This window comes from Strongylocentrotus purpuratus, unplaced genomic scaffold (assembly GCF_000002235.5).
Source record: "Strongylocentrotus purpuratus isolate Spur 01 unplaced genomic scaffold, Spur_5.0 spur5_scaffold_3, whole genome shotgun sequence".
In the NCBI taxonomy this organism is placed as follows: Eukaryota; Metazoa; Echinodermata; class Echinoidea; order Camarodonta; family Strongylocentrotidae; genus Strongylocentrotus; species Strongylocentrotus purpuratus.
Genome location: NW_022145609.1, coordinates 6,289,950 through 6,362,038, shown reverse-complemented (window position 1 = coordinate 6,362,038; position 72,089 = coordinate 6,289,950). Strand labels below are relative to the sequence as shown.

General features: G+C 38.6%; 5 protein-coding genes and 1 long non-coding RNA gene across 6 annotated transcripts in view; 5 read left to right on the top strand and 1 right to left on the bottom strand.

Moving 5' to 3' along the window:
- Positions 1-1,255, top strand: part of LOC115928594 — a 1,392-nt gene extending 137 nt beyond the window's left edge. Inside the window, exons 2-3 of the long non-coding RNA XR_004066095.1 lie at positions 380-531; positions 943-1,255. This is a non-coding gene — a long non-coding RNA (uncharacterized LOC115928594). The remainder of the gene's footprint in view (positions 1-379; positions 532-942) is intronic.
- Positions 1,256-16,978: 15,723 nt separating this feature from the next.
- On the top strand, positions 16,979-26,383 carry LOC115928774. The gene is made up of 5 exons (XM_030996668.1): positions 16,979-17,045; positions 23,178-23,483; positions 23,787-24,122; positions 25,527-25,629; positions 26,125-26,383. The coding sequence occupies exons 1-5, from the start codon at positions 16,979-16,981 to the stop codon at positions 26,354-26,356; spliced, it is 1,044 nt and encodes a 347-aa protein (XP_030852528.1). The 3' UTR covers positions 26,357-26,383.
- Positions 26,384-39,894: 13,511 nt separating this feature from the next.
- Positions 39,895-40,905, top strand: LOC105444243. Its single transcript, XM_011678220.2, has 2 exons — positions 39,895-40,215; positions 40,572-40,905. The coding sequence occupies exons 1-2, from the start codon at positions 39,895-39,897 to the stop codon at positions 40,842-40,844; spliced, it is 594 nt and encodes a 197-aa protein (XP_011676522.1). The 3' UTR covers positions 40,845-40,905.
- A 1,466-nt stretch (positions 40,906-42,371) lies between these two features.
- LOC115928426 lies at positions 42,372-43,580 on the bottom strand. The gene is made up of 2 exons (XM_030995562.1): positions 43,181-43,580; positions 42,372-42,679 (listed from the first exon to the last, which is right to left on the bottom strand). Exons 1-2 carry the CDS (start codon positions 43,556-43,558, stop codon positions 42,479-42,481), a joined length of 579 nt encoding a protein of 192 aa, XP_030851422.1. The 5' UTR covers positions 43,559-43,580; the 3' UTR covers positions 42,372-42,478.
- A 20,608-nt stretch (positions 43,581-64,188) lies between these two features.
- LOC115928773 lies at positions 64,189-67,075 on the top strand. Its single transcript, XM_030996665.1, has 4 exons — positions 64,189-64,193; positions 64,527-64,684; positions 66,041-66,346; positions 66,867-67,075. The coding sequence occupies exons 1-4, from the start codon at positions 64,189-64,191 to the stop codon at positions 67,073-67,075; spliced, it is 678 nt and encodes a 225-aa protein (XP_030852525.1).
- On the top strand, positions 67,075-70,442 carry LOC115928772. Its single transcript, XM_030996663.1, has 3 exons — positions 67,075-67,201; positions 67,795-67,897; positions 70,078-70,442. Exons 1-3 carry the CDS (start codon positions 67,075-67,077, stop codon positions 70,274-70,276), a joined length of 429 nt encoding a protein of 142 aa, XP_030852523.1. The 3' UTR covers positions 70,277-70,442.
- The last annotated feature ends 1,647 nt before the right edge of the window (positions 70,443-72,089 follow it).

The window sequence follows — 72,089 nt, the reverse complement described above, 5'->3', positions numbered from 1 at the left end:
AATAAGTGCATTTCTTTGATTAATCTAATAGGACTAAACTCATGCCGTTTGACAGTTAGTTGTCATTGGACGTTAGATCTTCATGTGTAGCGAGGAAGTTTGTCAGAATTTATGAGGAATGCACGTTTCTAGATTTATCTTAATTAAAATACCATGCAAACATAAAACGTTCTTAAGACGTTCACAAAACTTTCCAATGTCGTTAAAACGGTTATGATTTTAATGTTATTTATGTCCTATGAATGATTAGTTAACCGGCATTACTTGTAGGAGTGAATAGTCTGCAGTCCGAATAATAGTATTTGCTCACCTTCAAGCCCGGGTGTTTCATTGTTATTGCAATTGTCCTGCATTTCATTTTTGTTTTGTTTTTAATTAGATATGATGGTTGGGGACAAGGTGAACCAAACAATAATGGTGGAGTTCAAAATTGTGCTTGCATCAGGTCGGTCAGAGAGTTTAGAAAGCATGGAAAATGGGACGATGACCTCTGTACAGCGGACAGAAACTTGATTTGCCAGAAAGGAATTTGTGAGTCAAATCACATTTATCAATACTAGACTTAAATATGTGTCTTGAGATGTCACTCTTGTCTTATATCCATTGCACACAAGGTTTATTACTTTTGCCTGATGCAACAGTGAGGTGCGGTTTTTGATGCGCAGTGTGAAAAAGGCGTCGTGCAGAGAATGGCTGCGAAATTAACAATGCAGTATCACATGGCGCATGGGCTAACTACTTAATTCACTGACTTGTTTAGCGCAGGTAATTGACGCAATCAAAATTAAGTTTTGTGTACAGCGGGCTTTACATTTGAAATAATTTCAACATCTAATTTATTTAGTAATAAAAATTTTGTCATTTACTGTCATATATATTGCTAGATTTGGTATTTTATTGCCTTTCTACCACTCCCATTCTTTCTTGTATCTCATCCTACAGATAATTTCCGACTCGACACGATCCCTCGAACTATTCCCGGTTTCGCCCCGCGTTTTGCTCATGTCTACTGCGCCGTCGATGTCGAAATCGAAGGAGAAACACTGTCTCCAGATGACGTCAAGCTATCCATTGGTCAAACTCTATCGTCATCGAGACCGATCTCTTACTTTTTGACGAGCCTTGATGGTGAATTCCGTAATAATAGTTTCCTCCTTTACAACGTGACCGAAGGTGACCAAATCTTCTGCTACGCTGGTGAACTGCCTGACCGAAATAGATTCTTTTCACTGGCTACTATTTCTGCGGTATTTGATTTTTACGGTAATTACCATATTTAAACTGATTAGGTGATTTTGTATATCAAATGTAAGTAGTGAATAACAACATACACACTGTATATGCATGAACATTATCGGAGATACCTATTTAAGAATGCAACGTTTTTGGAGACTTAATAAGGCAATTCAAAATAGGCCCTAAGATTGGGATTTCAGATTGAGTTTTATTTTTACTTGTTTTATTTGTTGGTTTCTTTGGTGGTGTGTTTTTTCTCATTAAGTACTCTATACATAAAATCAGCGTTTAACTTGATAGCTATATAATTTTCAGCTTTACTAGAGCTGTCATCCGGCCCAACAGTCGGAGAGATCAGCTCGTCATCAGTCACTGTCTTCTGGAGCTCTTGGATACCCTTTCTGGACTCCGGCGACGGACCAGTTGTTGGTTACCTTATCTATCAGCAAACGATGGAAGAGAAATGGCAAGAGGTTGGTAGAATCGACTCAGGTATGGGAGAGGGCGATCTTCAACGAATAATGCAGTTTGTATTGACTGAATTGGAACCAGGAACAGAATACAATATCAGTGTGTCTGCCGTCAGACAAGGTCCAGGCGGAGAAGGACCAAGAAGTCCACTTGTGACTGTTACGACTCCTACCCTCGGTGAGTGGTGATTGGACTAATATTAACGAAGATTTTGTATGCGAATGTAAACAGAAACATCCAACCATCAGCTAAAACGCATTAGTCTTAGCCTCAATAGTCCTATATGGTGTATTTGGCAGTCGGTCATGCTTCCAATTGACATAAGCCATTAATCTTATCCCGACTCTTACCCTTACACTACTGCCCATTCACCCCCCCCCCCCCCCTCCGCTGAGCGAGGAGCCGGACTTGGGAGGAGAGCTGGCTGGACTTTTTTAATAATTCTGTCGAGTAAAAGTGCCAGTCCTTCACTGATTATTGACTACGATGTCGCAATGATCCTACAGTTACCCTCGCCATTAAGACAATCATGGATTTGTCCTTGATCATTGCACAGAACTTCTTAATCTGGTCCACGTTCTATCCTACATACCAATTATTATGCGCAGCCTAGGATCTATGACCAAGGGGGGGGGGGGGACATAGGGCCAGTTTTATTAAAATAGCAAACGTCTCTATTTTACAGTTATTGACTGGCAGGGGGTGTAATATAAAATTATTTGGACCGCTGAAGGGAGTTTTATTTCCTAAGTGGTTATATTTTCCCGAGGGAAAATCTCCCTTCAGGTCCAAAGAGTGTTATATACCCCCTTCCAGTCAATAGCTGTTATATTAGATAGCATTGCTTTTATTTATTTATTAGGTGGTCTGTCGTTTTCGACAGATCACCTATTGTTTTCGTCAGAATTTTCTTTCTTTATTTATTTATTTATTTATTTATTTATTTTTATTTATTTCCTACACTTTTTTGTGCCTAGGATAACTCAAGTTCGGTTTCGTCAATTTCATTTAATATTGGCACAGTCATAGGTCATTGTCATGAGACGTGACAGGAACATTTTCAAGGTCATCAGGTTATCGTGACGTCATCCAGGCGCCATTTTGTGAAATCACGTTATAAATCATATCTCCATGATGCATAATGAAAGGTCATTTATATTCATATCACATATACTTCAGGTCAAGGGTCAACAGGTCATGTCATCAAAGGTCACATAAAGGTCATGACGCGCGCGTACGCGTGCGTCAAAATTTAAAAATGCTCAAAATCACTTATTTATTAAACGAGAGTACTAATCAGGTCATTTTAAGCATTTCAAAATTTTCCGTCCGTACGTGTCCCCGCGCGCGTTAAAGATCAAATTCAAAATTTTTACATGATTTAGATTCCTCTTACCGTAAATGACAATTTGCATTAATTTCAGTCACTCTTGACCTTTCATAAGGCCGTGAGCGCGCGTCAAACTTCAAAATCCGCGCGTGCTGCTATGGGAAATATAATCATATGGCTCCGTTTAGTCTCATTTCACAACGCCCCCTATCGTCAGAGCATGGTCAGATTCAGCAGCCTAACATGTTAGCCTATGTACGTTTTTTTTTTTAAAAATCGTTAAAAATTCATTTTTTGTTTAAACGAAAAGCACATCCACCCCGACGTACGTTATCCCTAGCTCTTTCATTGGAGTCCTCATGTCTCATTGACTTTTAAAAGTTCACCCACCGTAATTTTTCAAAATAGGTTGCAAGCTCGTCATTGCCTATAATACACATGTGAAACAAGTCTAACTTTGGACTCAGTTTACCAAGCGATTTGAAGATTATAGGTCGAGCACACGAAACATAAAAAGCATGAATTATCATAGATCACTTCTGCCTATTTCGTTTTGTCCATTTCATCCAACCCCCCACCGTAAATTTAGTAAAAGCAAACATTTTGCCGAGTTTAGCAAAAACATGAATATTCATGAACGGTCAGACAATACAGTCTTTTAGTACGTAACGTATAATAAATGGGAATGTGCGATGATCCGTGTAGGAGGAAGAGGTCAGTGGTTTGTGCTGGCAATGTTCACGCGAGCGAAAATGAGACAATCGGAGCAATATGGCAAATTTGATCAAAAACATGCCATTTTAAAAATCGAAATAGCTCTTCAGATAGTCGATCGACCCCCAACTTTTATATCATGATTGGAAAAAACATGAGTTGGAGATATGATTTCATGTCTCATTTGACCCTCAATTAACTCATGACGTCATCATAATGGCCTCCGAACTCAAAATTTCAATTTGCATATTATGACGTCAGCAGATTTTTGCAAAATTGATTGTATCTCTGTAAATATTGATCAATTTTCTTTCAAATTTTGATATGTTCTACCTGAGATTATTCTCTACAAATATAGTTACCACGATAATTCATTTTGACAAAGGCATCATGGCATATTTTTGCAATTAATGGAGGCATGTCAATTTTTCACATTTTGCGTGCATTCTCTATGGGACATGACTTTTTCTCAAAACTGGATCTACATTCTCGTCTTTCGCGAGCAATATCTCCGTCGTTTTATCTTTGTTTACCCTGAGCTTTGAGTATGTTGTAGCTGAGACAATAAGCTATCACTAGTGTGCCATTTATTTCTCGATCAGATGCCGGGATCATGCTCATATTTCACTTACAAAGTGGGATTTGAGAATTCAATTTTCAGTTTACGTGTAATCTCTATTGGAAATGTTTTGGTATATCGGTAACGCACTTGACTTCCGACCTCGAGGTCCCTGGTTCGAGTCCGGGCGTTTCTAACAATTTTTTTCTTCACTTTTTTTTCTTTTTGACCTTTCAATGTACCATCTCCTTTGAATATTAAAACACGTACAATCGCAAATAATGTAATAAACAACCATATTTACTTTAATATTACCCTATTATCACTTGATCCATTACTTTTGGCGTGTAATCCTTATGGGAGATGACTTTTTCTCAAATCTGGATTCTACATTCTTGTCTTTTGCGAGCAATATCGCCGTTATTTCGGCTTGATTTTTGTTGATTTTTGAGTATGTTGTAGCTGAGACTATATAATATCTAAATGTTCTCTCATTTTTTTCAGTCTGATGTCATCGTGGTCTGTTGATGATAATCATCAACATCATCATGATCATCATCATCATCATCATCATCGTCATCCCCATTACTATCAAGATCATCATCATGATGATCATCATTGTTTACATGTCTATATAACTTCTCCCTTTCTCAATATAGTAAATATTATAATCTATCATAAGACTTGAAGACAGACCACCTAATTCGTCCCCATGACGAATTAATTTTTTTTTTTTTTTTTTTTTTTTTTTTTTGGGGGGGGGGGGGGGGGTCCATATTTTGTTTTGCCCGATATATTATTTTTTCGGGGACAATCAACATTTTAGAAAAAGAATTGCAAACAAAAAAATTGGGGAAAATAACATTTCGAGATCTTTCAAGAAAAAAAAAACCTTTAAAAAGAAATTCTTGTAAAAAAAAAATTGGGGGAAAATAAATAATTTGAATTTCAAGGAAGAAAAAAAAAATCTTACCCCAAAATGCATTTTGGGGAAGAAAAAACGACCCTCGGTAATTGTGTAAGGTGTGTAATAGACCATTTTCGTAATGTAACCAAATGTAATACACAAGTCTTTATGAAGTGCTTCAATACAAATTGTTTCATTCACCTGATAAGAATAATAGTAATTCAATAGTCAGAATGCAAGCTGCATTATATCAAGTGTTGCTAGGTAGTTCAAGCCATAATGTTTGTCCAACCTGGCAACAACTAATGTATGCAGTATACTATTATTCTTACCAGGTGAATAAAATAATTTGTATTGAGGCACTTCACAAAGACTTATGCATTACATTTGGTTACATTACGAAAATGGCCTATTGGTGACATACAGTCATTGATTAAAAATATATTTATTTCACCAGCTGGTTAATACAACACCGAAAAGTGACCGGCCAGGAAAATATAACAATTTGGATCCTCACAATTGATATCACGTGTCGAGCTCTGCACCAATCACATCTCGATACCTGTCTAAGCTATCTAATATTAATATTTATAGCATTCTTTGTTGAAGCAATAGGTTTATTCTGCAACTAGCAATGAACTGATAAATGTTGGTGATTTACGCTTATTTATTCAATGTTGCAGAGTGTCAGCACCTGACGAATTCTAATGCTCGTTCAGTGGTTTTAATCGTGACATTATTCTTGGGGAACATCATACTTGCTATTGCCATGGTGATTGTATGGTAAGAAAACAAAACATTTTAATTTCTCGCACAAGAGTAATGCCCTTTTCGAAAAACGTTTGAAATGCAGGACGTGGTTTTGCAATATTGACATTGTTTTTAAATGTTCTAATTCCTAATTTTAACTAGTTCATACAACATAGCTACCTGCAATCTAATCCTCTTGTACAGTCTGCATTGCAAAAAGGCATTTCTAGGTTAATTGAGTTACAAAAATCATGTTAATCTCATCATGTTTATTTTAAACCTGAATATCTACATATATAATTATGAAGTAATATACCCTACTGGTATTCCCTCAAAGACCTTGAAAGACAAATGTTCTTATACATGTATCTTTTAATAGTATTTGATGATTTGCCGACTATAATGATAATGATGATGATGATGATGATGGGGAAGATGGAGATGATGGTGATGGGGAAGATGGAGATGATGATGGTGATAATGACGATTGTGATTATCCACTATTTCTGTCTGTCTTTTCTAAATCGACCACCAGCAAGCGAAAGCAAAAGAAGGAAGACCTGCCTCATTTACGTGCTGCCCCATTAGCAGGCGATCCACAGAGCCCTCATTACGATCTGCCTCAACCGAGTGGAGTCAGGCAACGTGCCTACCAGGGATTCAATGGATCGGCAATATCCAAGAAGGTGTTTACGCTGACATCGATGATCCAGAGTGAGTGGAATACGTCAATATTCCATGTGGAGTTCAAAAGTAATGACTATTAGGACTGCGTCGACGACAAGCGTGATATTTGACGCGCAATGAAGTGACATCGTACAAGAAGTACATGTAAAGTTGGTAACTCACTGTCTCGCGACTTGTTGGAGACACACAATATCGAAGAAAAAAAACTTATCGAATAAACGACAATTTTCACTTGGAATCACACTGAATTAGTACTTACGACACATCTGCGTATGTCGCACGAACTCCCGGCAACATTTGGGTCAAAAATTCTCCTGGAGTTCGCATACAATCATGTCTTGAATTTTTTTGTTTTAAACACAATTTAGTCGCGCTCAGAGGGGTTGACGCCTCTCTCGATCTTGAATTTGTCAGATTCTCATTTTCGAGAACGGTTCCAGACGGCTTCGAGACTCCTGTGACAACCCTGTGGCTACTTTGAGAGAAAATTTGTCGCACGATTTTATTTTTAAAGCCCCTGTAAAGTGTTGGAAGCCCCGAATTCGCCAAATATTTAATGGCAAAATCTCACTTAAATTGTATCATGATGTGAAAGAGGATGTCATTTAAAACACAATTCTTCAAAGATCCTCCCCCCCCCCCCATCCAAAAAAAAAGGAAAAATGTTTTCCCCAACAAATATTGATGAATAAAAACATATTTTGAGTTTTCTGTTGTACGCAGAAAACCTAAATTTTGTATTCCTTCATCAATATTCGACTTCAAACACATTTGTTTTGAAAATCCTCTTTCACATTGTGATTCAATTTAAGTAAAATTTTGCCATCAAATTGTTGGGAGTCCCAACACTTTAGAGGGGCTGTAACTTTTTAATGATAGTGTTTAAAAAGAAGTTAAATAAACTAGCTTGGTAAATAATTTTGTTGCTTTTTCCTTGAAAAGAGGCCGTTTTTCAGCCTGTTCTGTTAGTTAAACATTATAACACTAAATCAATGAATACAAAAGTAAATTGTGTACATTGCCATCATCATCATCATCGTCGTCGTCGTCGTCACCACCATCATCACAACCATCTTATATATATTTATACCATCATTGCTAAGTTAAAAAAATTGTATAAAAAACAAAAACCACCGATACCGGGAGATTTAACTCCTCTGATAACAAATCTGAGGAAAGCAGATTGTAGGTAAGCGTGCAGAAATGAGATAAACATTTTACTTAGTAGTGGGCCTTATAATATGTTGACATCTACATTGTATTCGCAAGGGCGTCGATCGACCATTTGAAAAAGTATACAGATTTGTGACCGAAATTTCAAGGCAAACAAAAATCCACAATCTAATTATTCTGATTCATTCGCAGGCTTAGGTTAAGAAACTTATTCCGCCGATATTTATTTTGAATTTTAGTTGTCAACACAAATTTTAATGTGAAATCTACGCGTAGCCCTCCTTCAAAATTGCATTTATTCTATGGTTAAATAATATCAGCTCTGATTTTGGTACCAACACATTAAAATTCGAATCCCTTTCGCAGCACTGATATATGTTGGCGAGACATTAGTCTACATATGCCACACTCCACCCGGGTGAGGTAAAACGGTATACCTAGCATGAATTAATTCCTTATTAAAATGAAATGGCAAAGAATGGGAATGTTCCAGACATGAGTGCTATACAAGACTCCAATGTTATTACTTTTATCATTATCAATATTGTTATTATTATTATCATTTATATTATCATTATTATTGTTATTATTATTTTCATCATCATTATTATTAATTTTAGTACCATTATTAAGCTGTTGTATCACATACGTATTACCTCAGCCCTTTCCCTTTCACAGAAAAATATTTCATTTGATGCTCAAAATAAATTGGTCGTCTTGTCATATCTTTTATTTTCTTAAATTAGCAAGCACATGTAAACCAACTTGATCGTTTAATCAGATTTGCCTAAAGTAATTTCATGACCTTTATTGAAGAATTTTGTTTACTCTACGTTGGTTTTGACGGCTTAGCCTCCTTTGGATCTCACTTCGAACGACATTTAGATATATATTTTTTGTATGAGAAATTCGTAACGGCAAAGTTCTGCGAACATTTTGTGTCAAGAATCTGAGACATAATTTAGCTGGACTGTATGTGAAATGGAAAATAAGGTACATCTTTCAGAATAATCTGTGGTCTTTTACTTTTAAAAGTATGGTAAACATGTTTGCGATATTTGTAGACACCCCTAAAAGAGGGGAAGTGCTACAGATATGTGGAATTTTTTCTTCACCTTTTTAATGGTCATTATGGTTTTCATGTTGCCAATTCGTCTTTTCTGGTCATAATCTGAAAATTGTATTTGCAATTGCAAATTACAGTTTACCGAAATGTGTCAAATAAAATGTACAATCACATATTTTCGATTTGTATGTATATTCATTCATGCACAGTGTGTTATATGTTGACGTATAAAAAAGATGTATCATGGTTTAAATTTACGTGCGTATATGTTTGTGTGAGGATGAGGGTGTGTAGTCTGCAGGCACAGACCCTAATTTGACACTTTATCAACAAATCATTGTGCCTTGAGAGAAGTCTAGCCCAGCTACCTACTGGTTGTGTCAGGAGCAGCTACACTACATGGCCTATGGTAGTCTTATAATGCAGACTCTCTTTTACGACTGACCAGGGTTTGTGCTTGCAGACTAGAGGGTGTGGGTGACATGTGGGTGCATATCTTTATGTGATGATAAAGAACCTACAATAAATTGTACATTGTTTCAATGAGTACGATAAAATCACACGATGAAAAAAGAGAACACCTTTATTGAAATTTTGTGTACATGTAATTTCATATTTATGGGTTTGTTTTTAAATCGCGTAGGTGGGGCCCGGTCTTTGTTATAATCATGAAGTGAAGGCATGTACGTAAGAATTTCCTAGGTATAATTTATTCGGATAATTCGGGAAAATCCTTCATTCCAACGACATTAGGCTGTTTTCGCAACCGGCCTTGTACAACGCTAATCTTAGCGAGGGGGGGGGGGGGGGGGGGGGGGGGGGGGGGTCGCACTCAGAGCGAAAATTTCCGCTTAGCGTCCAAACCTCCGATTGGTATTCAGCCGAATTAGCGTCGGGAGTCGAGCTAGTACGGGGTGGCGTGATCAGCCAATCAGAGCGCTTGTTAACTGTGACGGCGAGGCTCGCATGCAGATGCGACTTTTCTTTAATTTCACTCAAATTTGACATAACTATGTCTTTTTTGTATAAAATATCTTGTTTTTGTTGGTCACCCCTCCCCACCTTTAAAGACGCCCTGCTGCCCCTGACTGAAAAGACGGAAGTTCAGGAATCCTCTCCTTCCGACTGTTATTGAGATTACCAACTGACAGTACTAATATGAAAATGAAAGGGATATATTTTACCTCAACTAAATACAATGGTGTTAGAGCCTACAACTAAACAGCTTTGATTTTACTTTATAGGCTCTCTCACATCCTCAATTCAATTTCAACGTAGTATTGACTTTACAATTTCTACAAAAATACCAATTTATTTAATACATGTACATTCTATGTATTCCTTTTTGTTCAAAAGATCTCTGCGTTATTTTTATTTCTAACATTATATTTTGAGTACATATAACTGATATGTAAGATGATTTTTTTTTTTTTTTTTAAATCTTTGAAAAAAAAAAATCAAAACCGAACTTTTTCAGCAGGTCTTTTGTAAGCATACCCATTCCTTTTGTCGAATAAGCCATAGACCTTACATAAACAAACAAAGCACCATCAAAACCATTCTAAAAGAAACTCAGTAATAAACAGAAAAGAATTACATCAGCTTTGAGAGTTTGTACCATGGTAACTGTTTGTCAGGATGCACTATTTTACATTCCGCGTAATACAATATGAATATGATAATCAAAGGTATCTAAAGTAACTGTTAACATGAGCGTTAGTAGTAGACAACAATTTTATGATATCTTACTTCTAGGATGATGTTTATATCGTATCCATTTTTTAAATATTTATTTATTCATTATCTGTCTGTTTATCAGTGTCTTTTTGTTATCATTGTGTTTGTTTTTATCATTTTTATTATTATTATTATTATGAATATTGCTATCATTAATATTATTATTATCATTATCATTATTATTATTATTATTATTATTATTATTGTTGTTATTATAACAACTACTACTAATATTATTATAATAATTATTCCTATTATCATCATCATTATAATTATTATTATTTTCTTTTGGATATTATGATGATCGTTTATCAACATCGTCGTCATCACTATGATTATTTACCTCCACAGTGCATTCAGTAAAACACACAGAAAACAAAGAAATAAATAAATAATAACGTGTAATTAGTTGAGTCTCCATAGACTGAGAAGTTATTCTTTCGCTTACAAATAGGCTTTCCGTCTTTGGAAGGGATTTTTATTTATTTATTTATTTATTATTTATTCGGCAATTCACAAAAAATATAACAATGTAAATATAAGTACCGGTAAACAAAAATTAAGAGAATGTCAATTATAAATGCATAATCTCCTCTGAGTGCATCAGTTGGCTGCCGGGGAAGAGGAAAGCAAACTAAATCACTGTAACCGTAATGGTACCTCTTCCCGACCAACTGGTGCACCCAGAAGACCTGCAAAATATAACATGGAGGTAATTAAAATGTATAACATTTCATAAATAAACCAGGTGACAAAAACAAAGCACAAGGAGGAAATCATATTAATATGTATGATGACACTAGGTCATGAGACGATCAATCAAATTATTTCATTGCCAAATATGGAAGCATGAATATGGACGGAAACGGTTACTTCTATTCTAAAATAAGACAGGGTGATATAGCAAATTTGTTATTTGAAACCGAAAGTAGAAGATTCATGTCAACAATCCCAGGGAACACAACTTGAGATTCCAAGCTTGTTTAAGGTCATTTCAGCGCGTGACACCTCCTCAACGTTCATTTTACATCCAGTCTATGTTCTTTTTGAAATACAATGATAACTATGCATGATTATTTATTCCACTTTCTCTTTCTTTTTCTTTCTTTTTTCTTTTTCTTATTTTTAGCCGCCCACAGTGCATTTAGGAAAATACACAGAAAAATAATTAAACCAAAAACTTGTTCTTTCGCTTACAAAGAGGCTTTCCGTCTTTCATTGCAGATTATGGAAGCATGAACATGGACGGAAACGTTGAATTTTATTTTAAAAATAAGACAGGGTGATATAGCAATTTTTTATTTGAAACTGAAAGAGGAAAGTTATTGTTAACAAGCCCAGAAAATGAAACAGAAGGTTCCAAGTTTGATTGAGGTCATTTCAGCGCGAGACACGGCAACGATCATTTCTCTTTCAGTCTATGTACATGTACATACATTTTGAAATACAATCATAAACGAATAGCATCTGTTACTGACATCAACTCCCATCAATTTGTTAACTTAACATGAAGTTCGCCTCCGAGGAGACAGTGTTCGTTACTATCGCCATTGCAGCCATCGTGTCTTTACAAGGGGGTAAGTATACTTAGACATATATTCATGGTCGTCATAAAAACTCATCGCATTTTATTTCTGTTTTAATTTGTTTTGTGTACTTTGCTTATTACTTGTGAAATGTTATTCAAGAACGATTGGATAGTTTCAGGGTACTTTTAAAGGTACTATGTCCCATTTGCAGGCCAAAAAATGAAAAATTTAAATTCCAACGGCATTTGAAAGATAATACTAATTTAGAACTTCCCTAAAAAAAGTGGGGCTTGAAAATGTCTTCAAGTGGGAAAATAACGACTATTAGTTGTCAAATCGACTTTAGGGCTATAGAGCCCAAAAGTAATAGTCTTGATTTTCAGACAATTGTACCGAATGGTCATACGTTTTATGCTGCGCAAAGATTCAATCAGTTTAATCTTGGCCATCACAAGAAGTGGGTTATTGATGTAGACAAATGCTCATGTACCCTTTACAACTCTTTTCATGTATGTTATTACCAAAGAAGAAAAAAGCCAGTCAGTCACTCAATAGAGTCTGACAGTGAAGTCTAGCAAGTAAACGGGTTTCCTTGCATAATTTGAATATGAGGACACTGCTAACGTTTAAATTTCACAGATAGGACATACATGACATATTCATAATTCCTGCAAAGTTCTACAGCATTTGAGGTTGGCTGCAAAAGGGACATAGTACCTTTAAAAGACAGCCCGAATACCATGTTACAAACCTTAATGTATCCACTGTTACGTGCATTTGTTCTCTTAATTCTCAGTTTAATTATCTTTATTCATCTTGGGAAACGGGGGTGCTGGGGACGCTGCAGCACCCTCCCTCATTTTTTTTGTTTTTCGGGGGGGGGGGGGTGCACTACATCCCCTGTATTGGATGGTGCTGGGGTGCTACTGCACCTGCACTTGCACCGTGAGCTTTCTACTAAGTGTGGAGTGAAAGGGCACCCAGAATGTAAAGACCTTATTTTCGTGAAAAGCCACCCTTCAGCGCCCTGTTAAAAAAAGGGGGGAAATCAGTTACAATTTGACCTACCGTGGGGTGCTGTTAACTATATCTGCTGTTTCAACATTCCGCTGCTCGGAGGAATAAGCCGCCTTATAATTTCGAAACTGTCACTTTCATATCTTTATTCAGTAACAAGTCAGCCAGAATGGCACCGACTGGATGACGCAGTCTATCTAGTGGATAACATCTCCCTAAGAGGCTACGATCAGGCGCAGGCTCTCTGCCAAGGTTATGGAGCGAATCTAGCAAGGATTGACTCAGACGAGATCCAGGTACAAAAACGATTCAAATAATGGTCAGCTAATAATCACAATAATTTGTTTCGCTTGTTGCGCGATAGATATACAGTTTTAACTTGGTCTAGGTTGTGTTCATGTTTTTTCATTTAACATCTGCTTCCAGAGCAACAGTGTTGCTCTGGAAGCGTCACTTGCTGACGTAGAAATAGAGTGTCGGCGACTTACACTGTGACACAGTCTTTGACGCAACATGACAGGGTGAGAATTATAGTAAAAAATAAATGCAAAATGAACGGTGCCCTGTTAATAATTGCCTTGTTACTGGGGCTTGCGGTAATATAGTATTAATGACTGCTTTGAGAGAAATAGTTGTTTTTATACGCTCAAGGGAAGGTTACAATTGTGCTATTGCCCGAGGCGTGCCGAGGGCAATAGCCCAATTGTAACCTTCCCGAGAGCGTATAAAAACAACTATTTCTCGAATATTAAAGCAGTCATCAATACTTTTATATGCCGAAAAAAAAGTCAACTTATGACACCACCTTGGCCTTTCTCTAGTTTATCTGCACGGTTGTTTTTTATGAGTGTATCTTTGAGAGTAGGTCTATAGATAGGGTGTCTTGACGATTTTTCAATCTTCAATTTGGTATCATTTTTCACCATTTTTTTAAAATATGTGAATAAACAGTGTAATAATTATAATATATTTCAAATTTCAAGACTCACCGATGTTTCTATCAAAAGATACAGCCCTTTCAAAACTCTGCAATATTCATATCATTTTGATCGGACTCGACGAAAAAGACGTAAACGCATAGTGATGTTGTTTTGCTGAATTTAGCCAAACAGCTCGCGCAATATGCATGCGTATGCATCGCGTACGCATGTTGCTAGCTGAATGCGCAAAACCTGACCACGTTGTTTCCGCGATATCGCCATTGACTTAGAACGTGTACTCACTTTTGCCGGGATTTTAGAACTATTTTTTAGAACTATTACATGGGTTTGGAATTTTACCGGGAATTTTACAGGAATAGTTAAAGTTTATGAATGCAATTTCGACCGATCAGATGGCTGGATTTCTTAAGTGAGGTATATAATGTCTATTACATACGAGGATTGCGCAATATGAATTGCGTCATTACCTACGCTGAAAGAGCCTATGAAGGCAGATAGTGTATGGGCGAGTAATATAATGTCATCTTTGCACGATTTTACTCCTTGAACGTCACTCTCACAGGCAGTGGCGTAGACAGGTTCGTACACCTGGGGGGGATGACTCAGGGGCGGATCTAGCTTTTTGCTAAGGGGGGGGGGTTGACCAAAATAATGACGATGCGGAGCGTCGTCCACGAGCCGCGAAGCGGCGATCCTTTTTTTTTGGGGGGTGTTTATTTGAACCCCGTAAGTGATGTTTTCCTGGCATCTATTAACACAATGGAGACCAAAAAAAGCAGTGCATGATAACGTCTTTTTAAATCAAGTAACAGTTAAATACACAGTTATATCCAGAGTTATCATGTGTTTGGTTAAGTTACCAGATGAGTTGAATATCTTCTCACAATATTTGCACTTGAAAGGGTTTCTCTCCAGCGTGCTTTCTTTTTCTTTCTTTTTTATGTATGGGCGAGTAATATAATGTCATCTTTGCACGATTTTACTCCTTGAACGTCACTCTCACAGGCAGTGGCGTAGACAGGTTCGCACCCCCCCCCCCCCCCGTAGATCCGCGCCTGTTTAATCTTGTGGTTATCTTGTGGTTTCCAAACCACAAGATAACCACAAAATACTTGTAAGATTTTCTTTTTTTTACCGTCTGAATTGGCTTTCACCGTGTGAATGCGGCTAATAACAATAAACACAATTACAATAATGATGAGGATTATTATTATCATCCTCATAAAATATTATTATTATTAATATTATAATTGTTATCATTATTATTATTACTATTATTATCATCATTATGACTTATTAAGTAAGCAAATATCATTCCCCAAAACCTGGGGGGGGGGGGGGGATGATTGTACATGCCATCCCCCCCACCTTGTGAGGTGGGGGGGGGGATGCATCCCCCTCACCCCCCCCCCCGTTGTCTACGCCCCTGCTCACAGGAAGTCCAAACACTGTGCCAATCGATTACGCAATCTAACGTCAACAAAGACGCATCATGTCCAAGGAGTAATATACATTTAATAGAAAAACTTTTGTTAAATGTTTTCTTATCAATACCATGTTTTCTCAGTCCAATATAACTTTTCTTGGTGAATTTTATTCCAGATAATGTGTCTTAGGAATGGAAATTAAGTCGTATGTTTTTTATATTTTTCAATATCAATGTAGAATTTCTTGACGCCCTTCATCCCTCCGCCCTTGAATACAGGAGATAATTGGTGCTTTTGGATTGGTTGCAATGACAGAGAGGAAGAAAAAAATACAGATGGCTGGATGGCACACTTGTGAAGTAAGCATTATTATCACGATTTCGACAATAAAATAAGTGCATTTCTTTGAATAAATTGGTAGGACTAATTCATGTCGTTTGACAATTATTGGTCATTAGACATTGGATATCTACATGTATGTGTAACAATGAATTTGTCAGAATATGTCAGAATTAATGAGGAATGCACGTTTCTAGATTATTTTTTCTCTTATCCTCAAGTGAGGTTTTTATTTCCATAATAGCAATACATATTTACATTAATAACTCAATGATGGAGTAAAACATAACATAGGCTATCATACGTTTCTAGATTGATCTCAATTAAAATACCATCAAACACAAAACTTTCAAAAATCGTTAAAACGGTTATGATTTTATTGTTATTTATGTCCTATAAACTATTATTTAACCGGCATTATAAGATGGGAAGAAGAATCCTTGCAATCTGATTACAGTAGAGTTATTTTTACTGGATCGGGGATCGATACCACCGATATCCCTTGGTTTTTAATAATTCTTATATTTTTTTTTATTTTGGGGGGATTTTTTTTGTTGTTGAAATAGTTATAATTATTTGTTTTCCTTGTTTTTTGATAAGTTTGATAATTTTTTGATAATTTTTTTTTCTATAATTAAAAAAAACATTTTTGTTTAATATTTTTTTTTTAGAGTTTACAGTTTTATGTGCGACTGACAACTTTTTTTTTTTTTTTTTAATGTCATGACAAGTTGCATGAAATCATGCTTTTCGGTAATTACCGGAAAGCATGGCTATGGCAAAACCATGCGTCCGGTAATTACCGGAAAACATGATTTGCCATGCACCCGGTAAATCTCCAAAATAACGGATTTTTGTATATTTGACGATTTTGGGGGCCCCATTTTATAAAAACAGATGATGCACAGATTTCATTCGTTGGTCGGTGGAATTGTGTGCGCGCGATACCTTTGAATTTGGTCTAAAACCATTCAAAGGTACCTTATGCACAGGGTGAATAGTCTACAAAACCATTAATAGTATTAGCTCAAGCCTGGGTATTTCATTGTTATTGCAATTGTCATGCATTTTTTTCTTTGTTTTATATTAGATACGATGGTTGGGCGCAAGAGGAACCGAACAATGATGCAGATCCTGGAGATGAAAATTGTGCTTGCCTATTGTCGAGCGCAATAAGAAACAGACATGGAAAATGGAACGATTTCAACTGTACAGCTGACGAAAACTTGATTTGCCAGAAAGGAATTTGTGAGTCAAATCACATTTATCAATATTCGATAAACACTGTTTATCGAAAAGCAGAGTTATTTGTATTTGGTCGGGAGTGGATGCTTTTCCAAGTTGCACTCAAAGAGATTCAATCATACATATAGTATGTCCTCCGGAGCAGGACTAGAGGGGCAGCTAAATTGTGACCTTTGACATTCTATAGGTTTGCATGGGATCGGGATGCATTATTTTTTGAACGATTTTGGAGGTCAATGTTTATTCATGAGCAACGCCTAAAGACGCCTAGTACTGTTTGTAGATTCAACAAAATGTTTTACAGTTCTAATAACGATACATTATGGATAATTATAATGATAAAATCTGATGAACAACAATAATAATGGTATAAAGTAATAGTATTAATAACAACAATAATGTCGTTTGAACATATGTGTGGCTTACACCCAGTAAATGAGATCGATTGATCGATCTGTAATTGAAAAACAAGTCAGAAAAAATCTTGGAACCAGCAAATATGTATGTAATATCTTGTAAGCCACAAATATGTTCAAACTATTGAAATTTTATCCCAGGAAGCATTACATTTATAAAAAAAACAATAATGTCATGATAACAAGTACTCGTAAAAACTCAGTAAATACCTGTGCTTTCTAAAGCATGTTGATAATTGAATTAATCATATGGATTTTATTCTAAAATATTCAAATTTCTAAATTTATTAAGAAAAGCAGCATCCCCCCCTCCCCCATTCATGCGTTATTTTCCTTGTCTCGATTTAATATAATGTTATGTTGCATTTAAAAAGGTCATTATAGGAAAAAATTGTTGATAAATGAGTTCATCAATGTTGATAAAAAGGCTTAGTACTGCTGCTTAATTCGTTTCTTTTCATTTTCTTACTTTGTGAAAGATATGTGATGATGGTGGTAATTATGATGGCACTCTGTAATCATAATGATGTATGACTGAGGTGTGATGATGCTGGTGCAGTCTTATGTATGATTGAATAATTGGTGTCCGACCTTGTAATTTTTTTAGATCTGGCAGCAGCGAGATAGATTTGATCATCTTTCCTAATGAGGAAGAAGGAGGAAATATATTAAGAGAATAAGCAGGGCAAAAGTTTATGCAAATATGTTCTACAATAGAGAGGAGATGGGGGAGGCCCATAGGTCGTTTTTAACATGACATTATTGTTGTTAGTAGTAATATTATCATTATTGTTGTTGTTATCAGCTATCATCATTATAATTAACATTATCATTATTGTAAACAAATGCTGCTGATGGCCAATCAACAAAGAGTAATTGGCATATTTTGTAAGTCATTGCTCATGAATAAACATTGACCCTCCAATATTGTTCAAATGGCACAAATAATAGTGCATCCCATGCAAAACCTATGGAATGTCAAAGTTAACAATTCAGTTGCCCCTCTAGTCCTCATTCGGAGGACATACTATGTATGATCAAATCTCTTTGAGTGCAACTTGGAAAAGCGCCTACTCCCGGCGAAATATGTTTATTGATAAAAAGTGTTTATCGGTCGATAAACAATGTTTATAGCCGATAAACAGTGTTTATCGCTCGATAAACAGTGTTTATCGGTGATAAACAATGTTTATCTGAGTTATTGGTCAAACGGCGCGCCATAACCTCTACCACCTGGACGGATCATCGCCCATTCCCGCCCGTGCTAATGCTTGAAGTGGGCTCGCACCACAGAACTAAAATTTTAGAGTTCTGTGGCTCGCACGCGGTAGAGGTCAGTAGAGTCAATATGGACTTTTAGATTTGCGTGGACTGATACTTGTGACGTCCATTCAAGGCAGTGCAGTAAAAGGACGTCGACCGTAGCAATCCACATAGTCTTCGTGCAAATCTAAAAGTCCCTAATGCGTTCATGCGCACGTACGTACGGTGAAATTGGAAGTGCATCGTGCATATCGGAGTGACAACGAGCGGTTTAAACTGAAACTCTTGATCTTGAGTCCTAACAATTTAGTATTTTAAGTGGAAAATCACCCTCAATTTTACCTTTTCTCAGCTGCAGTCTTCAGTTTTCTCCTCTTTTTCTGCATCCCAATCCTTTCTTGGTGGCTTGATAGCAGGCGCGCCGGAAGCAGTTTGGGATTGGGGGGGGGGGGGGGCAAACATTCCAGGGGGCTCATCTTCCAGGGGCATTGACGTAATGAGAAAAAACGTTCGGAAGGGGAGGGGGGAACAGAAGAAAAATCTGCATCACCACCAGTCTTACACGTTACATACAGGTCCCGCGGAGTGTTTTTCAAAGTGGAGTATTAACGATCAGGTAGAGCGTAAATTGGCGTGGGGTCCAGGGCGTGAGCCTCGGCAGGGAGTCAAGGGGCTGAGCCCCTGGAAGCTCTGAGATTTTAGGTATTTAATTACGGTTAGATGAGCACCCAGGGTCCCTCTTTAAGGCCATTGACGTGATCCAGGGGAAGGGGGAGAGCCCCCAGAAGCTATACCGTGACGGTCAGGTGAGCATCCAGGGGCTGCCTTAGAGCCCTTGGTGGGGTCCAGGGGGCAGAGCCCCCGGAATCTCAGGGGTTTTAGGTATTTAATTACGGTCAGATGGGCATCCAGGGGCCGCCTTAGGGCCCTAGGTGGGGTCCAGGGGGCAGAGCCCCCGGAAGCTCAGGGATTTTGGGTATTTTATTACGGTCAGATGAGCATCCAGGGGCCGCCTTAGGGCCCTAGGTGGGGTCCAGGGAGCAGAGCCCCGGAAGCTCAGGGGTTTTGGGTATTTAATTACGGTCAGATGAGCATCCAGGGGCCGCCTTAGGGCCCTAGGTGGGGTCCAGGGGCAGAGCCCCCGGAAGCTCAGGGGTTTTGGGTATTTAATTACGGTCAGATGAGCATCCAGGGGCCCGCCTTAGGGCCCTTGGTAGGGTCCAGGGGGCAGAGCCCCCGGAATCTCAGGGGTTTTAAGTATTTAATTACGGTCAGATGACCATCCAGGGGCCGCCTTAGGGCCCTAGGTGGGGTCCAGGGGGCAGAGCCCCCGGAAGCTCAGGGGTTTTGGGTATTTAATTACGGTCAGATGAGCATCCAGGGGCCCGCCTTAGGGCCCTAGGTGGGGTCCAGGGGGCAGAGCCCCGGAAGCTCAGGGGTTTTGGGTATTTAATTACGGTCAGATGAGCATCCAGGGGCCCGCCTTAGGGCCCTTGGTGGGGTCCAGGGGGCAGAGCCCCCGGAATCTCAGGGGTTTTAGGTATTTAATTACGGTCAGATGAGCATCCAGGGGCCGCCTTAGGGCCCTAGGTGGGGTCCAGGGGCATAGCCCCCGGAAGCTCAGGGGTTTTGGGTATTTAATTACGGTCAGATGAGCATCCAGGGGCCCGCCTTAGGGCCCTTGGTGGGGTCCAGGGGGCAGAGCCCCCGGAATCTCAGGGGTTTTGGGTATTTAATTACGGTCAGATGAGCATCCAGGGGCCCGCCTTAGGGCCCTTGGTGGGGTCCAGGGGGCAGAGCCCCCGGAAGCTCAGCGGTTTTGGGTATTTAATTACGGTCAGTTGAGCATCCAGGGGCCCGCCTTAGGGCCCTTGGTGGGGTTCCAGGGGGCATAACCCCCGGAAGCTCGGGGTTTTTAGGTATTTAATTACGGTCAGATGAGCATCCAGGGGGCAGAGCCCCCGGAAGCTCAGGGGTTTTAGGTATTTAATTACGGTCAGATGAGCATCCAGGGGACCGCCTTAGGGCACTTGGTGGGGTCCAGGGGGCAGAGCCCCCGGAATCTCAGGGGTTTTAAGTATTTAATTACGGTCAGATGACCATCCAGGGGCCGCCTTAGGGCCCTAGGTGGGGTCCAGGGGGCAGAGCCCCCGGAAGCTCAGGGGTTTTGGGTATTTAATTACGGTCAGATGAGCATCCAGGGGCCCGCCTTAGGGCCCTAGGTGGGGTCCAGGGGGCAGAGCCCCCGGAAGCTCAGGGGTTTTGGGTATTTAATTACGGTCAGATGAGCATCCAGGGGCCCGCCTTAGGGCCCTTGGTGGGGTCCAGGGGGCAGAGCCCCCGGAATCTCAGGGGTTTTAGGTATTTAATTACGGTCAGATGAGCATCCAGGGGCCGCCTTAGGGCCCTAGGTGGGGTCCAGGGGGCATAGCCCCCGGAAGCTCAGGGGTTTTGGGTATTTAATTACGGTCAGATGAGCATCCAGGGGCCCGCCTTAGGGCCCTTGGTGGGGTCCAGGGGGCAGAGCCCCCGGAATCTCAGGGGTTTTGGGTATTTAATTACGGTCAGATGAGCATCCAGGGGCCCGCCTTAGGGCCCTTGGTGGGGTCCAGGGGGCAGAGCCCCCGGAAGCTCAGCGGTTTTGGGTATTTAATTACGGTCAGTTGAGCATCCAGGGGCCCGCCTTAGGGCCCTTGGTGGGGTTCCAGGGGGCATAACCCCCGGAAGCTCGGGGTTTTTAGGTATTTAATTACGGTCAGATGAGCATCCAGGGGGCAGAGCCCCCGGAAGCTCAGGGGTTTTAGGTATTTAATTACGGTCAGATGAGCATCCAGGGGACCGCCTTAGGGCACTTGGTGGGGCTCGGGGGCGGAGCCCCCCGTAAGCTCTGGGGTTTGAGGCATTTAATTACGGTCAGATGAGCATTTTTTATACCTTATTTGTGACATTGGCAGGTCACTTATTTTTTCTCTCCGTCTTTCTTTCTTTTTCTCTTTCACATACTTTTTCAAAAAGTGAGGGGGGAGGGGGAGGGGGGGGGGGGGGGGGGGCTCGAGCCCAGCCACTTTGCAGACCATGACATAAAGGCTTCTAAATAAGCGTATTTTTTCGCCCGACTGTAATTTGGGAATTTCTTATTTTCCAACAAACGCATAAAAAGGTATTAATTACAAAACAAATACCGGAAAATCATGTCATAACAGTAACTTTAATTTTGTAAGTCACTGGTATCGAATAAGAAATACACCCCCCCCCCCTCTCAGTACGCCAGCGTTCAGGGGCTCATGTCTTCTCACCCCTATAACAAAAAAACAGACACGTTTTCCCATTCTCGCACAATATGTCCACGATATGCGCGTATCGCTATTATAAAGACCTACATTGATACATACCGTATAGGTGGCATGCGCAATGTTTATGAAATTAAATTCCTGTGAACTTTCCTTTTCTTTGAATGGAATTGTATATGTGTTTTAATTCAGCTTTTTGTTAATCTTATGTTCTTTGGGGTTAAAAATACAAACCATGTTTACTCCTTTACTGCTTTTTTTTTTTTTTTGGAGGGGGGGCGTTTTGGGGTGGCAAAAATGCGTTTTGCCCCCCCTCCCACTTTTTTGTTTGGGGGGGGGGCAATTGCCCCCCCCCCCCCCACTTCCGGCGCCTATGCTTGATAGTATCGGTAGATTCCAGCCATAGCATTGAAAAAACGAAACTAAGCCGCAAGTGTCTAAAAGCACGAATGCCAAAAACATAATAATGATAAAAATAAACACCGTAGACTCTTTGCCCACTCGTTTGATAGTTTGTGCTCTAAAGGAAACTGACGTCAGACTGACAAGAACGTGCACGCAAAACTGTGGTACGAGTCTAAGCAAAAAGCGTCTGCTTGCGACTTCTCGGTAAAAGGGCGAACTATAATATTAATTAAAAAAAGAGACATTTATCCGAAAAACTAATAGGCACTTGATAACCATAGAATGTTTCTGGCCATTTCGTCATGCCTAATTATGAATTACTATGTGATTGTAAGATCCTGAAGACAAATACAAGGACATTCCCGCAGAGACGTCAAATGCATCATCAAGCCACGTGACAGTATTACCTTTTTTGAGGGGCGTAGCCCAGCAAGCGTGAGATCTGTGAAAAATGGATGGTTATTATCATTTGTTCGTCAATATAGATATTTTCAGACAAATCGGAGGCTGGCACATTAATAAATAGAGGTGTATTCATGTTTTGAAAGGCTATGTTAGTTGGGTTAGAGTGGTCCTTATGAAAATGTTGTCATTTACTGTCATATATATGTTGCTAGATTTGGTATTTTATTGCCTTTCTACCACTCCCATTCTTTCTTGTATCTCATCCTACAGATAATTTCCATCTCACGACCCCTCGAACTAATCCCGGTTTCGCTAATGTCTACTGCGCTGTCGACGTCGAAATCGAAGGAGAAACGCTGTCTCCTGATAACGTCACGATATCCATTGGTCAAAATCTCTCCTCGTCGAAACCGATTTCCTTCTCATCAACGAATCTTGACGGTGAATTCCGTAATAATAGTTTCCTTCTTGACAATGTGAACGAAGATGACCGAATCTTCTGCTACGCAGGTGAACTGCCGGACAAAGATGGATCATTTTCACTGGCTACTTTTTCTCCTGTCTTAGATTTTTACGGTAATATTTAGTTCAAACCAATTCTTACCATATTTAAACTGATTTAGTGATTTTGTATATTAAATGTAAATAGTGAATAACAACATACACAATGAATATGCATGAACATTATCCGAAATACCTACTTAAGAATGCAACGTATTTGCAGCTTCAATAAGTCAATTTAGAATAGGCCCTAAGATTTTTTATTACAGATTGAGTATATTTTAACTTGTTTTATTTGTTGGTTTCTTTGCTGGTGTGTTTTTCTCATAACATATAGGTACTTTACACATATTAACTTGATAGCTTTATCATTTCCAGCTTTACCAGAGCTACCATCCGGCCCAACTGTCGGAGAGATCAGCACGTCATCATCAGTCACTGTCTCCTGGAGCTCTTGGATACCTTTTCTGGACTCCGGCGACGGACCAGTTGTTGGTTACCTTATCTATCAGCAAACTAAGGAAGAGGAATGGACAGTGGTTGGTAGCATCGACTCGAGTGCGGGAGAGGGCGATCTTCAACGAATAATGGAATTTGTATTGACTGAGTTGGAACTAGGAACAGAATACAATGTTAGTGTATCTGCCGTCCGAGAAGGTCTCGGCGGAGAAGGACCAAGAAGTCCACTTGTGACTGTTACGACTCCTACCCTCGGTGAGTGGTGATTGGATTAATTGGACCAACAGAAACATCCAACTATCAGCTAAAAATGTAATAGTCTTAGCCTCAATAGTCCTATGTCGGTAAGCGGATATGGCAGTCGGTCGTGCGTCCAATTGACAATAGCCATTAGTCTTATCCCGACTCTTACCCTTACACTATTGCCCCTACAACCAGGCGCGGCTACAACCGCCCCCCCCCCCTCTTGCACTGAGCGAGGAGCCGGAGTAGGGAGGCGGGTAGCCTCTTGTCGATGGCCCTGTTGGAGGCTAGGAGGACCTTTTAACCCTAATAAGGCCGGGGCCATTATGCCCCCCCCCCCTCCACGATTATCCCGATTGCTCGGGAACGCATATGAATGGCGCCCCGCCGCTCGCCGACTTTTTTCTTTCGAGTCTTGCGCATCTTTAAAAAAAAATTGTTGAAATTGGACCTACAGTTACAAGGTCACATGACCTTTTGTCTTTGCATGTCAGCCCTAAAATCGCTCATTTTTGTGATTTGTGTACAAAACATATTGAAATGTCATTTTTCTTAAAAAATTGGTTATTGGGTCTTGTTTAAAGTTTAGGTGGTTGTTTTGGGAGTCAATATAGTTGAATTGTAGTAAGAAATGAAATAAAACAACAAAAACAATAAAATGCATAAATTAAAAAAACAATGAAATACATAAGAAATTATCAAAACAAGAGATAACATAAGGAATAAGCTGGCTCTTCCAAATTTTTTTGTCGTATTTTTATTCCAAATGGTCTAATGAATATATGTAGTGAAAAAAGAATGCTTAAATATGAATAATATATGATTTATGGGTGAAAATGTGATTTCATGACCTTATTTGCATAAATTACCATAAATATGCAAATAAGTAAATTTTTCAAAAAATTGAAATTATCATATTATTTTATACATTTCACTTGACATGCGTGCAAATTTTCGCGGAGATCGGCCGCTTCACGGCCGAGCTATTAAGGGGAGGCTGATAAAAAGTCACAGTTCGTAGGGGAAAACAAATTGCCGTACTAGGACCTCAAATAGCCCGGCCTTTTTAGGGTTAAATAATTTCGTCGAGTAAAAATGTCGGATCCTTTAATAATTATTGACTACGATGACGCAATGCTCCTACAATTACCCTCGCCCTAATGACAATCATGGAATTGTCCTAGATCAACTAACAAAACTTCTTAATCAGGTCCAAGCACTATCCTACATTGCGATTATGCGCAGCCTAGGATCTATGACAAAGGGAACCAAAAGGACTTAGGGCCAGTGATATCAAAATATAAAATGTCTCTATAAACATTTATAGCATTCTTTGTTTTAGCAATAGGTCTATTCTGCAATAGGCAATGAGCTGATGAATCTAGGTGATTAACGCTTATCTGTTCAATGTTGCAGAGAGTCGGCACCTAAAGGAAAATACTGCTGTGTGGATGATGGTTTTATTGGTGATATCATTCTTGGGAAACATCATACTTGCTATTGCCATGGTGATTTTATGGTAAGAATGAAATCCATTTTATTTTCTCGCATAAGAGTAATGCCCTTTTCGAAAATGTTTTAAATGCAGAACGTGGATTTGAAATATTAAAAAAAAATTGAAATCGTTTTAATTCCTACTGTTAACTAGTTTATACAACAGAGTTGTTTCCAATCTAATGCTCTTGTACATGCAGTCTGCATTGCAAAAAGACATTTTTAGGTAAAAGAGTAACAAGTATCATATTATCATAAACCCGAATATCTGCATAATAATTATGAAGTAAAATACCATTCTTGTATTCCTCAAAGACCTTAAAATTACAATTTTCTTAAACCTGTTTTTTTTACACTTATAGCAGGGTATGTAAACACCTCCCTGCTCATAGTATTTGAAAATTCCGAATATGATATTAAAAGTAATAGCACTAATGGTGGTAATTACGAAGATGATGATGATAATGATAATGATGATTAACAACTATTTCTGTCTGTCATTTCTAAATCAACCATGCAGCAAGCGGAAGCAGAAGAAGGAGGACATGACTCGTGTACGTGTTGACCCAGGAGGAGCAGGCGATCCACAGAACCATGATTACGAGCTGCCTCAACCGAGTGCAGTCAGGCAACATGCCTACCAGGGCTTCAGAGGAATGGGGATCAGCAACATCCAAGAAGGGGTTTACTCTGACATCGATGATCCAGAGAAATTGGAATACGTAGATATGTCATCTGGAGTTCGAAAGTAGTTATTCAGTTTGCACGTGAGGCGTCATGTATGACCAGGCGCGTACGCAGGGGGGGGGGGGGGGGGGGGGGGTGGGGGTTAAACCCCCCCTTTGGTATTTTATGTGTGTAAACCCCCCCCCCCCAAAAAAAAAAAAAAAAAAAAAAAAAAATACTCCCATAGTTGACCTAAAAAAGGTGACCTTACCCCCCCCCCCCCCAACGGAGCAAAATGTCAAATTTTCAAATTTCGAGACAAAAAAAAAAGAAAAAAAAGTGTCCTCTTACCCCCCCCCCCCCCCCCCCCCGCTTATTCAGCGGCTGGCTGAGTCGTTGCGAAATTTTCGGCCCGATTTATAAATGTTAAAACCCCCCCCTTGAAAAAATCCTGCGTACGCGACTGTGTATGACCCCGGACTGCGTCAACGACACGCGTGACCTTTGACACGCAATAAGTGACATCGCACAAGGAATGGATGTAGAGCTAGTATCACATTGGGCTGCAACAGCTTGCAACTTGTTTCAGACACAACATTTAGCGAAAATACTAGAAATAGCAACAATTTTCACTTGGAATCGCACTAAATTGGTACGTACGACACATTTGTGCATGTCGCACGAACTCCAGACAACATTTGGGTACAAAATTTGGCTGGAGTTCGCAAACTGTATGCTTTAAATATGGTTTAAAGTACACTGTCGCTCATATAGTTGGAATATTTTTGTTTTACCCCAATTTATGGAATTATTTTAAAAATAATTTAAAAATAATAGATCTAGATGATAGTATACATTCTCAGATTTTATTGAATAATAATTTGAGAATATGTGTTTTGCGTGACTGCTAAAGCATGTGTATGCTACTATGCTTATCAACTAGGGGACCTACGCCCTTAAGTCATAAATGACAGTAATGAAGATTAATGCCCCACAAAAGGGCACTAATATAGCACATCGACACGGTTTTGATCCCGGGGCCTCACAGTTACGAGGCCATTGCTTTGTCACTGAACCATGACTGTACGCATCGGGGGCTAGGGTAGGGGACAGTTTCCATAAATAAAAAAACACAAAGAAAATGCAATACATTTTTAGTTATTTATTACATTTTACCCCAGTTTCCAACATAAACAAATCCTCTGTGTGCCCATGCCTTGAGCCATAATGCATGGCCGTCCAGATGATTTTTTTGTATGTTGGGGACCGGTGAAAAATGCAATAGATTATTGCAAATTTATTGCATTTTCTGTGTTTTTTATATTTATGGAAACTGCCCCCTACCCTAGCCCCGCTGCGTACAGTCAAGGTTCAGTGACAAAACAATGGCCTCATAACTGTGAGGCCCAAGGATCAAAACCGTGTCGATGTGCTATATTAGTGCCCGATCTCATCGGATAACGCCACGAGACACCAAAGAAGGTGATACCTCTCCCAGAGTCATCATAGTAAAGTTTGCAAGATACAACGCCAGGGACCAGGTTTACCGCACTCGAGCGAAGCTTCGCCCTACCAAGATCTATATCCACGAAGACCTAACAGCAAAACGATCTCATCTGTTGTACAAAGCAAGAAAACATGACAACGTACAGAAAACATGGACCTCAGACGGCCGAATCACAGCCCTCACGAAAGATGACCGGAAAGTAACAATTCGTTGTGATAATGATATTGAAACCCTATAAACTTTTCCGCATTTTACAAAACTCAGCAGATCTTTCCAATGGGTAAGAAATATTCTTGTATATCATGTTTGAAATCAGTTTATAATAATCAAAATGCAGTATTATGCCATCTCTGTAAAAAGTGGATCCATCTAAAGTGTTCATCTCTAGATAATAACTTTTTTAAGTCAGATGCTGACTGGATATGCGATATTTGTTTGTTTAAAGAACTGCCGTTTAATTCAGATGATTTTGAAGAGACGTGTAATTTTCAGATTAACGATAACCCAAATAATATTCATTTAGATAAAATTCCAACATCAAGAATATTGGAATTAAATAGAAAAAGTTTCACTGTAGCCCATTTGAATATTCGTAGCATAAGGGGGAAGTTTGACCATGTAAAAGATATGTTGTATAATAACCCCTTTGATATACTTGGTTTATCTGAAACTTGGATAGATGATTCAATCCAAGATTCTGAACTATATATAGGTGGTTCCAATGTAGAAAGGAATGATAGAAATACATCTGGTGGAGGCGTTGCTTGTTATATTAACTCAAATTTGATATATAATCGCAGGAAAGATCTAGAGCAAGAAGATCTTGAGATATTATGGTTCGAAGTGAGATTAAAACACTCACAATTATATCTAATAGCTATAGTTTACAGGCCTCCAAATTCATCTACTGATTTCTTTTCTAAAGCAGAACTTCAGTTGGAGAAAGCTTTACATTCTAATTCGAATATTATTGTTCTTGGAGATTTCAATTGTAATATGCTTACTATTAACCCACTTTCATCCAAATTGAAAAATATGTGCACCTATCTGCAATTAAAGCAAATTATTAGCGAACCAACCAGAATTACAAATACGAGTAGAACATGTATTGATTTGATTTTACTGCCTTTGGAGAAAAACAACTTCAATCACGATGTTGTTTCAATGGGACTTAGTGACCATTCTCTGATCTTCGTTGATGTTAAAACTCAGAAAGTACATACTACCCCAACTATCAAACGGTTTCGTTCATTTCGTAACTTCGACCGGGAAAAGTTTTTGGATGAAGGTGGATTACTGAATTGGAATGATATTTATGATACCACTAATATTGATAGCAAATGGAGTATATTTGTAAATTTGTTTGTGAAACTTTGTGATAAGCATGCACCTATAGTTTCCGTTAGGCAACGACAGAACCCTTCCCCATGGATAACTGATGATTACATTTCTCTCTCAAGAGAACGAGATTATCTTAAAGAGCGATTTGATGGTAAACATGGTAACAAAGATAAAAATGATACGTCCATCTGGAAACGTTTTCAAGTTGCTAGGAATAAATTAAATAATTGGAATAAAAAACTTAAGAAAGACTATTATCTACATCAATTCGATATCAATAAATCTAACTCTAAAAATACTTGGAAAACTTTGAGAGAATTTTCCCCCTCTGTTAATAACAATCGATTAGCAATTCACGATACAGTCACTGATAAAATAGAAACTGAACCGTTTAAAGTTGCTAATTTGTTTAATGAACATTTTACACCTCAAAGTGATGATTCATCCAGTGATACGTCTGAAGAAAGTCACTGCACTTTTGAAACGTTCAAGTTTAAATATGTGACGGAAGATTACGTGTTTAAAGAACTGAATAGTCTAAGTACAAAGAAATCACCGGGCCTTGACTCCTTACACCCATTCCTCTTGAAAGAAGGGGGTGCTTTTATCTGTGAAGTAATCACTCATATCTTTAATACCTCCCTTCGTACAGGTTGTATTCCGAAAGAATGGAAAAAAGCAAGAGTTACCCCTTTATATAAAAACGGGAGTAAACAAGAGATTTTTAACTATAGACCTATATCGGTTCTTCCGCATATAATGAAAATTCTAGAAAAGGCTGTACATTCTCAACTATACAAGTATTTTATTGACAATGAACTATTGAGTTCACTCCAATCTGGCTTTCGCCCACTGCACTCAACAAATAGCGTTTTAATTGATGTAAATGAATACTTGTTACGTAACATAGAAGAAGGCTTGGTGACCGGAGTTGTTTTCATTGATCTGAAAAGTGCATTCGATTCTGTTTCTCATGAACTACTTTTATCTAAATTATCAACGTATGGTGTAAAAGAAACAGAGGCTATTTGGTTTTCTAATTATTTACATGACCGTGAACAATGTGTTAAGGTGAACGATAGTCTTTCCAATTTTAGACCTATATCGAAAGGTGTCCCGCAAGGGAGTATGATATCGCCTCTATTGTTCTCTATATTCATTAATGATGCATGTAATATTAAATTTGGTAATTCTTTTAAACTATGTGTGTACGCTGACGATACCGCTATATTTTGTCGAGGGAAATCATGTTCTCTTGTCCAGAAAGAGTTACAGCTAGCACTGAATAAAATCCTTGCATGGATTGATGATAATCGGTTAACCCTTAATGTAAAGAAAACAAAATGCATGTTAATTGGAACTCAATCTAAAGTGAAAAATAAGAAACTAGAAATGTATGTAAACACCAACAAACTCGAACAGGTTAATGAATTTAAATATCTTGGTTTGATAATTGACTCTTGCTTACGGTGGAACTGCCACATTAATACATTATGTAATAAGTTATCAAGAACTATTGGTTATATCAGACGTATTCAATATCTTTTACCGAAACGTATTTTGTTAATGATTTATAATAGTTTGTTTTTACCGCACATCGATTATTGCAATATTATCTGGGGACAAAGTGCAATGTGTCATATTTCAAGAATTCAAAAACTACAAAACCGTTTTGCAAGACTCATACTTAAAGCTGATTTTTTTACCCCTCACATCACTATGTTGACTGAACTTTCCTGGCAATCAGTACGTCAAAGAATTAATTACCAAATTTGTTTAAATATGTACAAAATTCAAAATAATCTCACGCCTTTATATCTCAAGCCAATAGTTATCCCGAGAAAGATTTCTATTTATACCAGGCATTCTGCACAATCTCCACTCTTCATTAAAACTCCCCGAACAGATTATTTCAAAAGATCCCTTCACTACCAAGGGTCACTCATGTGGAATAACCTCTCTCCTAATGTACGTGTTAGTGTGTCCCTATTGTCCTTTAAGAGGCAATGCAAGCTTCTCAGTATCCAAAACGCCCTCTGACAAACACTTTTTTTTTTCCTTCTTCTTCTTCTTTCATTTGCAATATTTATTCTTAAACTTTTTTTTTTTTTTTTTTTTTTTTTTTTTTAAATATTTCATATATTGTATTCGTATTTCTTGTTGTAATTTTAGTTACTTTGTATATCGGTTTTATTTGTATGTATACCATATTAATGTGCAATGTTTTACATGTTTTTAATTGTATAGACAGGGCCCCTTGGAAGAGCAATACTCGTTATTGAAAGGGCCACCCTGTATAAAGAAGACTTGAATAAATAAAATAAATAAATAAATAAATAAATAATTAATTCTCATTACTGTCATTTATGACTTAAGGGCGTAGGCCCCCTAGTTGATAAGCATAGTAGCATACACATGCTTTAGCAGTCACGCAAAACACACATTGTCAAATTATTATTCAATACAATCTGAGAATGTATACTATTCTCTAGATCTATTATTTTTAAATTATTTTTAAAATAATTCCATAAATTGGGGTAAAACAAAAATATTCCAACTTTATGAGCGACAGTGTACATTGCATTGTGTGTGTGTGAGTAAGTATGGCTGAGTGTGTTTGCAAGATATTTGTAATTTTTTTGTAATAAGTATGAATATACATATATCTCTTTTTTGTTTTGCTTGTCATAGTATGTTTTTATTATATTTGTATATAATTGTATGTTAATGGGCCCCTTTTACAAGCTCTGCTTCTCAGGGGTCCATAGCCTGTCATCATGGTAAAATTGTACAAGTTCCAGTGTCATTGTAAGTTGTTTTTAATGATTGGCTGATTAAATTGAAATTGAAATTAAACTGCATTTCCATAATTTGTATTAAACGAATTTATTTTCACTGGCTGCCTGCCGTAGCAACAAACAACAAACTCCGTTTCGTTGACGATCAGCCATGTATTACGTCTTTCGTCTTCTTTGTTGTTAGGGCAGACAGCCAGTGGAACGGATTCGTTTAATAAATTATGGAAATACAAGCATTACTTTAAACAAACAGAACTTTGTTATTTCCAGCTCATTTTTCCTGATTGAGGTGTCATATAAAAGGGCAGAAGTCTTCGAAATTCAGATACCGTTCGCCAAATGACTTTTTGGTACCCTTTCTTTAAACTGTTTTTAATCAGTCATGCGTGAAATATGCATCATATGAGTTGCATCAAATGAAAGAGGATCTAAGCTTTACAAAATATGTGTCATTTATTAATCATAATTGTGATTAAGTTATGATAGAACATGGATAATTCTCGGTTTCGTTTCTCTGGGACGCACTGTATATTCATTCATGCACATAGTGTTATACGTGGATGTATAAACTAGATGCGTCATGTATCCCCCCCTCCCCCTTTCCCGGCTGCTATCGACTCAAGCATTCATGCTTATGATGGTTGGCCTCTGCATTTATCTTGATTCTTTGACTTTAATACCTCCATACTTTCAAGTTTTCAATTATATGTAATCATTTTTTTTGGGGGGGGGGTATATTTCATTCGTCACTTTTTATGTAATTCAATTATATCACATACTGTTATTGTTACTTGAATATTTTGTATTTGACTTTTCGAATAATGCAGAAACATCTGCAAAAAAAAAGAAGATGTATCATGGTCTAAATTAACGTGTGCGTGTGTGTGTGTGTGTGTGTAAGTGGTGAATGTGATATTTTTTGTTAGGAGTTAGGATGTTAGGTATGTGGTTAGATGTATAGGTGGGTGCTGTTCTGTGAATGGAGTATTTGTACAGTGTTCTATGTGTTGGGTGGATAAGTGTTGTGTTTGGTGTGAATGAGAGTGTCTTTGGTGTGGTCTTTTGAGTGAGGATGATTGGCTGGAGTTCCAGTGTTGTGCGCGTGTGAATCTGTGTATGTTTTGTGAGGTGCGAGTGAATGTGAATGTTTACGAGGGGGGGGGGGGTTAAGTAGTAGAAGGGGAGGAGGGATGTTGTGCTTAGGGTACATTGTATACAAATATGAATAATTTTTAAAATTTCATTTTTCGTGAATAATGGTAATTAAGTTCAATATGTGATTATTAACTATTAGAAAAATTTAGTGATTTCATTCCATTATTCTCCTTCTTTGCTCACTGTTTTGTGAATATTTTTTTTATGTTATGAAAACGAAATGAAGATCTTTATTTGTATGGAATTATTTACATTGATTTGTATGATTTATTTTGAATGAAATCTCTAATTAAAAAAATATTGAAAAAAAAAGTGTGTGTAATTTTTGTACATGTAGAGGATCATGGGGGACCAGTGGTCACCGATTAGGCACTGTTTGTTATATAGAGGGCGCAAGTAGCTACAAGTAGTGCAGTGGGCCTTTAAGTGCCATAACATGGGTCGGTCGGTCGGTCGGTCGGAAATGTTTCTTTTTCTTTTCTTCTTCTGATCTTTTTTTTCTCCCTCTTTAGGCTGATATTTTACAGTTTTGTATTGCATTAAACTGTTTTTCTTCCAAAAACGGTAAAAAACAGAACTTTTTAAAAAAGCCGACCGTAGATTTCAAGATTTTTTGGTCGGTCGCAAAGGGCAATACATCTTTTTTGTTTAGACCTTATAATAGTGAAGCGAAGACATCTACGCATCTACGCAATTTTTTTCGGAATATAATTAAATCGGAAAAATTTGGAGAAATTTTTCATTCCAAGGATAATACGTTATGAGGGGGCAGGACAACATTTTTGTTATGTGGACTTTAGAAGTGAAGCGGGGGGGGGGGGGACGCATTTTCGCCGACCCCCCCCCCCCAAGAACCCCTAAGCTACCAAAGCCCCTGGATCCACGCCAATAAATGCTCCACTCGCTTCGCTACCTGATCGTTAATACTCCACTTTGAAAAACGTTTCGCGGGGCCTGCATGTAACATGTGAGAGTGGTGGTGTTGCAGATTTTTCTTCTGCGCCCCCCCCAAAAAAAAAAACCGTTTTTGCTCATTACACCACTGCCCCTGAAAGGTGAGCCGCCTGGAATATCCCCCCCCCCAAAAAAAAGCCTTAAACTGCTTCCGACAAGCCTGGGTGTCGCGTGGTCTAGTGGATACGTACCCAGACTGAGGATTACATAGTTGGCGGTTCGAGTCTCGATGCGGCACTAATGTCCCTTGGCAAAACATTCATCTACATTTCCAACACTCGACGAAGGTGAGGAAAATGGGTACCTGGCAGGAATTAATTCCTTGAAACGCTAGAGCACAATTATGGCAGCCGTACTAAGCCGGGGCAGGAATTCACTAGTAGTAGTTGGTTGCTCCTTGCTTACCCTACCCCCCCCCCTACCCCCCCCTACCCCCCCTACCCCCCCCAAAAAAAAAAAAATGTCCCCGGACTATTCACATATAAGGTACTATCACTTTGGTGAATTTCGAACAATGTAATTGTAGGAATTGTTCTATTATGTAAAACTCTGCATCCACGACGTTACAGATAATCCCGACCTCTACAATGTCTTCACTAATAGTTATACATAATGCCAATCCGAAAGGAAAAATAACACATTGCCACCAAAATCAGTATTGACAAACAATGTGTATTAGCCAGTCAACCCGATTTCAATGTAATTTTTTTTTTTAAGTCATTGCTACGCCATCTAACAGTCTACTTTAAAAAAACATGAGCTAACTCTTTCCTGTATCTTCAATACTGAAAAGACGGAAGTACAGAAATCCCCTCCTTCCGACTTGTATCAATATTACCAACTGACAGTACTAATATGAAAATGAAAGGGATATCTTTTACCTCAACTGAATACAACGGTGTTAGAAGCAAAAACCAACAAACTTTTATATTACTATATAGGCTATCTCACATCCTCAATTCAATTTCAACTTAGTATTGACTTTTCAATTTCTACAAAAATACCAATTAATTTAATATAACTATGTATTCATGTTTATTTATAAGACCTCTGTTTTATTACTGAAATTGTGTTTCGAGTAAATAAAACTGATATATAAGATGAAATATGACTTCTTTTTGTAATCAAAACTGAACTTTTTAAGCTGGTCTTTTGTAAGCATACCCTTTCTTGTTGTCCATTACAATTCAAATTTAAAATAGGCTAAGAAGAACCATATAATCCTCATCATATTTGTCATATTTTCGAAGACTTTTGCAGGTTTTTAAATACAGATTTCGCTGGAAAATTATGAAACCGAACCTGACAGAAAATCTTTAAATATTTACAAACGCTGGTCATTAAAAATGTCATAAGCCATATACCTGACATAAACATTAAAAAAACACCAGCAAAACCATAATGAAAGGAACTCAGTAGTAAACAGAAACAAAATTACGTCAGCTAAGAGGAATGTACCGTGATTCTTGTTAGTCATGATACACTATTTTACATTCCGTGGACTACAAAAAGAATATGATAATCAAAGGTATCTGAAGTAACTATGAGCATGAGCGTTAGTACTAGACAACAATTGTTAATATCTTACTCCTAGGATGATGTTCATGTCGTACCCATTTCATTTCATTCCATTCATTTATTTATTAATTATTTATCTGTTTACCAATTTCTTATTTTCATTATTATATTTGTTAATATTATTAGTAGTAGTAATTTAATATGTTGTAGTATTATTGTTATTATTATTATTACTACTACTACGATCATTATTTTAGTTATCATCATTATTACTGTTATTATTATTGTAAGTATTGTTTTTGTTATTGCTTTTGCTATCATTCATCAACATCGTCGTTATCATTATGATTATTTTCTTCAAATGTGCATTCAGGAAAACAAACAGAAAACAAATAATTAAACACAGAAGTTATTCTTTCGCTCACAAAAAGGCTCTCCGTCTTCCAAAGACATAAATTAAATTTTTCTATGGAAACATGAACATGGAAGGAAACGGTTACTTTTATTCTAAAATAAGACAGGATGATGTAGCAAACTGAAAGAGGAAAGGCAATGTCAACAAGCCCAGGAAACAAAACGGAAGGTTTCAAGTTTGTTTTAGGTCATTGCAGCGCGAGACACGTCAACGTTCATTTCTCTTTCTGTCTATGAACACACATTTTGATTTTCAATCATAAATGAATAGCTTCTGACATCAAATCGCATCCATTTTTTGATTTAAAATGAAGTTCAGCTCCGAGGAGACATTGTTCATTACTATCATCATTGCAGCCATCGTGTCTTTACAAGGGGGTAAGTATACTTATAAAAATATCCATGTTCATCATAAAAACTCATCGCATGTTTGTTCTGTTTTAATTTGTTTTGTGTGTTTTACTTATTACTGTACTTGTAAAATATTAGTCAAGAACGATTGAATAGTTTCAGGATACTTTTAAAAGACAGACCGAATACCATGTTACAAACCTTAATGTATCCACTGTTACATCACGTATGCAAATCATAAAAGCAAAACAGAGGTAGAAGCACAAGTCATACACTCCCTCTTTTATCTTTCACGAGGTGTCTTATCTCTTTATTATATTCTCATTCCTTATTCTTACATTTGTATTTCTTTACTCCGTACACGTGTGTGCTTTTGCGTTTTAAATATGTTTTTTGCACACTTATTTTACCATAGGTTGAATTTCATAATTTGCAATAAGCAAGTTTAATATGCCTTTGCTTTCATTCTCATATTACGGGCTTGTTTCTCAGTAAATTATAAGTGACACGTTTGACATAAAAGTGGAATCATAAGCCGAAAACAAGCGTATATTCATGGACCCGCAAAGACGGACCAAGATCTCAAAGAGTTTGAAGAAAAGAAATCAGCTCCATTGGTTGAAGTGTCGTAGTAAAGTGGTTTAGTCACTTGACTCTCAATCTTACGGTAGAGGGTTCGGGTACATAAAAAGTATAGACAAACATAGAATTGTCAGAAGCATTTGGCCCAATTGTAGCTAATTTCTTTGTTCTGTTCTCTCTGTCTCTCTTTTGTGGCAACACCGTATTTAATATTGTCTAAGAATTATTAAATGGCTTTGCTTAATTACCAATTTTCGCAAAAACAATGAAAACTTCGAATACGTAGCTACCTTCATTGTTAATTCCTAATTGCTAAAGATAAAGGGAAATAGATTTTGATTAAGAATCTACACGAGATCTTTGAACCTTCTTTGATCGAAATTCAAATTGAATTTACGAGCGATAAATGAGTGATTTCAAGTTGGGTGTTAGTGTTAGTGTTAGTGTTTAGAGCAGTCAAGAGCTCTTAAATCGAGCTAAAAATGTGCTGATGAAATTAAGAGCCCGATACCGATATCAATATCGATAGCTTAACACCACCGTAAACACCACTGCACTGCAATTGATTTCACTTGATTTCACGACGATGATTTAAAAATACTACATAAAAACTAAAGATTTCATGAAAAGCACAGAATAGATTTACACTTATTTCTCTGGGGTTATGAAATAACTTATTTTACACACAATAAATGTATGGATCACATAGTAAATGACATGTTGTTTCACATATTCTATTAATTCGTCAGCCAATAAATTAGCGTCGTACGTGAGTTGACTGTTGTTCGGGTACGTGTGTGTGTAGCTTGGTGGATCGGAGGGGGCGCGGCATCCATAAAATGAAATTTTGAAAGAAAGACCCCAGCCTTTAAACAGAATATATGAAATGATTCATGTCATGATGTGGATTTAGTCTAGGGCTTAGATTAAACTAGTAATGCTCGTTCTGAGAATGTTTTTCATGTAGTGTAGTACCAATAAAAAAATGTTCTTCACTGCTAGCTCATAGAACTAGTATTATAACTAGATCTAGAGCTTAGACCTAATTAGCCTAGAATTAGAAGGCTAGATTATAAAATGAAAGTTGAAAATGTTGTTAAAACCTAATAAATACTAGAAAGGCAAAGAAAAGGTAGGCTTATGCTTTACCTTCTAGGTCTACTTTGAAACGAAATCCCCGTTCGTTTCTAGGTGAGCTTACTTACAAACAAGCACATGAATGACCCATTTTAATATAAGGAAATCCGAAGGCCCGGTCCGAAGGGACGAGGCGATCGGTCAGAGCCTTGACGCCGCGCCCGAAGCAGGCGCAGCAGATTTGCTGAGCCTGAGTGCTTCGCTAGAGACAGACGAACACTGCAAAGGCGCGAATATACAAACAATATTTTGCAATAAATTTAGACCTTACCTTGTTATTCTTCTTGGAGCTGTCTAAATATAGTCGACGGAAAAATCAGTGGTAAGTCAGCATTATTTCTTTGGCTAAAATGTTAAATAATAATTGAAATGATGGATGATGGTTCCTAGAAAACTTCTAATTGTAGACAGTTAGCTCGCTACGCGCATTACGATACTAGAAGAATGCAACGTACAATCTTAATTGTGTGTGTAAAATGTAGTAAGCTCGACCACACACACTAGTAGTCAGTTCACTCCCATGAACGCTATTTAGCAGGTTCTAGCTCACACTCGCGCCGGCCTGCCAGGCCAGGCGGGCCCGTCAGATCAGATGCGCTGTTCTAATGCGCGTGCCGAACCAGTGCATTGGGCAAGCTTTTTTTACGTGTGAATTGTAAAAAGGGAAGGATAATTATATAGGGGCGCTGAAAAAACAAAGGCTATGTTTGGATTATTTGGTGAATCGGTGTTACATTAATATGTTGAATTAATTTGTTTTATTAGATTCTCTGTACTCTGTAGGCATATACTAGACTAGAACTCTGAGTCTATCTGACTTTACTTTCCTTTGACTCTTCTTCTCCGAGCTCCCAAAACAAGCTGCTAATCCCGTTAATTTTACGTGGGCGTGGTTTTCAACCTCTTTAATATCTGACATTCGGGGGAGAGGGAGGGAGGGGGATCCTCAGATTTGGTTTGGACGGGGGTGTGCCGCTCAAGCCTAAACCACTAGGTGTAGGCCCATCGTTTAGAAATTTTTGTGTGAAAAAGTATGTCATAATATGTGATTAGGCATACCCCCCCCCCCCCAGATTGGGAAGCAAGTGACAATTCGGTGAATCTGAGTTATCTGTGTTTCTTAGGCATATAGGGCACATAATTATGCCTACCCATCACGTCCGACTTTTAAGCAATATTAGCTAGACTATTCTCATTAAGCTGATAGTCATATGAATTGTATTGGACGGCAATATAGACTGAGGTCTAACTCGTTTTTTGTCCAAAATGTTCACGATTACTTATATCGAACTGTGTTTGTATTGTTGTTCTTCAGAGAAAGGAGTATGAGGGGGGGGGGGTGTACAGACATGTAGGCCTAGGCTAGGTTGTATCTAACGATGATGGTTCCTCCTTTCATCAATTCCTCCTTACGCCCCCCCCCCCGCGGAAGTCAATCTCAATTTTTTCAACATGTACGCCCCTATATGGCTCATTCCTCCACATCAGGGCCGTAGCCAGAGTTTGATGTTAGGGGGGGGGGGGCACAAACATGTAATTGATCGACATCCTGGGGAGGGGCCTAAACAAGATCAACTGATATTGGAAATTGGGGGGGGGGGCACGTGTTCCCCCCCCCCCCACCCCGTCCGTGACTACGTGCCTGCTCTACACGCCCGCTCTTCTCCCCCTCCTCCTTCTCTCTCCGACTCTCTCTCTCTCTCTTTCTCCCCTCACCAGAACGCAAACTACCCGTTGCAGTCAAATGAAAATATATTGTTACACTAATTAACTCATTGATGACTTTGCTAACCCATGAATCTCAAACTATACAAGACTGTTTGTACGCCCATGCTTTAATTTATGATTTTTTTCCCATCATAGAACAATGGCAAACAGAAGAAAGGCGTGGAATCTTCAGGGCATCATGGCAGTAATGCAGGAGTACCTCAGCTGCCACGACGTGTACAAACAAATGAAACGGAATGGGACAACTAAAGGTTTCCACAAAACGGTAGCTGACAAGCTCAGCTACCAGGAGAACGCAACCGAGAACCTCCTGAAGAACTTGGGCAGGGAGTACCGGGATATACTGCAGCACACTATGGTATCTGGTACAGACACCCGAGATCCGGTACTCCGGGGATCAACGGAGCTGTACTTGCTCTTTGAAGAGTACCAGCAGCTGTATTTCCCAGCTGGAGGACAGGTATGTCTATTGTCATTATTTGTTATCATTATTATTTCATTATTTCATTTTTTTTAATTTGTCAAACCATATATTACATGCTGGTAAAAGAGTGTAAAATAATGATGATGTATTTTATCAACAAGGGAGATATCTTTGGAAAAGGCTTTGTACATCTTTATCAGAAATATATAAATATATTGGGCCTACTTATTATAGGTTAGTAATAATGCATTAGAAACATGCATGAATGGGAAAATTGCATTGGCAAACTGGGATCTTAAAGTTAAGATTGCAAACCAATGGGAACTTTATTATGCATTCACTAACTGGAAAATGGAAATCATTACAAATTTCGCCTATTTGTTTTTATATAGATCAAACCTCAAGCAGTGATTACAGAAGGAGGCGTGGTCATCCCAGGGGAAGTGATAGTCATCCCAGGTGAAGGTGATGAGGAGGCGACGGGAGCCCCATCCACATCGTCCGCTTCTCCCCCAACAAATCGGAGACAGAAGAGAAAGCGTGACGACGAAGTAATTGTCCTTTTGGGAAGGCTTGTGGACGAGATGACGGCACTTCGGGTGATGGTTGGTTCCGCTCTGGGGATCGACGTCCAGTTAGGTGAAACCGAGGACAAGGAACAATAACTATCCACGATGTACATAGGGCGTCAAATCGTTTTGCATTAAATATTATTTGGAAACATTATTTGAATTTCGATAGTTATGCTTAGTGTTGTGTGGATCTATATACAAGTTGTTGTTGATTATGTCAGAACAGAGCGACTTATACATAAAGGAGAAGGTGGGTTTTGGGAGGGTCAGGAAGTGCCACAATCTCATAGAGATATTTGATGATACAATGACAAATTACCTATTCAAAAACAGTTCTTTCTTAAACTGCGCGAGGGAGAATTATGGTTCAACGACAACCTGATAACATAACCTTTACATTATGTTTTTGTTTGCTCATCAGTTAATCCAAACTTTCAAAAAATAACATCGATTTGTGTATCTTTGTGAATCGTGGATTTCGAACACTCCCAGAACTAAACATTTCCTTTGCACTTAACAGAAGAAGGCTGAAATGATTCTAATAGTATAACAGAGCAAGTTGAATATTGTCTTTTGAATTTATTAGATATTACTAGATATACAGAATGATATGTATTATTATACACCTGAACGAAAATACAGGTTTCACAATAATAAAATTGTGGTCTCCTGCGGCACATACCTGAAATGCAATGCATATTATAGACCCAACCCCTTCCCCCCTCCCCCCCCCCCCCCACGGAATGGATGTTATGTATGTATATAATTTACATAATTTAAATACATAGAGAGGGAGAGAGAGATAGAGAGAGAGAGAGAGAGAGAGGGGAGACGAATAAGAACTAAGAGGAGGGGGCGAGCGTAAGCAGGCATGGGAACCCCCCCCCCCCCCTAGCCGAAAAAGTTTGAAAAAGGAAAATCCTGCAACCGCCACTGAGCATAAGAAGTAGAGAGAGAGAGAGAGGGAGCGAGAGAGAGAGCGAAGAAGTGACGGCATTCATTGAGATGAACTGACAAAGAAAAGGTACATTTCATTCGCAAATTTTTGTACGGTTTCTTAACTACGAGAATGATAGCTTATAAGTAATTTGTATATCGGTTGTGTAGAACTGCCATGGACACGATGAGTTTTGACGCAAAGATAATCCCTCCTTTAGCTGCGAGCCTGTTCTCTTTCATCTGAGCCATCCGCCACTTGAGCTGTGTCGCCCCGATGGTGCGCTCTATCACTTGTCGAAGTCTTGTTATATCATCGTTGAACTGTTGCTGCTCATCAGTGAGGCCGTGTCCCACGAACCGATGACCAACGTTGCGGTGGAGATTCCTGTAGGCAGGGTCCCCTATCGTTATGTATCCATCCGGGAGGTTGTCCAGAAAGTCCATGAAGGTCCTGCTCCATTCAGTGGCGGTCTTATCATGGGTTGACTCGGGGAGTCCTTAAAAAAGTAAAACAAATGGAGATTAGGTGGTGAATATATAGAAGCAGTTTAAAATAATTTACGTGGTTTGAGTTATGTTTAATTTGTGTTCAAAATTATGGGATGTTGATTTCTACTTTGGCTTTGCTTAATCTCTATATTATTTTATTACAATCAATTATAATTATGGACTGACATGTTTCAGATTAGAAATACATGGTTGAATAACATTCTCCACCTAAATTTGAGTATTAACAGGAAACTTCACAAACGTATAACAAAACTTATAATTGAGTTAGGTTTAGTAGTTTACAATTTGTCATGGATGTACTGAAAGCATAACTTACCTGTAATGATGTGACGAACTTTGCCGAATTGGTCGGTTACATACTGGGTATTGAGAGAGTCGCAAGACTTCCCATGCCTGCCGCAAAAATATGCGTTTCCCGCATGGTCAGGCCGCTGGATCCGCGCGATGTATCCGTCAATGTAGAGGATAACATTCTTTACCTAAAACAATCAATTGAAAATGATATTAGAATACAACAAATCTATACAAAAAATGTATATGCTTGATAAGGAGAAAGGGTGAGAAGGAAGGGAAAAGGGGGAGAGGGAGGTATGGTTATGATAATAGACACGCAGAAAGAGGTGATATTATTATTTAGAAAAGAACCGATCCAAATTATAAAGCCGGTATCAAAATATGGTAGGGTGCTCTTTTCCCGCAATGTGCTGATTTATATCATAAAGGTAAATAGGCACTAGACTTATATGGAAATATATTTTTAAAAAGTAACAATATAGACCAGTACATTCATTTGATTTATCCCACGTCACAAACACACACACACACAAACGCAATCTCTTTCTCTCTCTCTCTCTCTCTCTCTCTCCCTCATTTCTCCATCTATCTTTCTCTTTTACTTGACGATATCACCAAAACTAGTATACTATAATAGGCTTATAGACGTCATAATGAAGTAGAATATTTGCATAGAATAAACTCACTTCGCCATCGGGATATCGAAGTTCTGACGACAAACGTTGCATTTCGTCATGTTGTGGTAGCTGTATATGGTGCCGTGCAATGTCGAAAAGGAAATCGGCTACAAGATGGGTGTGCCGGAATGCTGCTGATGTTGACAATCCGGCACTTCTCCCAACTTGCCGGTAGTACCCACCTCCTGCTAGATAATCCAATAATGTCATTACCATTTGCTCCGATTTCACGATTCCGCGGGGCCCCGCCCCCCTCCACGCATTGAATTCGCTTCCCAGCTCTTCAATCTGCCCTTCGTTAAGGCGCAGATAGCTTTTCGTGGATTCTTCGGTGGAACACGGCTTCCTAATTTTGTTCGGCTGACGCCGAACTTGAGCATTCAACATGATTTCACAGTTCGAAAACGAAAAGCTACACAAGATGATGTTATTGCATGTGATCAGCATGAATATATGCTAGGCTACTCTAATTTAGCAACACTAACACTAACACCGAACTGGAAATCAACATTTGCTTAATCCCTAGGGGTTAGTGTTAGTGAATAGGACATTTGTACGTGAAATACTAACACCAGCCACAAAGGTCGGTTCAGCAGACGACAATTTGGCAAAATCGATAACACCAGCTACCGGAAGTTGACGATATTCAGAGGTCAAAGCCTTAACACCAGCTGGTTTCCATTTCGGTGTTAAGGCTGGTGTTAGTGTTTATTAAACACTAACACCAGCCTTAAACACCCAACTTGAAATCACTCAATGTGCTTGTAATATCTTATTACCTGAGTAAGTAAGGTGTTACGTTATGTTTTGATTTAGTCATGTTAATTCCCTGGAGCGACTTAAAGAGTGATTGTGATACGATGTTTTCAGTCATAATCACGAAGATGAATCCGTCACCATTGCGATACTGACAAACCTGTAAAATAGAAAGAAAGAAAAAAGGTGATCCGTCATGGAATGATGCATCGGATGAAGAAAAAAGATCTACCGCTCAACGTCTCTTTGTCTTGTATGCTACTACTACTATTAATGCTACTTCTACTACTACTATACCACTACGACCACTACTACTACCCCCTGGGGGAAAAAAGAAGGAACAAAAAAGGGGATAGATTATTTTTATTTTTGTTGTTGAAAAAAAAAGTGTTCCTTCCCCCCCCCCCCCCCCCCAGCCACTGAACGAAATATCTGACGACATAATTTTTCAAATTTCCGGGGCAAAAAATTGCTCTCCCCCCCCCCCCCCCCCCAAAAAAGAGAGAAGGAAAAGAAGGGAAAGAAGAAAAAAAGGGGGAAGGATATCGGGGGGCGAAAGGGCCTTGCCTCCCAGGCTGTTGCCTCCCCCCCCCCCAATCAAAAAAATAAAAGAGAAGGAAGGAAATGGAAAAAAAGAGGAAAAGAGGAGATAAAGGGAAGAAAAATTGAGGAAGAAGAAAAGAAAAAAAGGGGGTATCAGTTGAAATTTTCCCGCAAACAAGTTGTGGTCGGGATGGGGTGGGGCAAAAGGCCCTTTGCCTCCCCCGCCCCCGCTAAGAAAAAATAGAGAAGGAAGGAAAAGGGGGGGGGGAAAGAGCTAAAAGGGACCGAAAAAAGAGGAAGAAGAAAAAAAAGGTGAAAAGAAGGGGAAATAGATCATTTGCGGTTAATCCCGCCAACAACGTGTGGAGAAGAATGGGGGCCGAAAGGATCTTTCCTCCCCCCCCCCCCCCCCAGCAAACCTAAAAGGGAGAGGGAAGGGAAGGGAAAGGGAAAGAAGAGAGAAAGGGAAAGGGAAAAAAGAGAAAGAAGAAAGGTAGGGGAGATCAGTTGCGATTTTTCCGCCAACAAAGTGTAGATCAGGGGGGCGGGGCACTGGCGTATTGATTGGGGAGGGGGCTCGGGGGAAATAAAATTCAAACGTGGTTTATTTCTAATTCCTTAACGGTGGTTTACACATAATGCTGAAATGACATAATTTTCCGAGATTTTTCCTCATTTTTTAGTAAATTATACTTTTTTATATGCGTTTGTTGTAAAATGACAAATTCCTAAATTTACAGCCAGGCAAGAAATATGCTTCTTGAGATGCCTACATATCAGGGCCAGCGGAACGGCGGGGCTCGGGAGCCGCCAGCTCCCTCCCCCCCCCCTTTTTTTTGGAAAAAGTATATTCAAGAGAAACAGAAAGAAAGAGAGCAAGAAAGAAAGAATAGTTAACTGCCAGTGTCACAACAAAATAAGGTATTAAAAAAATGCTCATCTGACCTTAATTAGCCGCCTAAAACCCCTGAGCTTCCGGGGGCTCTGCCCCCTGGACCAAACCAAGGGCCCTGTAGCGGGCCCCTTGATACTCATCTGACCGTAATTTAGTGCCTAAAACCCTTGAGCTTCTGGAGGGCTCCGCCCGCTGGACCTCACGCCAATCGGTGTCCTGCCAGTGTCACAAATAAGGTATAAAAATATGTTCATCTGACCGTAATCAAATGTCTAAAAACCCTGAGCTTCCGGGGGCTCTGCCCCCTGGACCCCGCCTAGGGCCCTTGGGCGGACCCCTGGATGCTTATCTGACGGTAATTTAATGCCTAAAACCCCTGAGCTTCTGAGGGCTCCGCCCGCTGTACTTCACGCCAATCAGTGTCCTGCCAGTGTTACAAATAAGGTCTAAAAATATGTTCATCTGACCGTAATCAAATGCCTAAAACCCCTAAGATTCCGGGGTTTCCGCACCCTCGACCCCACCAGGGGCCCTAAGGACGGCCCGTGAATGCTTATCTGACCGTAATTTATTGCCTTAAAGCCCTGGGTTTCCGGCGGTGGACACAAGGTATCAAAATATGTTCATCTGACCGCAGGCGCGTATCCAGGGGGGCGGTGGGGTGCCCCCCCCCCAAAAAAGCCTGCCAAAAAAAGAGAGGAGAGAAAAAGAAGAGGACGTAGGAAGAAAAAGGAGCAGACAAAAAACATTTATGAAATTCAGACAAGGATTAAGAGTCGAGAACGGTACAACGAATCGTCTTCTTTCTCTAATAATTCAATAAAACGTCAAAGCTTCGGCGCTTTGCGGAGGAGGGAGGGGGAATCGGCTATCCCTGCACCCCCCCCATTACGTCAATGCTGGTCACCATTACGTACCAATATTTGGCTCGCATAATTTCAAATTGGCCCCCCCCCCCTAAGAAATCCTGGGTCCGCGCCTGTAATAACGATATGTGCTGTTTCAACGTCCCACTACGTCAGGTAATATATGCAGCCGCCTTATAATTCCTTATAACTGTCACTTTCGTTTCATTATACAGTAACAAGTCAGACATCCCCTCCTGAATGGCACCGGCTTGATGACGCAGTCTATCTAGTGGACACCATCATCCTAACAGGGTACGACCAGGCGCAGAGTCTCTGTCAAGGTTACGGAGCAAATCTAGCAAGGGTTGACTCAGACGAGATCCAGGTATAAACACGATTCAAAACGTTTTCTGACGTAGCAACATGTGAGGGTGATACTTTTAGTAAAAAGAATGAATGCAAAATGAACGGCGCTCTGATAATAATTGCCTTGTTCCAGGCGCATGTGATAATATCTATTACACATGAGGATTGCGCATTATACGCTAAGAGAGCATACGAAGGCAGTTAGTGTAAAGGGTAGCCTTTTGGATTCTGGCTGTTACTGCTCTGCATGAATAATTCATGACTTTTGATTTATTGACCAATTAGAATGGCCATCTCCCAGTTTATTTCGTTCGTGATTCGTTCATTATGTAAGAAATGGTAAAAGACGTAACTAGATTTGCTTATGAGATGAACATATAAATGATTAATACAAAATATCACATCCAAATCTACTTTATATGCAAAATTACAATAAAATAGGAAAAATGTGATGGCTTGAGCTAACAATTGTAAGTGAGATAATTGGACTTTCCCTGTATATAAAATGAACCAGTCCAACTCGTTCGTTTAATGTTAGGCCTATAGAACTAAGTACACTTTAAAAAACATTGGGCAAAAATTGCCCAATCTTTACCCAACATGAGGGCGATTATGTGTCCATTCAACTGTTGGGTAAATTGAAGATTTTGCATGATTTATCCAGTGTTGGATAAAAAGAAAATACCCAACTTTTAACCAACAAAAATTTACCCAATCAGAAATTCACCCAATTCTCACCATAATGTGAAGCATAAGTTACACACTAGTAGGGCAAATAAGTTGGATAAAATATTATATGCAAAAGGAGATTAGTGCGTCGGCGAGACTCGAACCGCGGACCTCGTAATCCACATTCCTATGACAGATCCACTCGACCACGACACATCTAATAAAATAAAATAACCCTATTGTTGGATAATAATGTTGCCCGACTTACGTTTGCCCAGTTACATCTGGCCAACTTATTTTGAACATTTAATTGGGTACATACATGTAGTAAATGGTAGGGAGAAAATAACCCAAATGTTGGACAAAAAAGGCCTAACTCTAATTTGCCCAATGACATTACCCAACCTATTTTTTACCTTTTATTGGGTAACTTCATAATAGCAAACAGTTGGGAAAAAATAACTCAATTATCGGACAAAATTTGCCCAACTTCGATTTACCCAGTAACATCTGCCCAACTTTTGTTTACAGTGTAGAGTTTACTGTGAACGTGATGGATAATATACGGCCGACGTCACGCGATACGTTCGCTGATTGGACGCTACCATTTCGGTAGAGAACTCCAGTCGGAAACAAAGGTTAACATAAGAAATGCAAACCAGATTACTAAAGGCCTCTTGGCTGAAGCCACTCGCTCTGGCGTTCACTTGGGTTTTCGCGATTAGTCTCGTTTTAGTAGCTCGGTGTCTATCAGACATGAGGCCTTGTCTATAGTGTAAGGGCGAGTAATATAATACAATCTGTGTACGATTTACTTCTTGAACGTCACTCGCACAGGAAAGGCCAAACCCTGCACCAGTCACAGATACAGCCTTCCGTCAGCAATGACGCCTCATGTCCAAGGGTTAATATTCATTCAATATAAAAAAAATGTCCAATTCCTTCTTTTTTTTAAAATCAAAATTGCACACGTGTACGATTTTTCATTCGAGTGATGCCACGCATAAAAAGATCTCGAGAATGTTTCACTTTTGTTAAATAGTTTCTATTCAATATCATGATACGATCAGGCCATATAACTTTTCTTGGTGATTATTTTGGTTTTAGGAATGGGAAGTGAGTCGTATGTTTTGTATTTTTCAATATCAATGTAGGCTTTCTTGACGAGTTTCATCACTCCGCCTATAAAAGATACGCGGTGTTTTTGGATTGGTTGCAATGACAGAGAGGTCGAAGGTCAATTCAGATGGCTTGACAGCACACCAGTGATGTAAGTACTATAATCACGACATCGACAATAAAATGAGTGCATTTCTTTGATTAATCTTGTAGGAAAAAATTCATGTCATTTAACCGTTAGCCTATTAGTAATTAGACTTTTGATATCCATGTGGGGCGATGAAGTTTGTCAGAATTTATGAGGAATCCACGTTTTTAGTTAACGGTTATGATTCCCTGGTTATTTATGTCATATTATACAAATAATGAATGGTTATGAGTTCAATAGTGCGAATATTTTCATGAGTTGAAAGATTAACATTCTATTCAACGAGGCGTCAGCCGAGTTAAATAGAATTAAAGGCCCGGTCTCACCGCCAGAACTTTGCTGGAGCGTTCCTTGAACGGTAGGGAGAGGGGACCGAATTTCGACAACGCTCGTCACCGCGCACAAAATGGGAAACAAATCGAAAACACGGGCGTTGCCTTAGCGGTGCACCGCTGAAGCCGGCGTTGCTTTAGCGTTGGTTTAACGGTAGCGAGTGGTAGCGAGCGTTGGTTTAGCGGTGACGCCTCCATACCAACGCCAAACCAAAGTTCATCACCGCAATGGACCGCTGCTTCAACGCCCGACACCGTTCCAGCAATCCCGTGTCCGCTCGTAAAACGCTTACAACCGCTCCACCAAAGTTTGTGCAACGTTTAATCACCGCCCGGGCAAAGCTGGCGAAGCAGCGGTGGTCCAGCGTTCAAGATTTCTGCGTTGGCCTAGCGGACCAAAGCGTCCACGAACTTGCGTATAGCGGTGCCAAACTTTGACTGGGCGTTGTTGGAGCGGTGGTGAACTTTGCCGGAGCGGAAAATTGCCCGCTCCTCACCGCTCGCAATATTTTGTGCAGCTCAAACTTTCGGAGCGGTAGGAGGGACCATCAGCGGTGGCCGAGCGTAAACGGCGTTGCCTTAACGGGGGCCAACTTCTGTTAAACGGTGGTGAACGGTTACGAGCGGTGATTAATTTTTTTCACCGCTCCAGGAACGCTCCAGCAAAGTTCTGGCGGTGAGACCGGGCCTTAACGTTAATCTTTCAACGAATGAAAATATTCGCACTATTGAACGAGTGAAAAACCATGGAGATATAAGAAGAGATCCATGGAAAAACATTCATTATTTGTTTTATACAACATCGAAGAAGATCTAATAGAACGTTAATCAACAAATTATGCTTTACTCCTTATATTAAAGATAAATTAAAGTTGGAGTCAAGCCTTCTCGATTACATTCAGATTGCCTTCGCGTCAGATACACGCAGGGATACGCGCACGGCAGAGAGGTACGCAGTCTACATATAACCAAAAATACACGGCGCATATAACCAAAAATGCACGGCCGTGCAATATAACATCTATTGAATATCATGTGACCAACAATCCTCCAATCAAATGACAAGGATCCACGTAGGTGTTGTATAAAACCGAATATTTAACCGGCATTAGTCTTTTAGGAGTGACTAGTCTGCAATACCATTAATAGTATCTGCTCACATTGACAAGACCGGGTATTTCATTGTTATTGCAATTGTCATGTATTTGATGTTTCTTTGTTTTATATTAGATATAATGGTTGGGCCCAAGGTCAACCAGATAATAGGAGTGGAGATCAAAATTGCGCTTGCCTCTGGTCGAGCAGCAAAAATGACAAACATGGACGCGGGGACGATGACCGCTGTACGGTAGACAGAAACATGATTTGCCAGAAAGGAATTTGTGAGTCAAATTACATTTATCAATAGGCTTATTTGTCTTCAAATGTCACTCTAGTCTTGTGTCCATTGCACACAAGGCGTCATCCATTATGCCTGACGCAAGACTCCGTCAAAGAGTGAGGTGCGGTCTTTGATAGCGCATAGGGTACAAAGAAACGCAACGAAATGAACAGAGCAGCACGACACATGGGGCAAAACCTAATTTACCGAGTTTGATTAGCGCAGTAACTGATGCAATCAAAATTACGCCTCGTCTGCAATAGACATAATACATTTGAAATCAATTTAAACAACAAATTTATGTAGTTAAAAACATTTACCATTTACTGTGAGATGTGATGCTAAATTTGGTTTGTTATTGTTTCTTTATTGTATCGCATTCTACAGATAATTTCCGACTCATGATCCCTCGAACCAATCCCGGTTTCGCTAATGTCTACTGCGCCGTCGACGTCGAAATCGAAGGAGAAACACTGTCTCCAGATGACGTCAAGGTATCCATCGGTCAAACTCTTTCGTCATTGAGATCGATTTCCTTCTCATCGACGAATCTTGACGGTGAATTCCGTAATAATAGTTTCCTCCTTTACAACGTAACCGAAGGCGACCAAATCTTCTGCTACGCTGGTGAACTGCCGGACCAAAATAGATCCTTTTCACTGGCTACTATTTCTGCTATCTTTGATTTTTACGGTAACATATTTTAGTTCAAACCAGAACTCACCATATTTAAGCTGATTCTACGCGATATTGTATATTAGCTGCATTTGCTTCTTTCTTTCCTTTTTTTCTGAATAGTAGTACTAGTAAGTAGTAGTCTAAATAGAAAGGAGGCAACGACCAAATGAGGTGGGCGGGACGAGATACTCGTAAGTTTTGTTAGGCTTAGTCTACTTGGCCTTAAATGTTAGTAAGCAAATAATTACCGTGGGTGAAGGTGATGGGACAGTCCCAAGTATCACTTAATTCCGAGGCGATCTAGATGTGCATGTAGTTATCTTTCCGAAGCTTTGCTTCGGAAAGATAGTCTAACGTTTGTAGTTTACATTCAGATCGATGAGGAAGTGATACTGTCTTTTTACTGATAGTTTGCCATCGCCTGAAACCAAAAGGTGATTATTTACTTTATAATATATTCCACATCGGAAACATTTCACTGGTAGGGTCTACGAGAAAGATAATCTAACTGTTTTGTACCTAACTTGTTAGGCTAGTGTTACTGTTAGCTAGTTCTAACACTACTACTTACACCTACTACTGGTACTTCTAAAAGTAGTACTACTACTAGGTCTAGATTCTAACTGTTAGATTCTATTTTCTGTACGATGGCATGAAGCCCCCGAGGTTTGATCTACTTACCAACAATGCTATTCCAAATGACTTCTTCCTACATTTTAGAGCAACAAGTCATCAATTAACAGCTAGCAGTACTTACGTACGTGTAAACACGCAACGTATAAAATTCAATTTGTAATTCGCGCCACATCACCGCGGTGGACGTGGTCGCCTGCATGCGTTGAAGATAGTACACAGTGTTAAACGAACTTTTCTTCTCCCTTCATGTTTGAAATAGATGACGTGATTAACTTTTGACCAATCGTAGAGCAAGATTCTTAGTACGTTGAATTAGTAAATAACATGTATATGCATGGATATTATCCGAAATACATATTTAAGAATGCAACATATTTGGAACTTTATTAAGTCTATTTCAAATATGCCCTAAAAGGTTTCTAGGACGCCTATCACCTGGACATCCACATCGGATAACAAAACCCAGTCATCTTAACTATCCCCTAGGGCAACCACCCTCTATAGGCTCTTAGACGACCGTTACCCCCCCCCCCCCTGACAACTATCCTAGGGGGTAGTTGTCTGGGGTAGTTGTCCTGGGGGTAGTCATTCTAGATGGTGGTTGCCCTAGGGGGTTGTCCTAGGGGGTAGTTGACTGGGGTGGTTATCCGTTGTGGATGTCGGCCAGGGGTGAGGTGTCCGGAAACGCCTAAAAGATGTGATAAAATATATATATATATATATATATATATATATCTTTTTATTGTTTCACTTGTTAGTTTCTTCGCTGGTGTTTTTATCTTCTTCATAACAAATAGGTACCCCAAACATAGAATCAGCTATTAACTTGATAGCTTTATCATTTCCAGCTTTACCAGAGCTACCATCCGGCCCAACAGCTGGAGAGATCAGCTCATCATCAGTCACTGTCTTCTGGAGCTCTTGGATACCTTGCCTGGATCCTGGTGATGGACCTGTTGTTGGTTACCTTATCTATCAGCAAACCATGGAAGAGAAACAATGGACAATGGCTGGTAGAATCGACTCGGGTGTGGGAGTTGGCGATCTTCAACGAATAATGGAGTTTGTATTGACTGAGTTGGAACCAGGAACAGAATACAATATCAGTGTGTCTGCCGTCAGAGAAGGTCCCGGCGGAGAAGGACTACGAAGTCCACTTGTGACTGTTACGACTCCTAACCTCCGTGAGTGGTGATTAGACCAATCGATGATGATTTCGTATACGGATGTAAACAGAAACATCCAACCATCAGTTAATCACGCATTAGTCATAGCCTCAATAGTCCTATGTCTGTTTGTTGATTTGGCGGTCAATCCTGCGCTCAATTATTGATCTTATCCTGAATCTTACCCCCACTCAGTGTTATTTAGGGTACGCATAATATGCATGTTCCCTCCTTTTGAAAACACCCTCCTAAGTCTGGTGTGTAAAGTTAATACGGGCCGGATTTTTGTGTACTACGAGCCGGACTTTGGTGGGTGAAAAGCACCCCTTTACCGGACATTTTGGGAACACGCATGGTATCCATCCGTTCACGGAGTGGGGGGGGGGGGGGGCTCTTATCGCCCATACAACCGACCGACCCGAACTCCCTTGCGCTGAGCGAGGAGCCTGGAAAGGGAGGCGGGCTGATGGGATTTTAAAATTATGTTTTCGAGTTAAAATGCCGGATCCTTAACTGATTATTGACTACGATGTCGCATTGCTCCGACAGTTACCCTCGACCTTAAGACAATCATTGATTTGTCCTTGATCATTTTAAAGAACTTCTTAATGTGGCCCAAGCACTATGCGCAGCCTATGATCTTTGTCCAAGGGAACCAAAAGAACGAAGGGACAGTGATATCAAAATATCAAATGTCTCTATAACAATATTTGTTGCAGCAATAGGTCTATTCTGCAATTAGCAATAAACTGATGAATCTTGGCGATTTACGCTTATCTTTTCAATGTTGCAGAGAGTCAACGCCTGAGGAAGTCTAGTGCTGCTTGGATGGTTTTATTCGTGATATCATTCTTGGGGATCATCATACTTGCTATTGCCATAGTGATTTTATGGTAAGAATAAAAAAACATTTTAATTTCTAGCATAATAGTAATGCCCTTTTCGAAAACTTTTTAAAGGCAGGACGTGGATTTGCAATATCTACATTGTTTTGTAATTGTCTAATTCCTAACTATAACTGGTTTATACAACAGAGCTGTCTCCAATCCATTCCTCATGTAGCCTACAGTCTGCATTGCAAAAAGACATTTTTAGCTAAAAGAGTTACAAAAACCATGTCAGTCTCATCATGCTTATCATAAACATTATCTGCATATACACCTGTATCTTTACACTAATAGTATTTGATGATTTGCCGACTATATTGATGGTAATAATGATGATGATGGAGATGATGATGATGTTTGGGAAGATGGGGACGATGATGTTTGGGAAGATGGAGATGAAGATGATGAAGAAGATGATGATGATGATGATGATGATGATGATGATGACGTTTGGGTAGATGGAGATGAAGATAATGATGATGGGGAATTAGAGATGATGACAATAGTGATTATCCACTATTTCTGTCCGTTTTTTCTAAATCGACCACCAGCAAGCGGAAGCAGAAGAAGGAAGACCTGTCTCGTTTACGTGCTGCCCCATCAGCAGGCGACCCAAAGAGCCCTCATTACGAGCTGCCTCAACCGAGTGTAGTCAGGCCACCTGCCTACCAGGGCCTCAAAAGAACGGGGATCAGCAACACCAAAGAAGAGGTTTACGCTGACATCATTGATCCAGAGAAACCGGAATACGTCAATATTCCATCTGGAGTACAAAAGTAATCACTTAGGACTGCGTCGACGACACCGTGGTATTTGACATGCAATGAAGTGACATCGTACGAGGAATGGATAAAAGTTGGTTTATTACTGGACTGCAAAAGGTCGCGACTTGTTGGAGACACATAATTTCGAGGAAGAACAAAAAAATCCGCGAATAAGCGACAATTTCAGTTGGAATATACCCTGAATTTTCGCCTGGATTCACATAAATGTCTTGCCAATTTGTTTATTAAACCAATTAGTCACAAAGTGTCGTAGTTCTGTCGCAATTTTGTCGCGCTCAATCGGGTTCGCGCCTTTCTCGAACACGGAATTTTCGAGAAGGGTTCTAGACGGGCTCGAGACTCCCGTTGACGACCCTTAGGCTACTTTGAGAGAATTTTTGTTCGCACGATTCTAATTTTAATGCTCAAAATTCCAGGGACACGAAAGCGAGGCACTTGCACAACTAACGCGAATATATTGAGAAGCCACGCGATTGTTTCCAGACGGTTAAGGGCCTATCTCACTGAGCAGCGAATGCTTGCGAACGTTGCGAATTTGGATTCGCCAACTTTTCTGACGAATGTTGGCGAAAATCAGCGACATTAAGTGACGTTTAGCGACAATTAGCAACATTTGAGCGAATGTCTCCGAAAGTGTTTGCGAAAGGCAGTTGGCGACTATTAGCGACTGTAAACAAATGTTAGCGACAACTTTTGCGAAGATTAGCAACTATTTGCCAATCCTTTGCCACTATTTGTGAACGTTTGAGACCTTTTGCTAACTACTGGTACTCAATGGGTCGATTTTATAAAGGAACCATATGGTAACGTGGTCGCTAGCTTTGGCGAAACACAGAGAACTGACGAAAACAAAGAGCAAAACCGTTTAACAACCGTTTGCAAAGGCTTACGACTGTTTTGCAAACGCTAACGACTGTTTTGCAAACGCCTGCAACTGTTTGCGGAAAAATAAATTCGCAAAGAAATTTTGAACATGTTCAAAATTTCTTTGCGACAAGAAAACTGTTTACAACAATGAAAACTGTTTGCGATCTTTCTTGCAACCTTTTACAACATTTTACAAACTCTGGCGAAACCCCAAATTCGCTACGTTCGCAAGCATTCGCCGCTCAGTGAGATAGGCCTATCTCACTGAGCGGCGAATGCTTGCAAACGGTTGTTAAACGGTTTTGCTCTTTGTTTTCGTCAGTTCTCTGTGTTTCGCCAAAGCTAGCGACCACGTTACCATATGGTTCCTTTATAAAATCGACCCATTGAGTACCAGTAGTTAGCAAAAGGTCTCAAACGTTCACAAATAGTGGCAAAGGATTGGCAAATAGTTGCTAATCTTCGCAAGAGTTGTCGCTAACATTTGTTTACAGTCGCTAATAGTCGCCAACTGCCTTTCGCAAACACTTTCGGAGACATTCGCTCAAATGTTGCTAATTGTCGCTAAACGTCACTTAATGTCGCTGATTTTCGCCAACATTCGTCAGAAAAGTTGGCGAATCCAAATTCGCAACGTTCGCAAGCATTCGCTGCTCAGTGAGATAGGCCCTTAAAGAAACTCCCTCGCGAATGCCGTTCGCAATTTGTCGCCAACTATCGCAGCCCAGTGAGATTGACGCTGAAGGTAATAATAGCAATTATATACCTCACTTTAGAAATCCACTATTGACCGGTTTGGGCATTTTACGTATATGCGTGCAATCTCAAAGGGAATGATTTTACATGATCGTGCTATCACCCCTCGGCACGCCTCGGGGCGATAGCACGATTATGTAACCTCTCCTTGAGCGTATAAAAACAACTATGTCTCTCATAGCAGTCATTATTACTATAATATTTCATTAATCTGCTAGCACATTCGCTAAATGCTTTCACAGGCTCCATCAGCTTAGAATACGAAGCGGATAGCTGGGGGGGGGGGGGGGGGATGCACCTCTACCTTCCCGGGAGTTTATTTTTTTTAATTTTAAAGTTTATTCAATTATCGACGTGATCTATTTGAGAGTGATTTAAAAAAAAAAATCTCATCTACACTAAATATTTGGGTAACCAGGTTGATTTTTGGTATACAATCAAATATCAAATTTATAAACGAGGACGTGTCAATGTTGTGCCAATGTAGGTATGGTAAAGAGAGGAACAGAAATGTAAAGCCTTTTGGTCTGCATGTCCCCACCTACCCCCTTGAATCTGGAAAATCCCGAATACCCCCCCCCCTTAATCCCCTTCTCTCTCTCTCTCTCTCTCTCTCCTCAGTTGTCTTCCTCTTTACTTGTGTCTCTCCCTCCTTTCCTTCCCTCTTCGTATCTCCACTAACCCCCTCTCTTAAAGGTTTTACTCTATTGAAACCATGCAATGCACTATTCTATGTAAGCATTTGGTGTATGTATCATGCAATAGCATGTGACAATATGTAATACCTTGTATATATTATGACATTCGTACTATAATTCTCATACGTAGGTATAACTTTGTAATGATAGTGTTTTAAAAAGTTAATTAAACTAGTTTGGTAAATAATTGTGTTGCTTTTGCCTTCAAAAGAGGTCGTTTCAGCCCGTTCTGTTGCTCAAACATTATACCAATAGATTAATGAATACAAAAGTAAAATGTGTACATTGCCATCATCATCATCATCATCATCATCATCACCACCATCATTACCAACATCTTACATACATATGTATATATATATACCATCATTGCTAAGTAAAAACACCGATACCGAGACATTTAAATCCTCTGATAACAACATCTGATTAACATTTTATTTAGTAATCCATGTAATATTTTTGCAAATGGGCCTTATAATATGTTGACATCTACATTGTATTCGCAAGGGACGTCGATTGACCATGTTTTGAAAACGTGTACGGATTGTAGACAAAAATCCACAATCTTATTCATTTGCAGACTAAGGGTAAGAAAATCATTCCGCCGACAATAATTTTGAATACGAGTTGTCAACACAAGAAATAATAAGGAGTCTATGCATAACCCTCCTTCAAAATTGCATCTATTCTACGGTTAGATAATATCAGTTCGGATATTCATACTAACACATTAAAATTAATTGTTGCTCAAGCGTCGAAAGTATAGTTAAAATTGATAAATACAAAGATGATCGTATACGTAAACAAAAAATTGTTATCACTAATTATATCAACATGAATAATCGATATCTCCACCTATATTTGAATTCAAATGTATACGTAAATCTAACTTAAGATAAATCTAATGAAATATTCTACTATTTCCAACAAACTCACTAATTCAGTTTCAAAAATCGTTGATTCACTCTAGAATCCAAATAAGGTAAACCTTGTACAGTAATGGCAAGAGTTACAATAAGAAAGAAAGAGGGGGCGATCTCTCTTTTGAAAATAGAGACACCAAACAAGTTGTTTTCTTGAATTTCGCTGTGTAAAAATGGAAAGAGTAACAAAACAAATAACATAGTACGATGATACAGATCATGACTCGAGAAATTGAACAAATTAAACCTTTCATTAAGTCATTACTCTTTTGAAATAGAAAACTTTTTTTAGGGGAAGGCTATCCAAAACTGTACACGGGCTTTAACTTTTAGTGCAATTAAAATTTGGAATACGAAAAGATCCTTTAAAAAATCGCGCTCGAAACATTACAACGTCAATTCGCATTTGAAAGCCACGCTTTATCGTCTTCACAAAACAATTTAACCATATTGGTCAAAGAGATAAAAAGAACTTTTATATTACTTTCACCAAAAAATATGATAATAATAAAACAAAGAAGATTAAAACAACTTAAAACAAAGCAGAATTATGTATGTATTTAAGAAGGTTATTACGATAATCTTCTTAATATTGTCATTCCACGTGAAATCTGAGGCGGTAGATTGTGAACCAATAAATGGCAGTTGGAATTCAAAAGTATGACGCTGAGTAATTATTTGATTTCATCATCATCACTTAGACCCAATACCGATCAGAAACGTATCCGAATATATCTGTTATTGCTCAGTGCTTCGGCCGCCATATTATGTAGGCCTACTCTACAATCATTCATAATTGATATTGAGTTTCAAATATTTCTATATTGCCTTTACTCATGACAAGTTGGCAACTATTATAACAACCAGACAGTACTGAACCTTTAATTGCACTTATTGAGAGACACCCGTCAAAGATACTGACACCTTCGCTGAAGCATCATTTTGAGAAGTACGCCGCATCGCCCGCAGTATGGGAATGTCTTACTGTCTTTGCGTGGGATTAGCCAACAGCATGGACAACGAATCCGGTACATCTTGTATCTAGAAACAAAAACAACAAGAACGTCAACGACATTTAAGCCCTTATGCACTACTTATAGCTACTTGCGCCCTCTATATAGCAAACAATGCCTAAGCGGCATCCGTTAGTCGCCCATGGTCATGTTTAATTGAGAGCTGATTTGGTGAGATAACCACCTGCCAGTGACCATGCAGGGAGATATAATCCTGCCTAGCCAAACCAAACAACAACAACAACAACCAGTTGGCGATCCGTAAGGACTCGTAAGAAAAATCCGTGTATGTGAAGGGGGTATTAATGGGATTTCAATGTGAACAACAACGAAAATCATGGCCACGCCATCTAATAGTCTACTTTTAAAACATGAGCTAATTCTTTCTTGTATCTTCAATACTGAAAAGACGGAAGTACAGAAATCATCTCCTTCCGACTGGTATTGATATTACTAACTGACAGTAATAATATTGAAAATGAAAAGGATATCTTTCACCTAAACTGAATACAACGGTGTTAGAGCCTACAACCAACAATCTTTGATATTCTCAATATGCTATATACTGTACTATATATAGGCTCTCTCACATCCTCAATTCAATGTCAACTTAGTATTGACTTTACAATTTCTAAAAAAATACAAATTGATTTAATAGATTCTATGTATTCATGTTTATTTATAGGACCTCTGTGTTATTACTAACATTATATTTCGAGTCAATAAAACTGATATGTAAGGTGAAATATGATTTTTTTTTTTTTTTTTTTTTTTTGGGGGGGGGGGGGTAATAATCGAAACCGAATTTTGTTTCTTCTTTTTTCCAGCTGGTCTTTTTTAAGCATACCCTTTCTTCTTGTCGATTACAATTTAAATTTAGAATAGGCTAAGAAGAACCATTAAATCCTCATCTTATTTGTCTTAATTTCAAAAACTATTGCAGGTTTTTAAATACATATTTCGCTGAAAATTATGAAACCGAACCTGACAGAAAATATTTAAATATTTACAAACATTGGTCATTAAAAATTTCATAAGCCATAGACCTTACATTAACATACAAAACACCAGCAAAACCATAATGATAGGAACTCAGTAGCAAACAGAAACCAAATTATATCCGCTAAGAGGGTTTGTACATGTATGTACAATGATATCTCTTTATCACGATGCACTATTTTACATTCCGCGGACTAATATGAATATGATAATCAAAGGTATCTGAAGTAACTGTTAACATGAGCGTTAGTAGTAGACAATTTAAAAAAGAATCTTACTCCTAGTAGGAAGATGTTAATGTCTCATCCATTTTATTCATTTATTATTATCCATGTGTTTATCAGTTTCTTATTTTTATCATTATGTTTGTTGTTATTATTATTATTATTATTATTATTATTATTATTGTCATTATGGTTATCATTATTGTTATAATTATGATTATAATTATTATTATTATTATTATTATTATAATTATTATTATTATCATTATTATAGGATTTTTCGGCCAAATTCGCGAGTTTGTCATTTAAATTAATTTGTCTTGCGTTCAAATTCGACGGTTTTAGTGCTGTCAGATATATCTTGGGTTTATATTCCTTTTACTAGTTTTCAAATCTATGCAGTTTTCGTTAGAATCTATGTATGTTTCATTCAAATTAATGAATAATGTGCTTCTTTTGCTATTTGGTCATTCGATTTGGCGCAACACGATTTCTGACATCACGAAGGTGTACTTTTAGCATTCGAATTCATTTTTAGCATTCAAATTAGCACTTTTTGCACTTAAATTGATGGTCAATATACATTTCTCGTTAATTACACACTTTTTATAGCTCATTCTTTTTCTTTCAAGATTTTTTTTTCATGTGTATTTCATCATATTTCATTTTCTTGCATTTATACACTTTATATACTTTTAGATTTATCTGATATTCATCATCCTTTAAGTTTGATTGTGAAAAAAAAAAAAACTTACATCTACGGACTTGATGGTCTCAATATTTTTGTAAATTTTCATGTAAGGAAGTTGTTTTTCTTGTGTTTCATCATAAATGTATCACAATTTCATTATGGAGGAAGGGTAAGATATTGTGACTAGGGTAGGTATTTTTGTATCCCCATTTTTCCGGGGTATATGAACATGTCCGTGCAGAAATGCCATATCCCTTGATTTCGCCCCTTCTTTACCTAATGTCTGACTACACCCATATGCATTGTCCTTAATTTTTTTTTTTTTTTTTTTTTAAACTGTAAACGTGTGTTGCATTTCTTCCCCCTAACATTCCTAATTTGAATAAACATAATTCGAATACGAATGACAGGTGTTAATTTGAATGCTAAAAATGATGCCTCGACAAGTGACGATTAATTTGAGTGCTAGTTGAGCAGTTCTAAATTAAATGACAGATCTATGAAACCCTTCAACCAAAATCCCAAATTAAATACCAAAACGTGAAAATTGAATGAAAATTGACATGGCAAAGCCGATCTGCGCTAACTTAAATGCAAAGTAAATGAATTCGAATGACAAACTCGCGAATTTAGCCGGGAAATCCTATATTGTTATTATTATTATTATTGTTATTATTAGTATTATTATTATTATTATAATTATAAATAGCATTCAAATTAATCGTCACTTGTCGAGGCGTCCTTTTTAGCATTCAAATTAACACCTGTCATTCGTATTCGAATTATGTTTATTCAAATTAGGAATGTTAGGGGGAAGAAATGCAACACACGTTTACAGCTTTAAAAAATGCAATTAAATACATGTATTGCTATTGGGGTCTTTTCTGTTATTCAATTTATTAATGTCGAGGACAAAGCATATGTTTGTAGTCAGACATTAGGTAAAGAAGGGGCGAAATCAAGGGATATGGCATCTCTGAACAGACATGTTCATATACCCCGGAAAAGTGGGGACACGAAAACACCTACCCCAGTCACAATATTGTACCCTTCCTCCATAATGAAATTGTGATAAATTTATGATGAAACACAAGACAAACAACTTCCTTACATGAAAATTTACACAAATATTGAGACCATCAAGTCCGTAGATGTACAGTAAGTCTTTTTTTAACAATCAAACTTAAAGGCTGATGAATATCTGATGAATCTAAAAGTATATAAAGAGTATAAATGCAAGAAAATAAAATAGGATGAAATACACATGAAAAAACGATCTTGAAAGAAAAAGAATGAGCTATAAAAAGTGTTTACAAAACGAGAAATGTATATTGACCCTTAATTTTAGTGCACAAAGTGCTAATTTGAATGCTACAAATGAATTAGAATGCTAAAAGTACACCGTCGCGATGTCAGAAAATCGTGTTGCGCTAAATCGAATGACCAAATAGCGAAAGAAGCAATTTGTTCATTAATTGGAATGAAACATACATAGATTCTAACGAAAACTTCATAGATTTGAAATCTAGAAAAAGGAATATAAACCCGAGATATACCCGACAGCACTAAAACCGTCGAATTTGAACGCAAGACAAATGAATTTGAATGACAAACTCGCGAATTTGGCCGGGAAATCCTATATTATCATTATTAATACTACTACTACTATTATAATTATCATTATTATTTTTATTTTCTTGTGTACATTATTATTATCATTCGTCAACATCGTCATCATTATGATTATTTACCTCCGATGTGCATTTAGGAAAAGAAGAAATAAAACCGGGAATTTATTATTTCGCTTACAAATAGTCTTTCCGTCTTTGAGAGAAATCGATTAAATTATTTCATTGCCAAATATGGAAGCATGACCATGGACGGAAACGGTTACTTCTATGTTAAGATAAGACAGGGTGATGTAGCAAATTTATTATTTGAAACTGAAACAGAAGGCTCCTGGTTTGTTTTAGGTCATTTCAGCGCGAGACACGTCAACTTTCATTTCTTCTCCAGTCTATGTACATGCATTTTGAAATACAATCATAAATGAATAGTATCTCTTTCTGACACCAACTCCCATCTATTTGTTGATTGAATATGAAGTTCGCATACCAGGAGACAGTGTTCGTTACTATAACCATTGTAGCCATCGTGTCTTTACAAGGGGGTAAGAATTCTTAGAAATCTATCCATGTTCTTTTATAAATGTAATGCTTCCTGGGAGAAATTTCAAATTGGGTATTTGTTTCTAGTTCATCGTGACTGTGCCATGGACCAGTGATGGCCTGGTGGTAGAGTCGCTGCCCGGTAAGCAGTAGATGCAGGTTCAAGTCCCGCTGGTTCCAAGATTTTTTCTGACTTGTTTTTCAATACAGATCGATCAATCGATCTTATTTACTGGGTGTAAGCCACAAATATGTTTAGATAATATCCATGTTCGTCATAAAACCTCATCCCTTTTTGTTCTGATAAAAAAAAATCTTATTGCTTAGTTTAATTTAATTTTTGTGTTAAAAAGGAGAAAATCACTTCCGGTTTATCCTACCTTTGGGTGCTGTGAATTATATCTGCTGTTTCAACATTCCGCTGTGTCAGGTATTAAAATAGGAATGCTCGGGAAATCAGCCGTCTTATCATTTCTAAACTGTCACTTTCATATCTTAATACAGTAACAAGTCAGCAAGAATGGCACCGACTGGATGACGCAGTCTATCTAGTGGATAGCACCACCGCAGTGAGAGGGTACGATGAGGCGCAGGCTGTCTGCCAAGGTTACGGAGCGAATCTAGCCAGGGTTGACTCAGATGAGATCCAGGTATACAAACGATTCAAAGAACGGCCAGATGTTAATCACAATTACTCTTTTAGCTTGTAACGTGATATATATACAGCTTAAAGTTACGGCTAAGTTCTGTTTAAATGTGTTGTAATTACAAATCCACCGTTGTTGACCGTTGTGAGGGTGATAATTATAGTAAAAATGAATGAATGCAAAATAAACAGTGCACTGATAATGAATGATTTGTTCCTGGCGCATGCGATAATATCTATTACATGCGAGAATTGCGCATTATTGATTGCATCACCTACGCTAATAGAGCCTACGAGGGCAGTTAGTGTATGGGCGAGTAATATAATGCAATCTAAGCACGATTTACTCACTCTCACAGCAATGACGCATCGTGTCCGAGGGGTAATATTCATTTAATCGAAAAATGTCCGATTCTTAAAAAAAAAAAAATTCTAAATCATTGCACATATAATGTTGTGTACGATTCTTCCTTCGAGTGATGTCACGTATAGAGAGATGTGGAGAATGTTTCACTTTTAATTGTTGAATAGTTTCTAATCGATATCATGTTACGCTCAGGCTATAGAAATTTTCTTTGTGATTTCTTTTAGGAGTGGGAAGTGAGTTTTATATTTTGTATTTGTCAATATCAATGCAGGATTTCTTGACGCCTTTCATCACTCCGGCCTTACAAAATAGCCGGTGCTTTTGGATTGGTTGCACCAGGGACAGAGAGGGTCAATTCAGATGGCTTGACGGCACATCAGTGATGTAAGTACTATAATCACGACATCGACAATAAAATAAGTGCATTTCTTTGATTAATCTTATAAGACTAAACTCATGTCGTTTGACAGTTAGTTGTCATTGGACGTTAGATCTTCATGTGTAGCGAGGAAGTTTGTCAGAATTTATGAGGAATGCACGTTTCTAGATTTATCTTAATTAAAATACCATGCAAACATAAAACGTTCTTAAGAAGTTCACAAAACTTTCCAATGTCGTTAAAACGGTTATGATTTTAATGTTATTTATGTCCTATAAATGATTAGTTAACCGGCATTACTTGTAGGAGTGAATAGTCTGCAGTCCAATTAATAGTATTTGCTCACCTTCAAGCCCGGGTATTTCATTGTTATTGCAAGTGTCCTGCATTTCATTTTTGTTTTGTTTTTAATTAGATATGATGGTTGGGGACAAGGTGAACCAAACAATAATGGTGGAGTTCAAAATTGTGCTTGCATCAGGTCGGTCACAGAGTATATATATAGAAAGCATGGAAAATGGGACGATGACCTCTGTACATTGGACAGAAACTTCATTTGCCAGAAAGGAATTTGTGAGTCAAATCACAGTTATCAATAGGCCTATGTGTCTTCAAATGGCACTCTAGTCTTGCACACAAGGCGGCATTAATTTTGCCTGACGCAAGACTCCTTCAACGAATGCGGTGCGGTCTTTGATGAGCAGTGTGAGAATGGCGTCGCGCAGAGAATGGCTGCTAAATTAACAGTGCAGTATTATATGGCGCATGGGCTAACTACTTAATTCACTGACTTGATTAGAGCGCAGTACTAGGTAAAACACCCCTTCACGGTTAAGGCCATCATTTTCATTTGCGATTAAAAATTTGCGTAAGCATTGCCTCATCCTGGCCTCATCAATGTTTTCAGACGCGCATGCATGTATTATTGCGTCACTGCCTGCGCTGCGCGCTCACATCATGTCGACACATGCGATGTGCATGCTGCATAAAATCAAGGTTACTCGCAATTCATATTTCTCTGGTTGTCTCATTTTCGCTCGTTGGAACATTGCCAGCACAAACCACTGACCTCTACCTCCTGGACGGGTCATCGCCCATTCCCATTCACTATACGTTACGTACTAAAAGGCTGTAATGTCTGACCGTTCATGAATATTCATGTTATTGCTTACCTCGGCAAAATGTTTGCTTTTACTAAATGGAAAAATGACGGTGGGGGGTTGGATGAAATGGACATAATGAACCAAGCAAAAGTGATCTATGATAATTCATGCTTCTTATCCTTCGTGTGCTTGACCTATAATCTTAAAATCACTTGGCAAACTGAGTCCAAATTAAGTTCGACTTGTTTCACTTGTGTATTATAGGCAATGACGAGCTTGCAACCTATTTTGATCAAATTAAGGTGGGTGAACTTTCAAAAGTCAATGGGACATAAGGGTTCCAATGAAAGAGCTAGTGATAACGTACGTCGGGGTGGATGTGCTTTTCGTTTATTCAAAAAATGAATTTTTAACGATTTTTGGGGTAAAATTCCATAGGCTAACATGTTAGGCTGCTGACTCTGACGATAGGGGGCGTTGTGAAATGAGACTAAACGGGGCTATATGTTAAAATGGTGCCCATATCGGCGCATGCGCACTCTTGTAACCGTGAAAGGGTGTATTGACGCAATCAAAATTTCTTCTCGTGTGCAGCGGGCTTTACATTTGAAAATCATTTCAACATCAAATTAATGTATTTATAAACATTTTATCATTTACTGTCATATATGTTGCTAGATTTGGTATTTATTGTTCCTAAAAGACCAATGCCATTTTATCATTTACTGTCATATAGGCCTATGTTGCTAGATTTGGTATTTTATTGTTTTAAAAAAGACAAATGCCTTTCTACCACACTCATTCTTTCTTGCATCGCATTCTACAGATAATTTCCATCTCGTGATCCCTCGAACTTATCCCGGTTTCGCTAATGTATACTGCGCCATCAACGTCGAAATCGAAGGAGAAACACTGTCTCCAGATGACGTCACGCTATCCGTCGGTCAAACTCTTTCGTCATCGAAACCGATTTCCTGCTCATCGACGAGTCTTGACGGTGAATTCCGTAATAAAAGTTTCCTTCTTGACAATGTGAACGAAGACGACCAAATCTTCTGCTACGTAGGTGAACTGCCGGACAAAAATAGATCCTTTTCACTGGCTACTATTTCTGCTGTCTTTGATTTTTACGGTAATATTATTTTTGTTCCAAACAATTCTCACCATATTTAAACTGATTGAGCAATTTTGCATGTTATAGTTTACGATGAAATAATTCGTACCCTTAAAATTCCTTTTAAAATATCGAATTATCCCGAATTATGTGTCTTGAGAATGTGACAAATTAAAGCTTACATCAAAAATTATTCAACCTAATCCCTCTTTTGTTCTTGAGTTACGAAAAACACAAAAATCATCAAAATCATCAAATTTAAAAGGTATACGCACAATTCAGTTGTTTCACTGTATGCAGTATATAACAACATACATAATGCCTATGCAAGGACATTATCCAGAAAACCTATTTAAGAAAGCAACGTACTTGGAGCTTTAACATGTCAATTTAAAGTAGGCTCTAAGAGATTACAGATTAAGATGGAGTTTTGTCAGTTGTTTTTTTGTTTGTTTCTCTTGGGGTTTTTTCTTCTTCATAACATAAAGGTAATTTACAGATAAACCACTTATTAACGGGACAGCTTTATCATTTCCAGCTTTACCAGAGCTACCATCCGGCCCAACAGTCGGAGAGATCAGGTCGTCATCAGTCTCTGTCTTCTGGAGCTCTTGGATACCTTGTCTGGACTTCGGCGACGGGCCAGTTGTTGGTTACCTTATCTATCAGCAAACTATGGAAGACGAATGGATAGTGGTTGGTAAAATCGACTTGGATGTGGGAGAGAAGGCGATCTTCAACGAATAATGGAGTTTGTATTGACTGACTTGGAACCAGGAACAGAATACAATATCAGTGTGTCTACCGTCAGAGAAGGTCCCGGCGGAGAAGGACCAAGAAGTCCACTTCTGACTGTTACGACTCCTACCCTCGGTGAGTGGTGATTGGACCAATTTTAATGATGATTTCGGTAAACCGAAACATCCAACCATGAACCATCAGCTAAAAACGCATTAGTCTTAGCCTCAAAAGTCCTATATCGGTTGGTGGCTTTGGCGGTCGGTCCTGCGTCCAATTGACATTAGCCATTAATCTTATCCCGACTCTTACCCTTACACTATTACCCCTACAACCCCCCCCCCCCTCCCCGCTGCACTGAACGAGGAGCCGGAGCGGGGAGGCGGGCTGGTGTGACTTTATAATAATTTCGTCGCCTAAAAAATGCTGGTTCCTTATTGACTTCGATGTCGCAATGCTCCTATAATTACCCTCGCCCTTATGATAATCATGGAATTGTCCTTAATCATTGTACAGAACCTCTTAATCAGGTCCAAGCACTACCCTACAAACCAATTATGCGCAGCCTAGGACCAAGGGAACCAAAAGGACATGGGGGCAGTGATATCAAAATATTAATGTCGCTATAAACATTTATAGCATTCTTTGTTGTAGCAATAGGTCTATTCTGCAATTGGCAATGAACTGACAAAGTTTGGTAATTAATGCTTATCTTTTCAATGTTACAGAGTGTCAGCACCTGAGGAAAACTAGTGCTGTTTGGATGGCTTTATTCGTGATATCGTTCTCGGGGATCATCATACTTCTTGCTATTGCCATGGTGATTGTAGGGTAAGAATAAAAACTATTTAAATTTCTTGCATAAGAGTAATGCCCTTTTCGAAAACGTTTTAAATGCAGAATGTAGATTTGCAAACCTCCGGATAACCACCCCTATGATAACTACTCCCGGACGACTAGCCCCAGAAAACTACCCCAAGGATAACAACCCCCGGACAACTACCTCCCCCCCCCCCCAGAAAACTACCCCTACGACAACCATCCTCTAGGACAATCCCCGGACAACTATCCTAGGGGGTAGTTGTCTGGGGGTAGTTGTCCGATGCTAGTTGTCAGGGGGTAGCTGTCCAGGGGTAGTTGTCCTAGAGGGTGGTTATCTTAGTGGTGGTTATCGGGGGTGGTTGTCCAGGGGGTAGTTGGCCGGACACGGTTTTTTACGTACCAGGTAAATAACACCCCGAAAAACTACCCACCCCACCCCTCCCCCCTTCAAGGACGATAAGTCCCTGGCAAATTACCCCCCCCCCCCCACCCGAAAGATTACCCCCAAGGACATTCTACCCCTCTCCCTTCCCCCCAGGACAATTAATCTCCTGAAAATTACCCCCAGGAAAATTACCCCTTTGGACAATTACCCCCCCCCCCCCTTAAAATTATCCTCTATATAGGACAAATACGTTCCCCAAAGAGAACCAAGGACATCCACCCCCGTGGAAAAATACCCGCGGTTCATTGAAGGGGAATTCCACCCTGATAATAAGTTGGTTTTAATGAAAGCAGAATTATATTTTTCGAGGGGTATTTGTCGTAGGGGTGATTTTCCGGGGGGGGGGGGGGGGGGTAATTGTCCTCGGGGCAATGAAAGCAGAATTTTGTTTTGAGGGGTAATTGTCGGGGGGGGGGGGGTATGGTTTGTCGTAGGGATGATTGCCCAGGGGGTAATTGTCCTAGAACCTGTTTTTGAAATTTCTAATTCCTAATTATAAGTAGTTTATACAACATAGCTGCCTGAAATCTATTCCTCTTGTACATCTTAGTATAAGTACTGTTAGATCGCAAAGTAGGCCTACCAATATATGTCCATATAACATAAACAAGGAATTCTCATAATTCTGTCCCCAATACCTAAACTAAAAGAAAAAAATGATCAACATTCTAAATATACTTTGCCCCAGTAACCATCTTTCAGTCGACCTTAAAACATTTTTTGTCTTTAATAATTTACTGGTCTCTGTCATGACTGTTTAGTGGGACATTTTAAAAGAATACCTTTGTATTCTGTTTTGTCGGACAGAAATTCACAAGGCCATTAGGCAATTGCCTGATTAATATGCTAACTAGGTTAATTATGCTAGTAACGCTAATTATTTTAAGTTTCAACCTGACTGACTTCTGAGATGGATATTGGTTGTCATTTAATTTAAAAAAAATACTCTTTGAAATGTTACCCCAAGTATTCAAATTTATTAATTATGTTAATTAGGCTAATTATAATACATATACATGGAATATTTCTCATGAATTGATGTGTTGTCTTTAAAATGTGATTTACAATGTTGCATTGCACCATTTTCAGGCTTGTCAGATAAACAATGACAAAGAACTCCATATATTTTACATATGCTAATTAGCTCATTATGCTAATTATGATGTTAAAGACAATTGCATTACTATAAAAAATAAAAACTGGTGTCATAAATGAATTCTTCGTCATAGGAAACCCTTGAAAAGTAATATTATCCATGTTTTAAGGCTTCCTGGATTAATATTAGCAACATATTACATAATTATTGAACATATGCTAATTGGATGATTATGCTAATAAAAAAAGTTGCCCAAGGTTGTAAAGGTGGCAACCAAGCTGATGTAATTCAATACCCATCTAGAACAAGAATCAACAAAAGAACTTGTACTTGGCAACTTTTCCAGGTCTGAAAAAATTCTACTAGACTAAAAAGGCATTTTTTAGGTAAAAGAGTAACAAAAATCATGTTAATCTCATCATGTATATCATTCATCTGAATATCTGCATATATAATTTTGAAGTAATATACCATCTATTTTCTTATACCTCTATCTTTACACTTATAGTATTTGAAAATTTCAAATATGATATTAATAGTGATGGTAATAATGCTAGTAATGACGAGGATGATGATGATGATGATAATGATAATGATAACAATGATTAATCACTATTTCTGTCTGTCATTTCTAAATCGACTATGCAGCAAGCGGAAGCAGAAGAAGGCAGAACTGTCTCGTGTACGTGTTGACCCAGAAGGAGCAGGCGATCCACAGAACCCTGATTACGAGCTACCTCAACCCAGTGTAGTTAGGCAACATGCCTACCAGGGCCTCAGAAGATCAAGGATCAGCGACAGCATAGAAGTGGATTACGATGACACCGCTGATCCAGAGAAATTGTAATACTTATATATGTCATCTGGAGTTCGAAAGTAGTTATTAAGTCTGCACGGGAGGCGTCATGTATTGACTTAGGACTGCGTTAACGACACGCATGACCTTTGACACGCAATAAGTGACTTTGCACAAGGAATGGATGTAGAGCTAGTATCACATTGGGCTGCAACAGCTTGCACTTGTTTTTAGACACAACATTTAGAGAAAATACTAGAAATAGCGACAATTTTCACTTGGAATCGCACTAAATTGGTACGTACGACACATTTGTGTATGTCGCGCGAACTCCCGACAACATTTGGGTACAAAATTTGCCTGGAGTTTTCAAACTATATGCTTTAAATATGGTTTAAAGTACATTGCACTGGGTGTGTGTGTGTGTGTGTATGTGAGTAGTTATGGCTGAGTGTGTTTGGAAGATATTTGTGATTGTTTTGTATAAGTATGAATATACATATATTTGTATATATTTGTATATAATTGTATGTTAATGGGCCCCTTTTACAAACTCTGCTTCTCAGCCATGCATTACGTCTTTCGTCTTCTTTGTTGTTAGGGCAGACAGCCAGTGGAACGGATTCGTTTAATAAAACTTATGGAAATTCAAGCATTACTTTAAACAAACAGAACTTTGTTTTTTCCGGCTCATTTTTCCTGATTGAGGTGTCATATAAAAGGGCAGAAATTAACTTTCTAGAAATGTGATTTTGTCTTCGAAATTCAGACACCGTTCGCCAAATGACTTTTTGGTACCCTCTCTTTATATTGCTTTTAATCAGTCATACGTGAAATATGCATCATATCAGTTGCATCAAATGAAAGAGGATCTAAGCTTTACAAAATATGTGTCATTTATTAATCATAATTGAGATTAAGTTATGATAGAACATGGATAATTCTCGGTTTCGTCGTGTATCCCCCCCCCTTCCCGGCTGCTATCGACTCAAGCATTCATGCTTTAGTTGGCTTCTGCATTTATCCTGATTCTTTGACTTATCTCCATACTTTCAAGTTTTCAATTATATGTAAGCATTTTGGGGGGTATATTTCATTCGTCACTTTTTATGTTATTCAATTATATTACATACTGTTATTGTTACTTGAATATTTTGTATTTGATTTTTCGATTAATGCGGAAACATCTGCTAAAAAAAAAAGATGTATCATGGTTTAAATTAACGTGTGTGTGTGTGTGTGTGTGTGTGTGTGTGAGTGTGAATGTGATATTTTTTTAGGAGTTGGGATGTTAGGTATGCGGTTAGATGTATAGGTGGGTGCTGTTCTGTGAATGGAGTATTTGTACAGTAGTGTTCTATATGATGAGTAGATAAGTGTTGTGTTTGGTGTAATGGTAGTCACGGTCTTGGGTGTGGTCTTGTGAATAAGGATAATTGGCTGGAGTTCCAGTGTTGTGCGCGTGTGTATCCGTGTATGTTTTGCAAGGTGCGAGTAAATGTGAATGTTTACGGGGGGGGGGGTAAGTAGTAGAAGGGGTGGAGGGATAGCGTGCTTAGGGTGGATTGTATACAAATATGTATACTTAATTTATTTCAAGTTTCATGAATGATGGTAATTAAGTTCAGTATGTGATTATTATTATTAGAACAATTTAGTGATTTTATTCCATTATTCTCCTTCTTTGCTCACTGTTTTATGAATAATTTATTTATGTTATGAAAACGTAATGAAGATCTGTATTTGTATGGAATTATTTACATTGATTTTTGATTTATTTTTGAATGAAATCTCTAATAAAAAAATATTGAAGAAAAAAAGTGTGTGTAATTTTTGTACATGTAATTATATCGTTATTTTTTTA

Bases quoted from the DNA above. Each gene is read 5' to 3' on its own strand.
- LOC115928774 (XM_030996668.1), top strand. From the start codon at position 16,979: ATGGTTGGGCGCAAGAGGAACCGAACAATGATGCAGATCCTGGAGATG. The intron at 17,046-23,177 runs GTCGAGCGCAAT...CTCATCCTACAG, and splicing joins GAAAATTGTGCTTGCCTATT to ATAATTTCCATCTCACGACC. The intron at 23,484-23,786 runs GTAATATTTAGT...TATCATTTCCAG, and splicing joins TCCTGTCTTAGATTTTTACG to CTTTACCAGAGCTACCATCC.
- LOC115928772 (XM_030996663.1), top strand. From the start codon at position 67,075: ATGGAGTTTGTATTGACTGACTTGGAACCAGGAACAGAATACAATATC. The intron at 67,202-67,794 runs GTGAGTGGTGAT...TCAATGTTACAG, and splicing joins TGTTACGACTCCTACCCTCG to AGTGTCAGCACCTGAGGAAA. The intron at 67,898-70,077 runs GTAAGAATAAAA...TCGACTATGCAG, and splicing joins ATTGCCATGGTGATTGTAGG to CAAGCGGAAGCAGAAGAAGG.
- LOC115928773 (XM_030996665.1), top strand. The intron at 64,685-66,040 runs GTGAGTCAAATC...CGCATTCTACAG, and splicing joins CATTTGCCAGAAAGGAATTT to ATAATTTCCATCTCGTGATC. The intron at 66,347-66,866 runs GTAATATTATTT...TATCATTTCCAG, and splicing joins TGCTGTCTTTGATTTTTACG to CTTTACCAGAGCTACCATCC.
- LOC105444243 (XM_011678220.2), top strand. From the start codon at position 39,895: ATGGCAAACAGAAGAAAGGCGTGGAATCTTCAGGGCATCATGGCAGTA. The intron at 40,216-40,571 runs GTATGTCTATTG...GTTTTTATATAG, and splicing joins ATTTCCCAGCTGGAGGACAG to ATCAAACCTCAAGCAGTGAT.
- LOC115928426 (XM_030995562.1), bottom strand. From the start codon at position 43,558: ATGTTGAATGCTCAAGTTCGGCGTCAGCCGAACAAAATTAGGAAGCCG. The intron at 42,680-43,180 runs GTGAGTTTATTC...TGATTGTTTTAG, and splicing joins TTCGATATCCCGATGGCGAA to GTAAAGAATGTTATCCTCTA.